Below are 72,089 nucleotides of genomic sequence, written 5' to 3'. Positions count from 1 at the left end.
TTATTTTGGGTTTATTAGACAAATTATAATATGTATGAAGAATGAGAATAAATTTGTGTGATGAATTGCAGGATTTGAGAAATAAAGTACTGAATAATGCTGTCAAGGGTACGTATGCTCTCATATTTACCTTCCTAAGTTCTTTCTTTTATCACGTGCTATTAAATCTAGTTAAACTGGTTTTATTATGAATTTTAAAAATATTGACTTTTTAATTTTTTTTATGGAGTATATACTCGTATTAAATTTAGCTAGATTGATTTTATTATGGATTTTAAAAGTATTAACTTTTTATGGAGTATATATTAAATTTAACTAGATTAATTTTATAAATATTGACCATATATTATTAAGCTAATGAATTAAGTATAGAGTATGAATAAATAATTGATAGATTTTGGTCTTAATACATTCGTCTTGATTTTATTTTATTTAATTAATAAATAATATATCACCTTGATATAATGTTACTCCTTATTATTCACAAAATTGCTTTACTATTATTGTCTCTTTGTAATATGTTACGTGAGACTTTAAATTTCAAAACGCGAAGCATACGAAGAATTTTAGTAAATGATGTTCTTTTGTTTGAAACGTGCTCAAAATTATTAATTGTGTGCAGCATTGAGTCCACTAAGATTAAGAGTTGGAGGATCACTACAAGACCAAGTGTTTTACAACGTTAGAAAGCCTACAAGCAAATGCCAGGAGTTTTCCTTGAAGAGTGACGGCATGTTTGGGTTTACCAAGGGTTGCTTGAAAATGCAAAGATGGGATGAGCTTGCTCAGTTTTTCAGTAACAACGGGTAATTATTAATACTTGCATCGTTACATTTATTATCGAATTAACAAGTTCATGGTCTCATATAGTGACCACAAGAAAATAGTCTTGCGTGCACTTATACTACATGTATAACTCTATTTACGTGTTACATTATGAGAATTGATCGAACTTAGTTTAAATTGCTAATTTGCAGGGCCCTAGTAACATTTGGGTTGAATGCCCTCACCGGGAGGGAAAAGGTCAAGGATGATGATCTTTACATAGGAGATTGGAATTATCAAAATGCACAAGATTTTATAAATTACAACATCTTTAAGGGACACAAAATTGACTCTTATGAACTTGGTACGTCGTTGTTTACTTGATATATTTAAGAGTTTTATTTGTTACAAATCTTACTATGAGATTAATATAAGCTACATGATTAATTTTGATGATTTATATTATTATTAGGAAATGAGCTATGTGGAAATGGGGTATCAGGAAGAATAGAGGCTGAGCAATATGCTAAGGATATGGTGGTACTTAAAGAAATAGTCAAAAAATCGTACCCAAATCCGATGACCCGGCCCAAGGTACTGGGTCCAGGAGGTTTCTTTGATGAAAAATGGTTCAGCACCTTCTTACAACAATCAGGACCCAATGTTGTTGATGGTTTAACCCACCACATTTACAATCTTGGTGCTGGTATGTATACTAGCTAGTAATCTAATACAAGTATAAAATTTACTTTACTTGGTTTTTAAACATATTTGTAAAAATTTGTGTTTCTTTGTTTGTGTTTAGGTGTTGATAAGGATCTCATAAACAAGGTTCAAGATCCAAATTTTTTGACCTTAGTAGCTCAAACATACAAAGATGTCTCCAGGGTTGTGGATCGGTTCGGGCTGTGGTCTGAGGCCTGGGTTGGCGAATCCGGTGGAGCGTTTAATAGTGGTGGCAAAAATGTTTCCAACACTTTTGCTGATGGCTATTGGTCTCTTTCCTCATACATTTTTTTCTCATTTTTCTTCATGTTACATGTTATACTTACGTATACATAAATAACATAATAATACATTACAAATGTTTGCACAATATAGTATGTGTCCTGATTTTTGTTTGTTTTTGTGGGAATAGGTACTTGGATCAATTGGGTATGACAGCGTCCTTAAACCATAAGGTCTTCTGTAGACAAACTTTGATCGGAGGGAACTACGGGCTTCTCGACACCACTACCTTCATCCCTAATCCCGACTTTTATGGGTGAGTACTAATTTTTTCCGGTATTTATAGTGGTGATACATACAATATTTTACTTTTGAAATGTTAAGATAATATGACAATTTTATTCAAAAAAATGTTGGTACCACACAAAATCTCGTTTCAGGGCTTTATTGTGGCACCGTTTGATGGGGAGCACTGTACTTGCAACAACTCACACCGGCTCTCCTTATCTAAGGACATATTCCCATTGTTCAAAAACCAAAGTAAGCAATACCAACCTATTAGTGCTTTGATGTGTTGCACTACCTATGTTCGGACTTAAATAAATTACACTATCAACGTGACAACTAATTCCGGACAAAGGGAACCCCATTATTTGTCTACTATTAAGATGTAACTTGTTGGTATTAACTATTTTCTATTTATGCTATTTGCAGCCTGGGGTTACTCTACTGCTCATCAACATGTCAAATTCCACCACTTTCAACGTAGATTTAGTGAATGATCACAACTTATTCCCTGAGCCAAGAATGACAAACACAAGGCCGTGGTTACAAGAACGAGAAGAGTATCATATAACCCCGAAAGATGGGAATATTCGGAGCAACCAGGTTCTTCTTAACGGGAAGTTATTAACGCTAACTCAGACATCGAACATTCCTGAGATGAAGCCTGTGTTTGTGACGACTTTTTCACCTATCAAGATTGCACCTCATTCATTTGTTTTTGTTACCATTAGGAACTTACAAGCGCCTGCATGTAATAGTTTCTATGATTTTTTTAATGTGAACAATTAAATTAAATAAAGCAATAACAACATTCTCCTTCAATTCTTCTGAAATTTTCGATCTCTAGAAACAAATTTTCTGATTTCTACAGAGGACAGAATGACGAAGAACACAAAAGAAAGAAAGGAGCTTACGTACAGCTTCATAAAAAATAGCCTTTTTATTTACTGCTTGTGTAGTTGTGTCATGTATACATACAGATGGAAGTAAAGAATGAATTTAAATCCAACTACTACAAGTAAAAGAATGGAAAGAATGAACGGAATTTCAACCTCTAACAACAGTGGAAAAATTACAGAATGAATATTATAAAGATCAATTACAGAAGGAAGGAAACTGAGGTTACTGATCTAAAATCACTTATTAAGTAGATGGCGAGTACGCTGGTTAGCCCCTTTCACCCTGGAGTTCAACTCGTCCATGTCAGAGTCAAGATGATCAAGTGCTTTGTTTTGCCTGCAATCCAAACACCCATCAGAACATTCAAAGGCGAGTAGCACAAAACAAGCTAGGTAGAAGTTAAAGTAATGCAAGTAATAAGGCAAGAAGAAAAGACAGCCTCCAGACTTCTTATCAAAATCAAAGGTGGCAAAGAAAAACTTACTTGTCGTGTTCAGAACCCATGTCCGCTGCCATACCCTTTAGATCACCCAGAATATTACTTAAATCTGAAAGAGCATCATCTTGCTTTTCCTTCTCCAACTAATCACATAAATACACAAGAACAAAAATATTTAAATCAAGAATCAAGCTAAAAGCCTAAAAGTAGATACTTCTGATAATTTGATCAAAAGACTAGTGCTATGTCATAAGAAATATTACAGACCTCAACTTTCTGCATGGTTGCTGATTGTCCAGAAGGTGGTGTCTTATTACTTGGCTTTCCTTTTGGTACAGGAGCAATCTTTAACTTTTCTTTCTGCTCTTTTGTTGCACTTTTGGATGGTACATCTGACAAAATAATGAACAAAATATCCATTACACAGCTACATAATTTGTATTTGGGGTCAAAAGAGATGAGCAAAACATAAAAAGAGATGAATTAAACTAAATACGTAAGAGGTGAAAGAGAACCTGGTGACATTAACGGCCCTGTTATGCTACGAGTTTTCTTTGGCTTCCATGTCTTGGAGAACATTCCCCCAAGACTGTTAAGCAGCTTTTCTCCCTGAGTAAATCATGTCAAAAGAACAAACATGTCCCTTCATTCCATCAGAGTAATTCATTGGATGAAGTGATATTATTCAAATGCTTGTGTATCAATCTACTGAGCCTTATACACATGATCATCTACAAAAACTATGGCTAAATGGTGTTGAAATAACTGTAGCATATTGCACGATAGAACTCAAGAGGAATCTACAATGGAACAACATACAAAAAAATGCACAACTATATCCATTATCCTGCATTGCCATACAAACATCTAATTTGGCTGAAGTAGTGGCATGCCAACATAATATGCTTACTATTTTAATATATGACCATGCTGTACGATTCCAAGTTTATTAGTCCCCAAAATTTACATTTCTACTTATACATTCAACCAAGGGGCACAATGTTGCATAAATTTCTTCTATTTAAGTTGCATTCACACCATTGATAAACCCGAAATCAATATTCCTAATAGTTTCTTAACATCACACGGAAAGTACAAAGTCAAAACACGAATACTCTACCCTCTTAACATCACACACCCAACAACTTATTCATCCATATAAATTATCCCCTAGGCCATAGCTCACAAAATCAACAACTAACAAACATACATCGCGAAAATCAAATTATTGAAGCCCCTTATAAACTTGCAACCTGTGTCCATTTCCATACATTGTTCTAACACAAAGAACCACATTAACATCATAAGAAGCAAATTAAAGATATACCTTACTCAAATCCTGGTCAATACCGACAGCCATCTCGTGAGTCCTATGAATTTGCTCGCCTTGTTGATGCAAGGTTTCTAAGTGTTTTAGTAGCATCCTCCCTAATATCCTCAGCAATCTTAAGACAATTGTTGACAGACTTAGTTGTCTCTTCAGCCTTATTAACTGCATATCCCTCAAGCTCCTGCATGGACTTGTTCTCCAGGCTGTCATTAAGGTCTTGAGAGACCAATATAGGCTCAGACGATGTTCGCCTCGATCGGAGGCCTGATTCAGCATCAAGATGTGCAGGACTAGCTGCAGTTGATGCTGAACCTTTTTTCCTAAACCCAAACATTGTTGAAATTTTCTGTCTAAAGGTATTTTTCTAGGAATTCAAACTGTACACCCTGAAAATTTCAAACCCTAACATCAATAATCTAGATTGGAAATTTGTATAGTAATTAAAATTAGGTAAATGATTAATTACAATGCATTTCTATATGCTTTAATTCAATTCATAGTAATATCAACAATAATAACACGAATATAAATTCATCAAACTCGGATAATAAACAATTCCATTGGTCAATTAATCCATAATTCTAGATGCATAATTGATATTCAAACATAGACAAATAATACTCGTACATCAATTCAAGGGAAAAACGATAAATTTACCTGAAAATTAACAAGAAAATACAAGAAAACCAGAAAATCGAAATAATGTACCTGAAAATTCCACGATATTCGAAGTGGGTTTAAAATGTAGGTGATTAAATGGTACAAGAATTACGAAGAAAAAAATTTAGGGTAAAATCAAATTTTAGGAGAGGGGAAAATTGAGGAAAAGGGAAATTTCAACGCAATGAAGAGAGAGAAAGAGAGGGGTGGGTAAAATTAGAGAGATAGAGCGAGAAAATTGAGAAATGGTGGGAATGAAAAGATGATTGGCGCTCCAGAAACAGAGCCAGAACAATATTTTCCCCTCCTTTGACATTTCGACCGTTATATCGTGCTTAACATATTTTGGGTCAACCATCAACTCTATTTCTTTTCTTTCTCCTCCTTATCTCGCTATCCAGATTTATTTGTCACATTATTTTGTTTACTCGCTTTTTCATAGAATTATTTATATCTACCAATACATTATTATAAATAGTTCATAGCTTATAAAAATTACTGAATTTTTTTTAACAACAAGCATATTTGGTTTTAAATTTTTTAAAAATTGGCTTAGCAAAACTAATTTGCTTGGGCATGCTAATTGCCTTTTCAAGCTCCAATGGTCAAGCTAGCAGGTAAAGATTATTTAATATTTTCAATCAAATTTCTAGCTACAACCATTAGAGTTGCTCTAATGACCTTAAATCAAATGTGGTTTACATTAATTGTGCTTTATGAAAATGATGGAATTTCTAGGCCTATTGATAGAATAAGAGACTAAGGGTTAGAAATGCTTTTTTATTTTTATTTTTGCAAGTATTTCATTTTATTATAGGTGAGATTGAGACTCGTGAGAGTGACATGATGTCACTATTCCTCATAATCATTTATGGAAATTTTTAAGAAAAAGAGAAGTGAAATTCTTTCTCCAAGATAAAAACAAAATTAGAATATTATTTTGAATTTTTGATGGTAGTCATAATATTATTGGAAGATCTCGCATTGGGATTTTGGAGGACCGGTTTATTTATTGATTCAATATGATTCTAGTTAGCATAATTGATAATTTATCCGGATCTTGTATCTTCGAATTTCCGGTCTTTATGAAGGTCTACGTCTGATCTAGTGTAAATCGATGATCAACTTAGCCTTACTTGTGTTACATGACATAATTGACATTAGTTATCAAAATATCAAATTAGCAAAATATGTAGAAAGTTATCTTTTTTTGCAGAAATTTTTACTGTATGATGAAAATAATTTACAAGTTGTATTACAAGTGGCTATCTATATGGAATGATCTTGAATTAATGACAATTGGTATCTAATGAACAGCACAACAAGAAGAATTGTTAGGACAATAGGACCACAATTGAATTGTGCTCCATAAGAAACTCTAACCACTCTTATTCAACAATTTCTTATGAATGTTGATATTTTTCCTTTCCTCCTTTCCCATGGAGCAAAATTTCCTTCTAGAAGAAAATTTCTTCATGATCTAATATATCTTGTTGCTTGCTTCATGTTCCATACTTCGTACTACATTTATACAAATAATGACAACATGAATAGACCCTCTGATCCCCTCCTTCCCCATCTTGAATTAGGTATATAATTTTATACTTCACAATATTACAGTAAAATTAAAAGCCATTAAAAGAAAGATTGGTAAAAGACAACTAGGGTGGCTAACGTGCGCGATGCGCGTGCCATACCTAGTCATGTCCGAAGAGTTCTTTTGATTTGGTCTTATGTCACAAATTTAATTTTTGGTACCGTTAATGAAGAAAAATATGTAAACAAATATTTTTAGGGTATAAATATCCACACACTATTCTTCTGAGTTAAAAAATAAAAAAATAAATAAATAAACATTATTGAGTGCATATAAGTAAATAAATATTTAGGAGTATAAATGTCTGCACAAGATTCATAGGAGTTTTCTTAAACTTTTTAAAATGGTAGGGAAGTAATTTTCAATCTACCGCCCACATTATCAGTTGTAAGTATTGATTTAATTTATTTTTACTCTATCGTCCATTATCAATTGTAAATATAGATTTTATTTATTTTTGTGGTTAAATTAGAGATTTTACCTTAGACACATTTGCTAATTCAATCACTGGAAATTAGTAATTTTGTCCTATGTAAATTAAAACTACGGAATATTAATTTAAATGGAAATGAGCACTTTTGTTTACATTAAATGGTGATTGAATCAACAGTTCATTTAATAATAAACCATAAATTTAATTTGGAGATCAATTTTGTTAACTGGTAATTGAATTCGCAGTTTCGTTCTGATTACTGGAAAAATAGGTCTATTTATTCGAACTTGTAAATGAGAGTGATTACTATTTAGATTTTGTATCCCATACCAATCTAAAGTTGGACATGGTTAGGATAATTAGACATCTTCAAGCTTTTTGCATGGAAGTAATTCAATACAAGTATTAAATATGGATATGCTATGGATGTACGATTGAATAAAGTTTTCTCGGCTTGGGTGGCAACTAGAGGTAGGCATGGATCAGATCAGCACTAAGGTCGATTAAACACGACATAAATATGACTTTACCCCGCAAGAGTTGCCATAAGCACAACACAACACGAGTGGAACGCAAACTGGTCATCGACTATGCTTAAACACCATTTTCAAAATTTAGCATGAAATCAATAGGTTAACCTACTTAATAATGACCAATTTACAAATAAAATAATATAAAAATTAGTATAGGAACTAATTACACGACACGAAAATAAGGCTATGTCGTGCATAGGTTTTGTTTATAGCACATGCTAAATACAACACAATTTTTTCTTAGCTCATTCTAAGCATGACTCGCTTGAGCACAAGACTTACCAATACAACACCTGCATAGCTCAACCCATGACCACTTAAGTAACAACTTAAATTCTTAAAGAGCAATTGAAGTGAAATCTTAGACGTACCATATATCCACGTGTATATACCCGTATATAATACTTCAACCGTTTGGGAAATCCGATTTGAAGAGCATACAAAGAAAATTCAGCACTTCCCTGAAAAAACGTCAAAGAAAAAATAACACAGCTTAACAACCGTCCAGCATGATAAAAATGAAAAGGACGAAAAAAAAGAAACATGTGCTAATTATATTTTGGTGGTGTTGCTCACACACTACTTCAACTACCACTTGTAGCACTGGCTACTCACTATCCACCCTACGCTAATCTTCCATACGTCTCACTCTCTCTCTCTTCTTCTTCATTGTCTATCAATTTCCCCAAATTTCTGAGAAAGAGAGAGAGAGATGCAAGGTTCATCAATGGCGGCGAATTCCTCAATTCCGACACCGATTTACTCCGATTTACGTCTCAATTTAAGGAGTTTTAATCCTTTGTTCATGAATTTCCGAATTTTGCCGCCATTGAAGCTTTCTTCTAGAAGGAATTTCTCGATTAAGAATGCTGTCAGTGATCAGAAATTGCAGGACACTGTCACTGATGATCAAAGTATTTCTCTCTTCTCTTTCTTAATTTTTTTTTTATTTTACTGTTTTTTTAATTACTATTTGCCTGATTTATTGTAATAATAGGCTGGTCTTGTGTTAGAATTATTAGATTGATGAGTAGTGGTTTAGAACGAATTAATTACGGTCATTCCAAATTAATTGTCACATTGTAATATTGTACTCATACGCGTATTAAATTATTAATAAGGATACTACACATTTTTTTTTCTTCTAAAAGATACTTTATGAATATTATAAATTAATAATAGTTAGATCATTCTCATGCTCATCTCATTATTTAATCATAGCTATCATATTATAACCAAGGGCGTGTGTTGGAAAGTCAATCATAGTAAAAAAGAGTATATTAGAAAATGTTACATCAGTGACTACATTATCTAGACATGTAAAATCGGACATGTTAAAATTGTATATATATGTGACTATTATTTCCCGATAGAGGGTGGTTCTAGAAATGTAAAATCGGATATGTAATGTGTTTTGGGGTGCTTATAAAAAATAACTATAAACAAAATGAAGTTCTATAGGAAAATTAGGAACCATAGCTTGAACTCTTGAAGGGTAATTTTGATATGCATTCTTAATTTAGAAAATTTGATGCATCATTTAGAGGATGCAAATTCAGACCAGAGTATAAATAAAGTAGGCAGCCAAAATTTTAATACTTGTAATAATTTGAGATGGATTAGAAACAGTAGGAACTTGCTGTTCAATTGAGTTATTGGACATTCTGTTTGGCTATCAATTCTCACCTGTAAATGTAACTATTTGGAATGCCTGCTGCTGATCACATGTTCGGCATATAGTACTTGCTACTCGCTCTTGCTAGTTTCAGATTAAATTAAAATGAACGTGATTCCGAAAGTTTCTTTTTAACATAATTGAATACTTGGTGATCTAATGTACTGTATTTTGCAACAAGAAAGTGCTTTTGTATCTGTAATAGGCTTACTACATTGATGTTTACTTCGTCGCTTGTACCTATTAATTAATGGTTGCTTTTAGCTTTATGCTCATAATATACAGTGGTAGTGTTCATCTTTTCACATCTGATGTACTTGTCCAACTCTTCCATGTGCACTGTATTAACTGTAGATTTCGATGTTGTTGGACATAACTGTTAATTTTGATACTGGATTCTACGCTGCTGTGTTAGTTACAGGTCCTGAAAATTCTTTTGCTCCGGACCCTGAATCAGTTGCTGCAAGCATTAAATACCATGCAGAGTTCACTCCTTCCTTCTCTCCTGCACAATTTGAGCTTCCCAAGGCATTCTTTGCCACTGCAGAAAGTGTTCGTGACATGCTTATCATCAATTGGAATGTTACATATGAATTGTATCAAAAGACAAATGTCAAGCAAGCATATTATCTGTCAATGGAATTTCTCCAGGTACATTATGTTTTCTTGGACTGTTTACTCTGGAAATAACTCATAAACTCCTTTTGTCTTGCAATTGAAAATATCTATGTTTATCATAATATGTACTCCTACATAAGAACTTGGGCAATGTGCAAGCAGATTTTCCACTATAAATTTTGCTTTGAATAATTAAGAATATCCACCTCTGTATTATTTCTGATATTTCGTATTTTCTCGATGTGTATTTGGTAGTGTAGGGCAGAGCTTTGCTAAATGCAATTGGCAACCTTGAGCTAACAGGGGCTTATGCAGAGGCTTTGAGAAAGCTTGGATATAACCTCGAAGCTGTAGCTGAGCAGGTTCCTTCACTATGTTCTATTTTTATAGCATGGTGTTTGCTGTAAATTTCTTCATCCTTTTAAGCTAATTACTTCATAGCAGGGATATTAACCTCTATTACATGTATACAGATAACTGTAGGATCTGCTTAGTGCTTAGAGTGATATCTGCATGCATTTTGGATCTTTGGAAGAGACACTCCTAGAATTAGAAGTTCAAAAAGACTTGATAAAAAACTAAAGTAGAATCCTTGGTGTTTACTATGTGATACTAAAAAGTATTTTTCCTTAGCCATGCAATTACGGTGAGAGGAGAATATATTATGTCCCTGAAGTTTCATACTTATTTCATGACAGTCTTGTTGCCTGAAGATAGATATTTGATATGAATCTTGAAAGTTGCTGATTGGCCTGATTGAGTTTCACAGAAACCAACATTATATATGGCATATCACTATAATAATTTTACACCCCTACAATATGATACGGTGAAATAAGCACAATGGTAACATCTTGTTTACACAGAGTTTTTCAGTTTTTATTTTAATTTTTTTATATAAAAAAGCGTACATATGTACCTTTCCAGCATTGTGGTGGGATTCAAATAGGACAATGGAATATGGCCTTGAAAAGCAGTCACAATTGCTGATGATTTGCTTCCACGTATGTAGATAGGACTGACAGAAGATCATCATCTTCAATCTGAAATTTCAAGTTTTCAACACAACTGCAGAACGCTGTATAAGAGACACTAGTTGAACTGGCCAATGTGTGAGATACATGTATCTTCTTGAAAATGCTCTCTTCGTTTTTCTTACTGGGGTCTGTATCAATATCTCACAGGAGCCAGACCCAGCATTAGGCAATGGGGGATTAGGACGTCTTGCCTCCTGTTTTTTGGATTCTTTGGCTACACTAAATTACCCTGCATGGGGCTATGGACTCAGATACAAGTATGGGTTGTTTAAGCAAACCATTACAAAAGATGGTCAGGAAGAAGTTGCTGAAAACTGGCTTGAGGTATGGAGTACTTATTTAATTTCATCCTTCTATACTTGTTCCTAGTTTGACATAGCTTCAGCTGGAGTGCTTGGATGGCAAGTTATTCATGAGTTCCTTATGGTAGACCAACTATAGGCTCTTTCTCTTTTCTATATATGGATTTCTTTATCTACTGACTATTTAAGCATCTCATTCAGATGGGTAACCCCTGGGAAATTGTAAGAAATGATGTCTCCTACCCGGTGAAATTCTATGGCAAAGTCATTACCAGGCCAGATGGAACAAAAGAATGGGCAGGGGGAGAAGACATAAAAGCTGTTGCCTATGATGTTCCCATTCCTGGTTATAAAACCAAAACTACAATCAATCTTCGGTTATGGTCTACCAAGGTCCCATCAGAACTTTTTGATCTACGTGCTTTTAATGCTGGTGAACACGCAAAAGCTTTCGAGGCAATGACAAATGCAGAGAAGGTTTGTAAGAGATTGCTACTTGTTATATATTACCAACCACAAATTTGTTAACTATGTAGCTCTTTGCATCAATTAGCATCCTATATGTTTTAAATTTTTGTAGTTATTCGATCTGCTGATTCCATTATCGGCATAGATTTATTTTTATGAAGGAAAAACGCAGAAATGTATTTGTACCCGCTGTTTCAACTACTTGATGCTTTCTTGACGTAATTTTATGTTTAATCACTAACAGCTCTGTAGTAATGTACAGTAGTACACATTCACATATAGTAAACAACTCTGTAGTATTTAGTGCATATTCACATGGAGTAATGAGCTTTCAGACAGCCGTGTGGAAATCTGAATCCTGTACAAATATCTATATCTGTGTTTTAACCCAACAGTCAGCATAATATTTTCCAATCTATTTCTTACAAACTATTCTGTCTTATGTTTTATACTCAAGCAGATATGTTATATACTATATCCCGGTGATGAAACACTTGAAGGAAAAACTCTCCGTTTGAAGCAGCAATACACATTGTGCTCTGCTTCCCTTCAAGATATTATTGCGCACTTTGAGAAGAGATCAGGACATCCTGTGAATTGGGAAGAATTTCCTGAGAAGGTTGCTGTGCAGATGAATGACACACATCCAACACTGTGCATCCCGGAGCTCATCAGAATATTGATGGATGTTAAAGGTTTGAGCTGGGATAAAGCATGGAGTATAACACAAAAGCAAGTCTTCTATGTGCCCTCTTCATTTTTAATTTTGCCTTTTCAGAATAATTTGATTGTGCATTGTGTTAGGATGTGTAAAATTACCTTTTGCTTGCCTACAATGATAAATCAATATCTGGATGAAATGGGGAATCTAAAGGAGGTGGGTGGGTGGTTTGGAAAGTGATAGTTAATAATCTACTAGGTTTTTCTTAAACTTTACTCGTTCTGTTAGCAATGATTCACCCTCATTACAAAACAGGCATAGTAGCACAATCCTTATCATTCTCTGACCTATCCTCCAGAACTGTTGCATACACAAACCACACGGTTCTGCCAGAGGCATTGGAGAAGTGGAGCTTGGAACTCATTGAGACTCTGCTCCCTAGACATGTTGAAATTATAAAATTAATTGATGAGGAGGTAATTGTAAAAGCATCATTTGAACACGACATAATATTCACTGCCCTTGTACAGATTATCTTTTTATGTACTCTAAGTCTTGCTTTCTCATTCAATTTTCTTAACAGCTAATAAATACCATAATAGCTGAATATGGAATCAAAGATCTTGGCTTGCTTCAAGAGAAGCTAAAACAGATGAGAATCATAGACAACATAGAATTACCTGCATCCGTGTTAGAATTGCTTGTTAAACCACAAAATGGCTCCATTATGACTCCAACTGTGGAAGATGAAGCTCCTAGCAAAAATGAACCTTTGGAAGAGAAAGAATCATCCGAAGCACTTGAGGAGCCTGTAGAACTGAAGGATGAAACTGAAGTATTATCTGTTGATCAGAAACAGCAGCCTGATTTCAAACCAGACCCAAACCTGCCAAAGGCCATTCGCATGGCCAACCTCTGTGTGGTTGGTGGACATGCAGTCAATGGAGTTGCTGAGATACACAGTGAGATTGTAAAAAATGATGTTTTTAATGATTTTTATCAGGTGAATAGCACAAGTAAAGCACTAGTGTGCATTTTGTCATACAATGTGAATGGAGCAATACTTTTCTGACCATGATGACTTTTTTTTTTTTTTTTTTTGTGTGTTGCAGTTGTGGCCTGAGAAATTTCAGAATAAAACTAATGGTGTTACCCCTAGAAGGTGGATACGCTTTTGTAACCCTGCTCTGAGTAAAATTATAACCAAGTGGACTGGATCAGATGACTGGATTTTGAAAACTGAGAAGCTCGCAGTTCTAAAGAAGGTAAATGCAAATAGCTTTTTCTTGAATCTTGATGGTTAGATTGATCACATCATCTCAAGAAAAAAGGACTTTATTAATTCATTTGCAAGCAGAAAATCACACTAAATATATTTCGGAAAGGCTCTTCATCAATAAAATAAATTAATTGATTCCCTGCCTATGGGTAGCTCTATTAGCTTCATTTCTTGCAAGAACAAAGTAAAGAAAGGACTAACTAGCCAGATGACTATTTTGGACTATGAACTCAAACTCAATTGTAATATAACCATTCTGTTTCATTGCATCCACCAACAGAGTCATTGAACTATCAGACTTGAAAACATATTGAGATAATACAACATCAATTTCCCACTTAATAGTCAAGCGAATTCTCATGCGAGCACTTCCACAACCCTTACTTAATAGCACCCACTTACTCTGTTGGAGCTGCAACATGTGAGTTCACCCTTATCGCCCCTTGCGATCATACCCAAACCTGTGCTTCCTTCATTTTATTTATTGCATCATTTAACCCACTTTGCTTCAGGCAATATTGCTGGATTCCTTTTCAGTGCACCCTCTGTAATCTGCATACTTTAATACATACCACCTGCCTTAGCAAAATAATATCATGGGGTCCTTATAAACGATACCCTAAAATAGTGGTTAAAAAATTGTGACAAACAATAATTATATCACAACAGTTGATAGTTTATGAGTTATGACCCAAAAAGTCTGTAAGTTATAAGACGAGGAAGGAAATACAATTGGGATCTAGATGTTGTTGAGATTATTACCTAGGAACATGGAATTCAAATGTTATCCTACCTGTCATATATCTTCCCAATATACTTCTCAACTCTTTATAATGCTCATTATGCTAGTCTGTAGGAGAACAATGCATTGCTATGTGTGGTTTTCATTGCAACAGAGATTATCAATCACAAGATGGAAAAATAAGAAAATGACAGGATTTTCTAGCAACCTGTATAAGTGTGTTACATCCATCATACCTCTAATTATCCCAAATCACTAACATTTTATTCAAATGCGGAAATGCCCTTGTTCTACAACACCCGCCTCAACAGCCTTCAAATAGATCCATGTTTCACTTCTATAATGAATCGGAGGATGCCTCTTATCCTGGATTTTTATGAAAGTTGCGAAAAAATTATGTATATCACTATATTGCTCCAATGTAGATAGCTCAAGCTAATTGTTGATTTCTTTTGTCATGTTCAAGAAAATGCTGCTAGCTGCATGATTCAATTTTTGTTGTTGTCTCCAGTTTGCTGATAACCTGGAACTTCAGTCTGAATGGAGGGAAGCAAAAAGGATTAACAAATTGAAGGTTGCAGACTTTTTGAAGGAAAAAACCGGATATCTTGTGAACCCAGATGCGATGTTTGATGTGCAGGTCATTTTTAGATGATGGAAGTATTTAGTCATTAAATTATTCTGTAGTTCTAATGTTCTTTTTGATTTTACTGAGAAACAGTGATGTAGGTGATAAAGCATGCATTAGAGTTACTGATTGTCTCGAATCTTGTGAAACCTCTCTACATTAACCTAAGCAATCTGAAAATTTGTTTATCCTATTGGATGTCAATCCCCGATATATGTAAGACTTGTAAAGTCTTTTATCTGGAAAATTTCAACTTGATTCCAACCCACCAATATGTATTGTTGTATTGGTTATAAAATTCTCAGTGGTTACATGCATGTGTTAATTATTGTTTTCAAGATTGTAACTAGGTTGTTTTCTCAGGTGAAACGTATTCACGAGTACAAGCGTCAATTGTTAAACATTTTGGGTATTGTTTACCGTTATAAGAAAATGAAAGAAATGACTTCTGAGGAAAGGGCTGTGAGATATGTGCCTCGAGTGTGCATCTTTGGAGGCAAAGCATTCTCCACATACGTCCAAGCCAAGAGGATTGTGAAATTTATCACAGATGTAGCTGCCACTGTAAACAATGATTCTGAAATTGGTGACCTTTTGAAGGTACTGTTACAAGTTTATTTATTGTTCGAAGAATTCATTGTTTTTGTACATTCTACATATGCAGTCACATTATCATATATACAATTAGACATATAATACTTCTTAAAGCTCCCTGAACTTGATAATTGTGGATTTTACAAGCTAGATCATGCCACTTTAGCTAGTGAAAAAGCTATATGCTACGGCATCCAAGGTCATAAATGATTAGTACATATTCATATTATTGTATGAGTTTATTGGCCTGTGCTTTTGGATTTTTATGTAAATACTTAAAAATGGATCATTATAGTGTCTGTGCTTCTCTTTTTGGAATAGTAGATGCACCATGTTTATAAGATTGAGGGTGATCGGGTAAACTAGAAATAGCCTTACTATTATTACAGAGATGAATTATGCTCATCTGACCTTCCCTTCACCCGGCCCAAGGCAGAAGCCTTTTTTGAGCCATTGGCTTGATGTAGTACAATCTTGCATATTTGGCAAACTGGCAGCTCAAAGTCATACAGGCTCTTCTTCACCTTCTAATCCTTCTACTTGCTAACGTAATAGTGCTCGTCAGTGTTGACTATGGATACACTGTATTGATCATTTTCTTATATCTGATGTTCTCTTCTCTCTCCTATAACTCAGCTAATTACCACCAACTTTTCTCTTAGGTCGTGTTTGTTCCCGATTACAATGTTAGTGTTGCCGAAGTGCTTATTCCTGGCAGTGAGCTCTCTCAACATATAAGGTAATTTGATTTCACACTTCGTAATTAATCTCTGAAGCTCTCAGTTCTATCTTATTTATACTCAGTAAGCTTATATAAAGTTTTTGTTGGGAGACCGGGGATGGGAAGCTTCTATTGGTCTCCCTAGCTCTACCTGCTACATGAATAGAAGATCTTCATAAAGGTCTATTATTTAATCACTAGCTAGCCAAGCATGATTTATAAGTTGGTTTATCTCGTCGTTGTTCAGCCATTAATGTGACACCCCAAACGATGATTTGTAAACTTATACTCTTGTACATTTGTTTGTGCTACTCAATTACCATTGAATATTGTTTCTAGGAGAGTTTGAAAAAGATGAGTGGGGTGTAAGAAAAGGTATATAAAATAAGAGTAGGCTAGAGGGTGAAAAAAAAAAACTATAAACGGAAAGTGGGTACTGTATCTAGGAGAGTTTGTTTCTAGAGCTACTCGTTGGAAGAGTCCCCATAAAAGCAACCAATTAATCAAATAACCAAACTGATTTTCTGTGGCACTGTATCTTGCAGCAATTGTTTCTGAAAAATGAAAATTACTACATTTTGTTGGTTCTGTTGACAGTTATGTTCCTCGGATTCTTCATTTTACCTCAATTACCCATGTTAGATCTTCAACATTTCAAAATGGGTATGGACACTTGACAACATTTTGGACCACAATTACAGAATTTTTTTCTTTAACTATTCAAATCCGACCTTTGGACAAGTACCAAATTAATAGCCGCATAAACATTGGTTGACATAAATACCTTAGATGTTTCCTAATGATAAGTTCTGTGGGGAATGTGGTGGCTTCAACCTCCTATTTTCTCAAAGGGCGAAATGTACTGCTGGAAGCATCAGCAGTGGAAACAGCAATATGAACTCTGATGTGCCCCTTCAATCTTGCCTATCTCAATTACCCAATACCCATCATAATGTACTGACTGAATTCTGTTGATGTATGATTCTTCAGTACTGCTGGAATGGAGGCCAGTGGAACCAGCAATATGAAGTTTGCGATGAATGGCTGTATGTTGATTGGCACTCTTGATGGAGCCAATGTCGAAATAAGGGAAGAAGTGGGAGAGGACAATTTTTTTCTTTTTGGCGTTGAAGCTCATGAAGTTGCTGGCCTTAGGAAAGAAAGAGCTGAGGGAAAGGTAAAGTAGTGCATACTAGCATATACTAGTACCTTTTTGTTCTTCTGGTCATATATGTTGATTCCCTTTTCCATTCAATATCACTAATATATATTGATTTTTAATACTACCATTGGTGACCTATCAAGTTTCTCATGGAAAGGAATATGGCAATAGTTTTAAAATTCTTAAGACTTAAAAAGGAGATCAATTTTCAAGCAAGTGATTTGTTACTTAATTTTGCAGTTCGTGCCTGATCCACGATTTGAAGAAGTAAAGGAATTTGTAAGAAGTGGAGTATTTGGTACATACAACTACGATGTGTTAATGGGTTCACTTGAAGGAAACGAAGGATATGGCCGTGCAGATTATTTCCTTGTTGGCAAGGACTTCCCCAGCTACATAGAGTGCCAAGAGAAGGTTGATGAGGCATACCGTGATCAAAAAGTAAGTTTCTACAATTATGTAATTGAAAGCAGATCATTTCTAACAAGCATCTTATCAGATAGATATTTTAATAGAGGCCATAAAATGGTGTTACCCTCCCTGATCAAGTCAAGGAATTTCTCCATAAAATGCACCCATAATAGGAGTACAAGAATAACATTTAACACTTATCTGGCTTTGAAACATCTTTTGGCAACAATGATACAGAAGTCCTCATTGAACTACTTTCTGAGGTTGTCATGAGTGGATAAGATCAAACATATAACTAAACTTTCCCATTCTCTTAGAAAGGTCATGAAATAACAACCTAGTCTATGCCTTTCCTATAAAGCTTTACCATGATCAACGTTTTATAGGGATATAAGATTGTGTCTTCATATCCTGCCTCAGAAACAAGTCCTGTGAGACATTATACGACTTGTGATTATGGTGAGACTTTCCTAGAAATGTTCTGTTCCTCCCAATAGCTTTAAAAGAGTCCAATCCCTACTTATAAAATTTAGAATCGTTGTGGTGTACTTAAAGAGGTGTGGTGGTATATTAAATGTTTGTGATGTATACCCTCCGCTTGGATTATGTAATCACATTAACTATTTTAGAATGTTTAGAATAAGTTGCCACAATTCCTAAAATAATAATGTAAAATCCTATAACGAAATCACAAGGAGATGACAAAATGGCTTATCTATTGTCTATAAAATCATGTCATATCATTGTGATAATTTTCAGACAGAGGGAGTATATGTTTGTATATGGTTGTGGTGATATAATCGTGTGAGCTTTGTGATGATACCTTAAATATGAAATATCTGTGGTGGTATGGTGTTTGGATAGAAAATTCAGAGTTGTCATTGTTGAGGCTGCTGATATATATCAATAGAAATAATTAAATTTCCATGATTATTTCACACCTTCTGTATCTGAATTTATGAAATATGCTGGAAGCAGAAATGGACTAGAATGTCAATCTTGAACACGGCTAGTTCGTACAAGTTCAGCAGTGACAGAACGATTCACCAGTATGCCAGAGACATATGGGGGATTGAACCTGCTATCCTGCCATAGACAATATCGTCAACTGCAGTGAAGCACTTCATCTGTAATGGAACATTTGTAGTTAGTGTACATCTTTAGAAGTCATGTTCGATCTTGTTCTTATACTTTGGTGGAATGTTACGTAGTAGTAATGTAGTATAGCTGTAAAACTAGGAGGCGATAATAAATACTAAGTATAATTTAGGGGTGACTTCTTACTTTTAAGATAGCTCTATAGCAATATACTATATGGATTTGGGTACTGGTGTTAGACATGGGTATGTATTCAAGTGTCCGATTCGGCTAAATTGTGATTTATTTTATTTATTTGTTATTTTTATGATTTTAGCCCAAAATAAAGTGTCAGAGTGATCATACCTATGTCTTGAATGTTGAGGATCCGACATAAATACTTGAGGTTAAATGAAGAATTTGAGTGACATTGATAATTTACACACAATATAATAAACTTTTCCTAAGTAAAAAAGATGCCTTTTATTTTTCTTTTTTACTTAACATGATGAACAAGTTTATTTGTCACACGTATCCAATCTGTAAATTGCCTTTTTGCCAAGATTAAGCATGCATTGGCCTTTTATATACGGAGTAAAAGGCATGGAAATGGAACCTTTGTTCTTTTCTCTTTTTTCAATTTTTTTAAACAAAGTGGAAACTCTGACAATATGAAATTGCGAGCTTATCCACCTTTGGCAATGGCAACGTTTTTTTTTTTTTTTTTTTTCATGTGGTGAGTATCTTTGTTGCCCTAATAAAAATTATTAATATTATAATTATTATTATTAAATTTTAATTGATCATGTGCGACATGTGGTATCTTTGTTGCCCTAATAAAAATTATTAATATTATTATTAAATTTTAATTGATAGGTATTTGGAAATTGATTTTTTTATAATATGATAAATTGGTTGAGATTTTATAAAGTTATACATAATTTGATTGTCATAATTATTCAAAAAAAATTTAAGCTAAAAAGTAATTTTCGCAACAAATATCATAATTGAAACAAATGATGATTAACCCGACATAATTTAAATACATACCAAATTTCAAACAGGATAAACAAGAAACAACCGGCGAAAAAAGGGGAACAACAAGAGGAAACGGACTAGAAAGAAAAGCAGGAAATAAAACAAAGGATGATTAACTATTATTTTGATAGAGAGAGACTACCAAAAAGTGCACCTTTCCATATGGTTGTTTAATAAGGGAGGGAATATGGGTCATAAGATACTGCAAACAATGTTAGTGCAAAATGCATAGATAAGTTGATAAGTGATTGATTATGGTAGGTTCATGCATGGTATCTTCTTCCTTTAAATTTGCACTGTTTAGCCTGAGTGTGAGCAGTTAAGATACTATAAATGATAATCCATGTACATGTGGTCCTCTACTCCAAAACTGTCATATATGGTAGTGTATATGTCACTTTCTATTGGAGCTTGTCAATGAAAAACACAACCTGGTTGTTGCTTCAAGAATTATGACATTGTCCACTAATTACTGTATTAATATTAATCATTACCATTCCAAGGATAAGAACTTAATTATTTTCGGATTAATCATGATTTAAGCAATTACTTAACTTTTTGTCTATGTCGAAATCGTCTTTTTGGTTTAGAGTTCAAGCTGTCGGTAAATTAACTTTCATCGATTCTTATACCATACACAGATGTAATAAATGGTTTATATGAAAAAGATTTATAACCTAATTTTTTAATTTGATATGAATTAATATTGAAATGACTGAAATCAAACCAGAATGAATTGATCATTTTGATTTTAATTTGATCTAAAAGAACAAGATTTTACCTCAAATTTCCTAATTTTCATCTTGAATATGGAGATAATTAATCCATTAATTTTTAAAATTAACTTTAATGTAATTTGCTGTAATATTTATGAGAATTTAAGTGGCTTTCATGTGATTTGAAATAGCTAATATATTTGTGAACAACTTTTTGACCTCAAATTAAATGATGACATATGACAATCAAAGAATGTTTTTATGATCATAATATTTGCTATTATTATAATCTCTATCCAAAATAAGAGTCTTCAATTCGTGAAATTCGTTGACATGGAAATGAAAAGGTAATGTCCATCAAACATTTGCTTTTGTTGAAACAAACTAATTACCTACTACCAAGATTTAAAAGTTGATTGGATTAATTAAAAAGTTGATTAATAAATTAAAATGTTGATAAGATTGGAAATGTAAAGACGAAGAAAGGTGCATATTGATAAAGTCCATCTAGACACTAGACAGACATATATGATGGCTATTTCTTTTATAATAACTTATCCTATCCCTTATGAGTTGATCCTTTCACAAAAATAGTAAAAAGTAATATCCATAATTATTGATCAATAATAATCTAAACCCTAAGTCAATTTAATTGTAGTTGTTTGATTTATCTTTAGGTTAACAATATAATTATGTTATTGATTGTGATGCAAGTAGTCAAAAATCCATCTATCGGTCTTAGAAGTGAAATATCAAATATGTATATAGTTCTAATTAAGATCGCTAAATCAAGGTAAACTTTTGAGTTGTATTACCATTAAGTATGTTTTTTTTTTTTTTTTTGAAAAAAAAAGTTAAGGTGCACATCTTCGTATGTAATTAATTTAGTACATATGAAATAGTAATGATTTGTGATTGACTTTTTAAAATTTTCAATATACTCTTATTAAGATAGAGGAAATCTATATAATATTAAGTATTCAATTTGTATTATACCGTAATTAAAGAGGAGTAGAACACATACGCAATGGATTTTGATTTTGCATTTACCATTGCACTCCCCACCTTGCGCATGCAACATGAAAGTCGAACTTGCATCCCACGAATGGACGAAGGTGGGGGTGAAAGTGTAAAAATGAGGGTATATGAAAATCAAATTAATTAAAATGCATGATTAAAAGAGAGATAAAAAAGCAACAATATTAAGTATAAGGACAATTGGGGCATTAAGAGCATGAACACTAGAAATATATTATGTATACGTGGTGGACCTTACACCACCTACATTAATATGGCATATATAGTTAGAATTAAAAACAATAATAAACTTGGAAATAGTATTGGTGTGTCCTATATTTGTCCACTGATTCTAAATGTTGGTTATTAGGCAGCAAACTTTACTTTAAGAGCAACAAAGTATATGAATATTGTTGCACTAATTATGAAATGAAATGTGGGTTGCTGGTAGCAAACCGAACACAAGGGGCAAGTGATGGAAATTAGTTTTAGCACAATTTGCACTTTTGTGTGTTGGTTGAGAGAATATTTCACGTGTTTGTGGAGTGCACAAGCTAGCTCATGTTAGGAGATGGGTTGCAAGCTAGCTCCTGATGGATGAAAAGAATCTGTAGTTTGTTGCATCCGAATGCAAATAGAGTTAGGTGTACCAAAAAGTGGTTTGCTGCTCATTTTGATTTTTTTTTTTTTTTTTTTTAAATGAGGGCAAAATTCGTTAAATATTATCATTTTGTGCACTTAGCTTTAAGTGCACCCGAGTATGGGAGAGAGAGGTGCTAGATGAATCTTGGTAAGGAAAGGATATGAACTGAAAAGATTCCCTCGAGCATTAACTATGTGGAAATATGTTGTTCACAAAAAATATATGTATCCTTTGCAAGTTGAAACCTAGATGGAGGTTAAAATTGTAATGGAAGATCTTTGGATAACACTAACATATACTTCCTCCGTTCTTTTTTACTTGACTTGTTTTGACTTATACACTATTCACCACCCTTTCTTTGACCATCTTTTGTGAATAATATATAAGAAAAAACATATTCATGTGAGATCTTACCTATCAATACCATTCTTTATAGTTACACTAATAGGGATAGTAATGGAAAGCATAAAATTTATATACGAATAATAACTTTCTTATAAATTTTTACCTTTGCTCCTTAATATTTGTTTCATATAACTTTTATTTTATAATTTCCAATACATATGTCTGATCAACAATTTCTTTGATGATACATAGTTAAAAATCATGAAAATTTAATATTGTATTGCTACACATCAAGATCAATGTAACAAGATTGTACGAGTAAATGGTCATAGCAAATGAAAATTTTCAGATGAGAGAAACATAAAAAGACCGAAGGAGTACATAAAGATGCCTTATCAATACTGTCAATTATTAGCGGTACCAAGGACAATTGAGATAAATATAAAAGGACCGACTATGATAGAATGAACCATAGATTATGAGTCCTACAAAGAAGAAGGTACATATACAACAAGGTTGATAATATTTTGCAGTCAGAAAAATGGTGAAATGAAAGCTGAAAATCAAAGTAACCAATAATAGCCCAGTCGCCGCAAGCGGGCCGCTCCTTTTAAAGAAGAGAGTACAAGTAAATGGGCCCGGGCCCATTTAGGTAAGTCGCGTGAATGAATTTCTACCTCGCTGTTTTGGTCAAGGCTACCGTTGGAGATGCTTACCATTATGTTGGACGGCTTTTTGGACCCCCTCTTTTTTAACTAATCCAATTCATTTTGTGGGTCATTCTTTTTATTTTATTTAATTATTATATACACTCCTAGTACTATTCTCATAAAACTATTAGGCTTTAAGATTAATTTAATGTAGTCCGATTAGATTTTTGATCTCATATTAGATTAGATTGTTTAAAAAGTAGTGTGTTTTATATGATATGGTGAGATATGGTGTTAACTTGAACTTGTTTAGAAGGTAAAGTTTATACAAGATCAAAGTGTCTTAATTACGGTTTAAGCGACTTCTTATTCTCACAGTTTCTTAATTAGGGTTTATAATTCATAACCTTGAGGTTGGGAGACAAGGCAATTGAACTAAATTAATTTGATAAGCTACTTGTAACTTGATAATAAGATAAATACCAGCTATAACGTTGGGTGTAGTAAATCTTCATCGTGTTAAAGTAATCCCACAATCAATTCTACTAGGCTACTAGCAATAAACAGGTATTCAAATCCGTGCACTTACAATCCAAACAAGATTTTAAGTTAATCGAAACTATTTGCTAATAGGTGGAGAATCCCACCAAAGTTATATGTTTATCAATTCTTCCTTTTTTTTCTATTTTAATTTAATTTAATTTATTTATTTATTTATTTATTATGAGAGACAATTAGTTCTAATTCACATGTGGATATTTCTTTTTACATAAACCAATGACACAACAAGGTAAATACTACCAAATCCCACACTTGTCCATCCACCTTTAAACCTCTCTCCTTCCCATCTCTGGTAAGCAACATATGAAGTATTGAAGTGTATTGAAATGTGGCATAGTATATTAGTATAACAACAATGGGTCATTATCCCAATATTATATATAGATTTATAGTTGGTGTTGCCTTACACATTCTTGTCTTCCTACAATGACTCAATGAGTACAATCAATTATAATTCGTGTCTTTTTTTAATATATGTTATTAGGGCAATGTGACAATTTTTTCAAAAGGAGGTATGTTACATTTTAAAATAAATACAAGTAAAATAAATCAACCTAGGTTTTACAACAAGTTTTGAGCTATGTTAATTGATAATGCAAGTACTTAAATTGGTTAAAATTTGAATCAAAATCCATTAGACCATCACTTGATTGATTAACTCACTTTACCCTACTCACAAGCTAATAAAGGTTTTCACTTTTCGCCCAGTTCTTATTACTTATTACTTGTTCTTATTAGAATCATCATTTCATATCATACCGTAACTTTTATTTTCTTTTTTTTGTTTGTCATATATCTTTAATTTTATATGCATAAAAAAAATGAAAGTTAGATATTTGAAACATACACATGAGACAAATCTAATGAGATTCCAACTGATAATGTTTAGTGTTATATATCAGTGTACAAACACAGTCAAATTTAATCAAATCAAATCAAACTGGACAATCAAGAAAGATAATCAAACCATAATAGATCAAACCTACAAAAAAATCAAATGTATCCATTTTATTTCACATAAAGAGAACATAGCCTAGATGTACATAAATATTTTGAACTACTACCTCTATTTCATATTTTTTGCAACTTTATGGTATTATTTATAAGATATAAAATATTTTTAAGCTGTAAAAAATATAAAATGGAGGTAGTATATATATACACACATGAATCATACACATGAAAGTTGTTAAAGAAGAAAGTCTTGAGCTGTAGAAAGTGAATTAAAAAAGGAAAAGTTAGGGGGAGTATAGGACTTAGGGTGCAGCGGCGTGCTTTGTACCAATTTGGCAGTTAGCAATGGGCGTGAGTTGGCTTAATTTATATAATATAGTGTATACAAATAATGTGTTCCCTATCTATCAGTAGTGTTATAGTGTAGGTCCGGCAATTCTAATCCAAATCACGATGACTCGATCCGAATGATCCGATCTATGACCCGAAATTGACCCAAAAATAACGACTCGAAAATGACTTGAAACCCGAAATTGACCTGACCCGAAAATGGAGTTGACTCGATTTTGACCCGACCCGAAGTTAACTCGAACCCGAAATGACCCGACCCGAAATTGACCCGAAGTGTTTGACCGAACAGACCCGATACCCGAAATGACCCGAACTAAAATTACCTTATAATTGAACTAAAAATTTCTGGTGCCAAAATAAGTCAAATTGTTCATCTTCAATCGTAGCCAGAATTCGTTCTTATTATAACAATGACAAAATATAAAATTATTGATTTGAGCTTGATCCACAAATGGAACAACCCAAACACGTCCTGATTTTGACCCGACCCGAAAATGACCCGACCCCAACATATCCGACCCGAAATTAACTCGACCCGAACTACACCCGAAACCCGAATGACCCGACCCGAATGTTAATTGACCCGAAATAACCCGACCCAAAATTAACCCAACCCATTCCCGAACCGAACGATCCATTTGACAGTCTATTATAGTGTAAGATAAGAGGATTATTTTGTATAGTAAGTTGTGCATGTGAACACGTTTGGCTCCTTTTCTAAGAGCGTGCCCTCCCAACCTTCTTACGCCACTCCTCGAGTGCTCATCTATTTTGTATTTTATGCTCCGTATTACCTTAAAATATTGCTAACGAACGTTTTTAGGGCATTATATAAGCATTTAAAATATTACCTAAAGTGGTATTAATTCGAAAATATATGACAAATCACGCGTCGATCAATGTAATTAATGTTCATTTTAATTTAATAATTCTACCAACGCCCTCAGAACGTTCGTTAGCTTTTCATTTGAAATAAGCTAGATATATTTAATATTAACCTCACAAACACTTTTGCTTTTTTTAAAGTGAGAATAGAAATATGAATTGAATGGTGATTAAAACCTATCTCGTTATATATTGAATGGTGATTAAAACCTATCTCGTTATATGTCACGTAAGTACTACTGTTTTAGGAATATGGATGTCAGTGGGGCGGGTCAAATAGAAGACTCGCCCCATCCCGCCCCAATGGGGCGGAGATGGGTCTCGGTTTGGTGGGTGGTGGGGCGGGGATGGGGATGAAAACCATACCCATCATGGGTGATGGGGCGGGGGTAGATTTTAAGTTGTACCCGCCCCATCCCCACCCCGCCCCACTTTATACCCGTCCCATCCCCACCTCATACCCACATATATATAATTTTTAAAACAAAATTATATATTTTTATACTATTTTATAAAAAAATTTATATAAAACAGTAAATATAATACTTTGTAATACACTTATATTAAAACAAAAAGGTGTGTAATATTGACATTGATTTTTTTAAAAATAAAATAAAATAAAATTGTATGCTATATTAATTATGTAGGATTGTGTATATGTGAAGCGGGGATTAGGCAGGTCTTGGGTGGAGATTAGGTGGAAGTGGATATCCAAGTGGGGGTGGGGAGGGGATGGTTTTGGAATTGTACCCGTCGGGGCGGGGATGGGGATGAATTTTGGAGCCATCACGGAGATGGGGATGAAAATTTTAGGTGCGGATGGGGATGGGAAATCCAACATCCACCCCGACCTGCCCCATTGACATCCCTATTTAGAAAGCAATTGCATCGGTCTAATGCAACAACTAATTAGAATGCAATAGTAGTCATTCTTTGTGGATATTGTGCATCTTTTTCTTTATTTCATTTTTTTTAAAGGTCTTAATGAATCTCTTCTTTTTTTTTTCAACTAACATGAATGATGAATGTATAGCTATTCTCTCATTTTTAAGTTGGTCTCTTGTAAGACATGCACTTAGGCCAAACAAATGTTATGAGGAGAATTGGTTTTGAAATTATTTAATGATCCAAGATTTTTGTATAACCTTTTCATACATCACTATAAGGATAAATTTATACATTTTTAATGACTTTTGTTGCCTTTTCTTTAATTAATACATGATCCTATATAAAGTCAAATTGTCTTTTTATCATATTCAGCCCCATTTTTGTGTGTGAGACACTGAGACTGAGGTACTGTACCACAGTTTTTTGTTATAGACAATATCTATTAAATTAACTCAAAAGTCCTCAACAGTAGGAATCTAACAATACATCTAGATTTGATACTCCTCACCTTGTTTTTTTTTTTTTTTTTTTTTTTTGAAAGAAAATGAGTTCAAATAAGAAAATTCAAGGAAATTAAAAGCTATCCAAATTCAAACCACAATTAAATTAAACTCATATTTCGTAAGTTAAGAAAAAATAAGTACAAATATATATATAAGTAATACTTGAAATGAAAGGAATGTGTTTTAATAAAAAATGAAAAATGTACATTCTTTTGTCCCTAAATAATATAAAAACCTTATTTCTCTCAAAGTTTGTGTATCTAATTAAATAAAAATTTCGGTCTTGTTCGGGAAAGCTGAAGGTTAAAGTTGTGATTGTGTTGCTCCGTATTAGATTTTGACTAGTTGATTATATTAACTGATTTGATTAGCTAATTGATTTGACTAATTGATTGTGTTAGCTGATTGTATAAAAGTGTTTGATAAATACTTCGTAACTGATTGCATAAAGGCGGTTTGAGTATACGAAATGACCAATAGACATATTTTATTGTGGTAGAGTTTTGTGTTCAATGAGGATATAATTGGCGTTTCACCTCAAATAAAGGTATAATTTTTCATTTTTTTCTCTACTTTTAACTTTTTTTTGATGAAATAATCACTATTTAAATAAGAACTCATAAAGACAGAAAGAGTACCTTATTAAATACGAGTATGATCCCTTAATTATAAGAAGAGGGAAGGTGCGAGTGGGGGAGGGAGGCGCCTAAACGAAAAAGGGAAAAATAAATTAGTGTATTTGAAGGTGACACTTTTCTTTTCATTTTATTTTCCTTCCTTTTTTCTTTCCACCATTCGGCCATTCCCCACCCAATTCCATATTTTTAATTTCATTTCTCTCTAATTTGACTTGACTCACTCACAATTCACATCACCCACCCTTCTCTCTCCTAAAAGTTCCCTCTCTACGCGTTCCTCCCTTTCTCTCATCTTTCCCCCCTTTCCCAAACCCTAAATTCCCCTCTCTCCTCTTTAAAAAAAAAAAATCCCAAAATTATTAGTGTTCGAGCTATCTCCATAAAATCCCAATCCGAGTCCATCACTTATGGACTCGGACTCCAACAAACCCGATGACTCAAACTGGTCATCATTACCCTCCTCAGACTCGAACTTTTTCTTCAACAGAGACGACAACGACTTGCATAACACCCACATAATACCCGACTTCACCTGGTCGTATAACTCATCCGACTTATCAGCTGACGTCGAAGGTTACCAACCGTCCGATCCTCCGACAACAACAGCAGCAGCAGCAGCAACAGCAAGTGGTAGTAGTAGTCATGAGTCTCATCTATTACTAGGTGATCAAAACTCCGACATCATGCCACCGAATCCGTCGGCATCCTCGAGCTCATCCGAAGATCTCGCCGATAAAAACATCGGTAAAGCGCCGGCATCAGCAGCAGCAGTAGCTGACACTTCGTGAGTGGCGATCACCGTACACCACTCACTATTTTTTTTTTCTCTTCTTATTACAATAATTTGATTAATTTTATCATTTCTTTTTTTGGTAAAAATAAATAAATAAAAATTCTTTTCATTGGAGGTGAAGTCATGGGGTCGGGTAAAGTGAATACACTAAAATTTAGGGGCTTTTTTGGGATCGATCATATTAAGGTAAAAAATAATTAAAAATAAATAAATAAAAATTAATTGGTGAAGAGAGAAAGTTACCCCGCCGTCATTGCGGCGGGAATGGCGTGGGTAACAGGCTTCCTCCATTTTTTTTTTTTTTTTTTTTTTATTGAAAATAGAGTATAGTAAAGTACTAAACACAGAATAAATCCTTCCTTTTTTTATTTAATCAATTTGATATATAATTATATAATGCGGTGCATAAAATTCTGCAAGTTGGTTCGCAACTCGTGGGGAATTAAATGGATGGTATAGATATATAATGAAAGAATCATTTCGATTTTATGAAGGTGATCACATGGGTGGTATAATATGAGTGTAATCGTACTTTGATAATGATATGATATGATATGATATGAATACGAATGTATTTGTATTATGAGGAGTAGTGTAAGAAAGGCGGGCGTTGGAATTTAATCAATGTTTAATGTTTAATCATGCTAATATATATGCTAGTGTTTGGTGGGTGTATGTGTAATGTGTATGTGGTCTCTCTTAATTAATTTTTAGGCAGTGGGTTGTTAATTTTGCTTAGCTTGTGTCACTTGTATGTATATTTATATATGTATGGGGTCCATAATATTAGCCAAAACAAGATTTTTGAGATTAGATTCTTGCTTTGGATTTATTAGACCAAATAGATTACTAGCTTGGTCGTTGTTAATTAATTACCTAATCATTCAAATAGCTTGCTTTAGAATGTATTCAGCATTTATTAACTCTTCTTCTCTGAATTTGTTTTTCTTTTTTTGAAAGATGATTGAAATTTGATAGCTAAGCCTTATAGCTGTTCTCTTTCCAGAAAATTAAATCAAACATTAGAGGGATTCTTATGACTACATGCAGTAATTTATTTTTTGTTACGATAACATTGCTGATGTGGTGTTACCTGAAGTGTCTATTTTTGATTGGGTATGGGTGAGTAACATGGTCAGGTGGTGTTACCGTAACTAGCATGTTGTCCAAGATAATGTAACTAGGTGGCTTCGTCGATTTTTTTTCTTCTTTGATTTCTAAGAGTTTTGTTGTTATAGCCACTAATAACTTCAAGACTTCTACAATTCTATACATAAAAGATGTATTGTGATCATATATTTTTGGTAAATAAAGTATTAGGATCAATCAAAGTAGCTTTCTGATCAGTCATAATTTAACTTCCACCTTGTTTCTTTATTCATCGAAAGATCAGCCACCCTAGGCACCGCCCTCTCTAACTTTTTTTTACCACTTGATGATGCATATCTTCACTTTTAACACTACACTATAGTTTCCTCCTACTTAAGTCTTTGCCACAAACATCACGACGATTTCATTTATATATTGAATTATATCTAATGTTTTGCATTGCTATCACGATGTTAGTTGCTAGTGCAATGCTGATTAGTATCTGCCTCTATTACTTTGTCTAATAAGGAAGGGGGGGGGGGGAGGAACATGAAACTTCTGAACTTTGCGTGTGTGTGCGCGTGTGCTTGTGCTTGTGTAGGAGAGGTGGAGGTGGAGCCTTGGAGGGGTATATGAATTCACAATGAGCCACATACTAAAAGCAATGCAATGCTAAAAGTTTTTGGACCTAACTAAGTCAGCCTTTAAATAAAAATTTGGACCTAAGACAGATACAAAGTAAGAATTCCTTTTTAAGAAGTTGATTAAACAACTAAAACTTCTTCAATACACATATTATAAATACAAAGGTATGCTTTTAAAAAGATGAGTATGGTCTTCTTGCATATATTTTTTTTCATTGGGTGTGTAGGCTGGTATGCTTTATTGTACGTAAGCTAGAGTTCAAGTTTGTAGATGTTTATATTTGAATGATTTTAATTTTATATAACCATGTAGTTCATGCTTTTAATATATAGCTAGTCTAGTTACTGATGATCATGTATGTAAATTATTGTACCAGGACGAAGGTGAAGAAAAAGGGGCAAAAGAGGATAAGACAACCGCGATTTGCATTCATGACCAAGAGTGAAGTTGATCATCTTGAAGACGGCTATAGATGGAGAAAATATGGCCAGAAGGCTGTTAAAAACAGTCCATTTCCCAGGTTCATCTACTAATACATTATTTCAATTATAATATCTATCTCAATAATGTGACTCAAAAAAAGTCATTCAAGCATGAGTTATTACAAGAACAAACTCAAATTCCTTAGTCTTAATTTGATTCAGCATCATATACATGCTATGTATATACTATCTCCTTCATTTACCTTCTCTTTTATTTTCAAAGACTAATTCTAGACAAAGGGAGTATTTGTCTAATTTAATTGGAAGATTATAATAAGAACTCAAGGCAATAATTTTGCCCGGCCACTAAATTATTTGTCCAAACTAGTAATCTATTATGATTTAATGTTGCTAATATTATTCGCAAATTAGATCATTATGATATACTTGCATCTTTTTGGTGCACGCACAATGAGCATCTTGCACATGTCTATATAGTTCAGGCGTTGGTACGTATGATCTAAATAGAATTTAAGACTATTTTAAGACTGTATTTTTTGTTATCTACATGTATGTGGTGTTGGTAATGGTATTTTTATACATTTTCCTAGATTCTAGTTAGGGAGAGAACAACCTTATCCTTAGAAAATAAATTAGGAAAAAAAAGTTTGTTGATTGGTTTTACAAAGCTTAATTGGAATCGAATTTAGTTTAGGTGCAAGTCAGGTGTAATGTCTTAGTTGTATGTAAAATACATCTTTAAATATCCCAATTTGAGAAATTTCTTCTTTCTTTTGTTCTCATTTTTTTATTGTTAATCATTACTACTCGAGCATTAATATATATACTATATAGAGTATATATATACGGAGTAATCCATGATGTTGAATGTGCTCAATTATTAGATTCACACATTTTGTTGGTATATTCCCATTTGCTAGCAAGTAGCAATTTTAACAAAAATTTGAATATTTTTTACAGTGTTTATTTTAAAATGAAAAAAATATATACTCAATTTTTAGGCCAAATGGAGTCACAATAATGTACCTAAGAAGAAAAAAACAAAATACTCCTATTTGTAATTTTATAGAATTTGTTTCTCTCATTAAAAAAAAAAATGATCAGTATCACTCTTATGAGTATATTTGTATATCTAGTTAAGAATATATGCTCTAAACTACTTCCTCTCTTCAATTCAACATTCTCAGAGAAGAACTTTCTAAGATGCTTTATGTATATTTGCCAATCTGGAAAGAATTATCTTCCTTGTCCAGCAGCAAATTTGATTGCTATATGGCTGGCTCGAACTTAGTTGTTCGATTCGTTATATCCCAGAATCATATTCATCTTAATTATATATGCAATCAATAGGCATATAATCAACATATAGATTCGTTACAATAGTGTTTATACGCATTGATTTTGAGCAAGCTTTGGTTGAGACAGTGTCACACTAATTTGATTGATGAGTAACATTTGGAGTTAATAAATAAATAAATAAAAATTATTCGTTATATATATATAAATTTCTCAACCGCGTAACTAGTCTTGTGTATGTTATTGTGAATTGTGATGTATTTGTAGTCTCGGAATCATACTAGACATTGCCAATGATCTACAAGTTTTCTATGTCTTGTGACGATAGCCTAAAAAGTTAGGTGAAATGTTGTTAAAAGTGTGTTAAATTTGACCATAGCAAAAGGAGCTAATTAATTACAGACTATGTCTTCTTGTTTGGATTGTTGCAGGAGCTATTATCGGTGCACAAACAGCAAATGCACCGTTAAGAAAAGGGTGGAACGCTCCTCGGAAGATCCTAGCATAGTGATCACAACTTATGAAGGACAACATTGTCATCATACAATTGGATTTCCAAGAAGTAGTGGATTTCTTAGCCATGAAGGTGCCTTTCTTGGGCACTTTGCACCTCCTATGTCGCCTCATCATCAATCGCGGTTCCTCTATCAAGGAATGCAATTTTCACATGACAATTCAGTTACTAGAAGCATTGCACAAGCTTCAATTAGTAGTGCTACAGTGCAGCAGGCTCACCATCAACAACCAGCTCCCAGCGACACCACGGATTCACCTTCATCGGTTTCTCAACAAATGCCGCCTCTTAGTAGTGGTGAGGGATTGCTAGGGGATATTGTGCCTCCTGGAATGCGAAATCCTTGAGTTGGAGACTAACAATGCAACATATATATGGTATGTATATTATTGCACTATTTTGTTTGCAAATTATGATTTGGAATGCAATCAAACTTTAGTTATTTACAAAATTGATATTATGTGATCACAATATATAGCTTATGCCAACATAATTGAAGTCAAATTGGGCTAATTTATCATTTAGCTATAGCACCATCATGCTTATCTAGGGAAGCAATATTAGTTTATTTTTTGGACTTTGAAATATATAGGTTTTTTTAATTCATGTAAGTGCATTGGCTTTCTAACTTGTAGACTGAGCCGAAAAGGCTCGTCCTATATCAACAGTATCCTAACTTGTTTAGGAGACCGCTCCACATTAGTGGTGCTTTTCCCTCTTTCTATTAGGGGGCATATTTTGCTGCTAAGACTTTTTCCAGTATAGGAGTCGTTGATTAATAAAATAATTTTTTCAAGAAAAAACGTAGCTGTAATAAAGAGTTGGCAAACCATGCTAAGAGAATCTATTATTTACTTGAAATTGGACCTTTGGTAAAGATTTGCTTCAAGCTAGCTAATAGAAAATGCAACTGTTTATCTTTTTTGCTGTAATTTTATTTGCTTAGCTTAATTCTGAATTTCATACATTACCATATTCCTTACACCAACAAAAAAGCTAAGCTACTAGAAAAACTTTAGCTCTATTGTTCATGGTTATGGTATGGTAACTAGCATAGAGTATATAATGTAATGAATTATTTGTGGCACGCCTAGGAGTAGATAATGGTTTGATGATAAAAAGGCTAATTTAAAACAAATTATATTCTTTCCATCTTGCAGTCAAATGTTAGGAAGAAGTGCTCCTGCTACTTTTTTTTTTTCAAACTTTGACTTATACATCAATAATATATACTAGTACATTGAAAATGAAGTATATATATATATATATATATATATATATATATATATATATATATATATATATATATATATATATATATATATATATATATATATATATATATATATATATATATATATATATATATATATATTTCAATTTAACTTTTGTATGTTTTAGTGTACTGCTAAGGAAGATATGCTTAAATTGTGGGGTGATATGAGGATGTAAATTTGTTTAGTTGGTTGAAATTACAAGCTAAGGTTGATATTCAAGGGTTAACACCTAGTATATATATCGAACTTTTGTGTTATATGTCTATATCATATATATGCCTTTTAGCACTCTCTACATCAACAATTTAATATAATTTGGTATATTCTTGACAACCAATAATTCCATGGAAAATCTTCAACCTTGAAAAAATGAAAATATAATACTACCTCCGTTTCTAAAAGTTCGACTCACTTACTATTCATGTGATCAAAATAAAATAACTTTGATCACATTTTATGAGTTATACAATATAAATAAATTAGCATGTGAGATTATATTAGATTCCCCTTATTATAAATAATCCAAATATCAACTTTTTACAAATTTCACTTATACACAACCGGAGTTATTCATGGTCAAAGATGTTCATTGGAGACCGCACAATTACAAAGTGAGTCGAACTTTCAGGAACGGAGAGAGTATATTACTATGAGGTACAAGTATTAGATTACATCGTTTATTCATTCCCACTACAATATTATTTTTGAATGTTTTATCAATATATCTTGTTAAAGATTGACCATGATCAAATTCAACTATAAAATCAAGTGGGGAAAATCAATTATTTGTAATTGTAAGTAAGTAATTATGATTAAGTTAGTATTGTATAAAAAAAGAGATTATTTTAGAGAAATTATGTAATATCCTAGGATTCTTTTTATTAAGTTTGTAGCTTATTATCCATATCATATGTCCCTAGCAAATGAATACATCAAATCAAGAAACAACGTACTCCTATAATACTCCTATAATTTATGAAATGATACTATTGAAATAGTGAGATGATCAATTATCAATTGGTTAACAATAGACCAATAATATTATGGTAGGGCAAACTTAACCTATAGTTTGTGATGTCAACTGTTAGTTTGTTTCCTCGGGGCCATGCACCATGATATATATAAAATATACTATATATGGACTAGTAATGTATTTTATTATACTATATAATTTATTTTTTTCTTGGCTATGAAGATCGGTATATCAAGTCAATCAAGATTTTCTTTGTCTTTTCTATTTGCCTACCTCCCTGTTTTTGTGGCTTTTATGCTTACAAACTTTGTTTGAAAAAAATTATTTAGGTTGACCGTATTAAGAACCCATTTCGCACATATTCCCACCAAACAACATTCACCCACAATTTAGGTGTAGTTTTTTTAATTATGTAATTTGGCATTAGAAATAGATTCACCGAGAGAGTGAGAGTTATGTTTTGATTTGGTACAACAAGTAGTCGGCAAGTCACCAATTAGCCCCTAAAGAATATAGGTATTTTTTTATCTATGTTCGTAGTTCTGCTAAAAACCAAAAAAAAACATATGCAACTATTTGGAAAAAGATATCTCTACAATCTATCTATCAAGATGTTGGACACACACTAACTACGGAGTGCATGCACCTCATAGCTGATGTAGTGATGTATGACCGATGCATGTACCTAGAATAGTATCACTCGTATTATAATAATGGATACACTATACAAAATATATTCCGGGAGGGATGGAGGGAGGTATGATATAGATTCTTATTAGTGGAATACGTTAGTAGATGTATTATAACATTTGTTGTCAAAGATGCAATCAATTTATGTGCATACAGCTCTTATGTTGATGTCTGACCGATGCATATAAATATTGTACCACGTTATATATATTAGTGGATACACTGTACATATATCAAAGGTACGATATAGATTCTTAATAGAATGCGCTTGTAGATCATATTTTATGTCTCACAGTTTAAGATGGGATATTTATTTAGATTTGAAATGATGTACAATTCTACATACTTGGTCCAAGTTCAAGGTTTCAAATTCAATTGTTATACTAGTTGGCCCTTCATTGCGCTGAAAAAGCAGTCTACTTAAATAAAAGGGGGCTTAAAAAAGGACTACTTTGGATAATGGTTGGAAGATTAGTTCCAAGATTTATTGCACCAAAGCTCCATTGACTAGTCACCTTTCCATGAGATTTAATTTGCTTTTTTCCACCACAACTTTTGGGTGACTATATCTGCAGTACTCCATTATATTATCCCACCTACTTTTCCTTCCCATTGCTAATTTTTTTATTACATAGAATTGTAATCTAGAAACTCCTTTTCGTTCACGTTCTTATATCATAAATCTTGCACTTTTTGTTTTCCATCACAAGTGAATTTTTATTTACATGATGATTACATGGATTGAATGAATTAGTTACCATTAGCATATGCATGCATGGACAGCTATATATTCTCTAACTTTTTTACGTATTCTTTCTTTCTTTTTATGTTATTACGAATTAATTTAGAAATGCGTGATAAACTAATGTATTGATCGGTATAAGTAATATGCGATTGAACATAATAGTTTTATATTTTATCTCCCTCACAAGGTGGAGTCACATGGGGGGCGGGTGGAGGCCCGACTCCCATGACTCAATTTCGCGGCTTAGTAATTTATTGTTGACCCCTAGGTATTTTTAGTATAAATACTATTCTTATAGCACATTTATATGTATCTAATGTCTGCCACAATGGTTTGAAACCCATTGTTAGGGATTTTTGATCCTAGAATCAAGCCTCATTAGCGACAAAGACTAATACTTTTTCCTTTTTTAAAAAAAATAAAATCCCTGGTGTTGATGGACTTCGTCATTATTGAATACTTTTTCACTACTCAATCAGTAATATTAAAATTATTTTTAATATTCTTCTTTATAATGTTAAATGCTAGCGTTAGGTTACCCATTGCTAATCTTTTAGATGATCCTTTTTTTTTTTCCTTATTTCCCTAAGCTAATTAATTTGTCATTTGCTATTTATAAATAAGATATAATATGATTAAATATGATCTTTGTATATAAATGTTTTTAATGTTTACAAAGGCTTAAAATGATATATTGATGGTTAATGAAATATATTATGTCTTAATAAAACTAGGTGGTGAAAATTGTACTATTACCTCTATTTATAACTCATGCATAGTCCACTTAATTATATTTCTATTAACCTATTAACCCCATTTTAAGTGTATTATGTCATGTGAGATCCACTTTCCATAAATACCGTGATAAAAGTGTGCATTACAACTATAAAGAAATGAAGGAAGTACATATTTTAGTAGAATATATATATATATATATACTAACCCCTGCTCCCTTATATTGTTGTTGTTTATTCCTTGTCTTAAAAAGTCACAATTGGTCATCAAGTGCATCTTTATATTTAAATTAGAGATATTCTCTTCCATTGTTGCTGAATTTTGTGAAATTCTTCATTGGTCTACCTTTCGTGTAATATAGATATAGTAACCGTGTAATAATTTCTGTGGAGTTACCAGTTCAATAATTGGATTCATAATCCATATATTAGGGTTTTTTTTCCTTATGGGAAGAATAACACACCCTGGTGAATTTATAATTCCTTATATCATACTTTTTGCAAAAATGGGTGTATCTGTACTCTATATTTCACACTCCCTTCATCTCTTAAAGATTACTCCATCTTCATTTTTCACCTTATAAATATTTGTACTAAATGGGTTAGTAGATTTGTCCTTTAACATATGAGATGTTGATTAAAGTAGAAAGAATATTTGGGAACTATACCAATGTACCATGTTAACAAAAAGAAAATAAGTAATCTTTAGCGGACGACCCAAAAAGAAAAATGGAGCAATGTTTAGGAGACAGGTGAGTGAAATACATGTACGTACGAGCTAGCTCAGGTAATTCAAAATATAAACACTAATCAAGGTATGCATGTTTTTTGGTTGTGATTAGCAGGTTGTTTGTAATTGCATGGATCACACGATGATGAGGATGCAGTACAAGTACACTTAATTAGCTTGGAGGTTCAATATTAATTAACAGTACGTGGTAATTATTTATTAGCCCTGTTGATGATCGTAACACAGCAACAGCACAATGAAGTGGATCTTCCATTTTCATGAAGCAATCAACATTATTATCATATTTTATAATTAGAGTGAGATTATTATTATTATAATTGTTATAATCATATGGTCTCACCTCACGACATAGCATAGCATGTCGGCTGTTAATTTAAATATCCCTAGCACTTCTAGCAGGTATATATTTTATAAAGTGCAGATCTCTTAACATTATTTTTTATTTATCCTCTTTATTCTGTTATATATTGCCTTCTATATTTTCATAAGAAGGTCATATTTGCATGTAAATTATACGAGTACATGAGTATATTATACGATCTTCTTTTCATCATTTTTGGACCGTCATTTAGCAGGTATAATATCTGATTCTGGGCATCTCTTCTCTCTCTGTTAAAAAGTCAAAAAAAATATAAGATACAGAATATCTTGTAGCTAGTAGTACAGAATACTATAGATAATGTAGTACTCCCTTCAGCTTTATAAAAATATTTAGATAGTGCGGCCTAGACCTGTTTATCATGGTATTAGAGTTCGGGTTGGGTTTAGTTGTCATCTGTGTCAATATTATGGACAACACACATATGAGAGGAAGTGTTGAGCTTTTGAACAAATCCACATGCGAGTGAAAAGTGTTGTTTAACATTAAAAGAGTGTAAAGTGTTGAAAAGTGTATCTCACATTGAAGAATTAAAAAAGATATGTCCATTTTATAAGGTTAATGGGTTACTCCTCTCATTATCATATGGTTTTAAGGTGGAACCTTTTTAGACTTGTAAAATGAACACTCATAATAAATATGACTTATAGCCCTTTATAAGGTAAAACAACTAAAGGGGACATAAGGAATATAATATTTCCAATAATTTTTACTATGATCTTTTGCATTCTTCGAAATTGATTTTATGAGGTACTTATAGAGTATTAATATTCCAGATTGTATGGCTTTTACCGTTTAACGTGGGATGGTAAAAGAAATAATGCATACAAAGGTTGTTAGGGTGGGTTCCGAGGTTGCTACGTTCACAGCCGACATTGCTATATTTTACTACCTCACTTTTTATTTTGTTTTTACCTCTTTTTAACAATTTTTTTTTTTTTTTTTGAAACACTCTTTTTAACATTTTACCCTACTCTTTCTAGGTTTAGCTCTGCCGTTTTAAGCATTGCATTTATGTTAGCATAGTACATTTGATGATTACATTTGAACTAATTTTAAATTATTACTCTTTTTAAATTATACTACCCTCTTAATTAATACTATTCATACTACACTACTCTACTCTACTCAACTTTGTAGTGTATTATTCCCCTTTTTTTTTTTTTTACTTTACTCTACTTTGTAGTGTATTATTCCCTTTTTTTTTTTTTTTACTACTACTCTACTCTGTATTGTATTATTCCCTTTTTGTTTTTACGGGAACAAATAATAAAATAATTAATAAATAGTCATACGGCATGTCCTTTTTTTTTTTTAATTGCAACACTTTAATCGACATAAAAATTTATGTGATTGAGTTGAATTTGTTAAAAATTGTGTAAATAGGATTTGTTAGAAAATTGAAAAAAAAAAAAAAAGTGATAGTGGGCGAATTAGTTTACATAAGTGATCGAGCAATGACAAAAGTAAAGAATGTGAGAAGATAAATATTTTAAAAATGCAAGTGGGTAAAAGTGGGACCATGTAAGGTAAGAGATATAATAAAATAGTGTGGGATATTTCCATTTTAAAGAGTTTGCAACTGTTTATTATGAACTGATGAATAAATAAAACATAGAGAGTACCTTTACAAGAAATGCACATTTTAATTTTATTCACCGATTTTTTTCATTTATCCTTACTTTTGCTTGATTTTTGTATGGCTACCTAATATTCAATGGAAATAGTAATTATTGTTGTTTTTAATCTAATTGCTTGCGTACATTTGAATATGGTCAACTTTTAACAATTCTTTATTTCTAATATATAATCATATATTTTGATGATCACAATTTTTACATTGGCAAGCTTGAAAACAATAATGCTACAACTTTTAAGAGACAAAGGTAGATTGAGTATGTTTCAAAAAAAAAAAAAAAAAAAAGGTAGATTGAGTATCCTAGTTATTATTATGAATATTTGAAGTTCATCAAAATAAAACACTAAATTAATTTGTTAACTTAAAGATATATCCGAACTTTTTAATTTAATTTTTTAACTCTTAATTTTTTCGTATTTGTTATTATGATGATATGTTTGATGGCCAATATAATCCGATCGAGTCTTAAAATGTGAAATAAGTCAAAGCGGATTGCATTAGGGTCAATCAATTAGGTCAAAGCCAACCGTAGAAATGAAAAATATCGTAAGTAATTGACAAAACTTTCTATGTATTTATTTTGGATGCAACATTTTAGCATTTAACGATATTTACACACCCTACTTTGGCTGTATTTGATGATATGTAATTAAGGAAAAAAAAGACATGCAAGTGGTCAGAAGAAATTGGGGGCAAAAAGAGAGATTTGACTAACTCAAATCTCTAATGTTAGTGTTTGGTTAAGAATCTTGAAGACGATTGAGAGAGAATTTTGAATCCAAAAGGCTTGTTTTGAAAAAACTAGTGATGATAACTTTTTGGTGAGAAATATTTATGATAATTAAGAAGACGACTCTTCTATCATAAAGTTGATCAAATGTACTACCTTTAGTCCTCTACCAATTTTGTTCAAGGTAATAATACATTATACTTATAATCTTATTGGTCATAGACTCATATTACACAATAAAATAATAAGTATCTGTTGATATCTACTTACTAAGAACATTTACACAAACAAATTAATAATATGTACAAGCAGATTAGTCAATTAAATCGGCTCATGCAATCAGCTAGTCAAACCATAAACTACTAACCTTAATTTGTCAAACAAAGCCATAATCATGTGAAAATGTGTTACATTCAGCTGTCTATATGCTTTCAATATATTAACTTTTCATAATTTTTTATTATTGGTGCTTGAAGATATTGATTGTCGACTCCATTAGCTGCATTTTAAAGAACAATAACGTAACTTAAAAAAGTACCGTATTATAAATCAGTTGACTCAATTTGTCGTTCATGTCTTCCTTTGACGGCTTTGACTCATTTATGGTGCGTTTGGATAAAGAAATGGTAAAGAAAAGAAGGGGAGGGAAAAGAAAGGGAGGGGATGGAAGAAAGATGAGTTTTCCTTCCAAATCTATTCATTGTTAGAGAGATCAATTTCTTACAATTTAATCCCTCCATTTCTCTCCCCTCCAATTCCGTTCTTTCCTCATTTGTTATCCAAATAAAAGATAATTCATCCCTCCATTTCTCTTCCCTTCTTTTCCCTTCATTTCCTTCAATCCAAACATAGTGTCAATCAATAAATTTGCTCTACATTTTTGTCCTCATTTGTTGGACATTATATTTATTGTTGTGGGTTTAGGGCCTATATCATGCATCTTAAGTTTGGCCCAAAATTTTTGATCGATAGGCCCATTTATGGCCTAGTCCAAATTAACCTTTTCTTTTAACGAATTTTATCTATGATCTAATTTTGTTTTTTGAAAACTGGTTTTAGTTTAACGGTGTGTTTGGATAAAAAAAAATGGGAAAGAAAATAAGGGGAGGAAAGAAAGATGACTTTTCCTTCCAAATCTCTCCATTGATGGAGAGATTAATTTCTTACAATTTAATCCTTCCATTTGTATCCCCTCTAATTCCTTTCCTTCCCCATTTATTATCCAAATGAAAGATAATCAATCCCTCCATTTCATCCCTTCCCTTCATTTTCCTCCATTTCCTTCAATCCATACAAAGTGTAACCGATTACTACAACTATATACTATGGCTTAGCTCAATACTACTACAACAATAATATAGTCTTAGTCTCAAAATGATTTGGGGTCGTCTAACATGAATCGCCATAGAAAACCGTACGATATAAACAAAAAGGCATAACACAAGATAATCATTTTAAAGAGTTTGAAAAAAAGGTGAGTAAAGAAAGAAAAAGCATCTAAGAAAAATTAAGGGTATTTTTAATTTTATCAGTGAACCAAAAATAAATTAAAGAAAAGTTTAAAAGAGTGAGTTAAAATATTAGAGTAAAAAACATAAATAAATTGAGCTTAAACGTTGGCTTAGCTCTATATGTCGGCAAAATAAATTGAGCTTTCTAAACCACGAGTTGTAGCCTACTTTTGCTATATTTTACTACCTCACTTTTTATTTTGCTTATACCTCTTTTCAACAATTTTTTTTTTTTTTTTTTTTTTTTAAACACTCTTTTTTACATTTTACCCTACTCTTTCTAGGTTTAGCTCTGCCGTTTTGAGCATTGCATTTATGTTAGCATAGTACATTTGATGATTACATTTGAACTAATTTTAAATTATTACTCTTTTTAAATTATACTACCCTCTTAATTAATACTATTCGTACTACATTACTCTACTCTACTCTGTAGTGTATTATTCCCTTTTTTTTTATACTATTACTTTACTATGTAGTGTATTATTCCCTTTTTTTTACGGGGAGAAATAATAAAAAAATTTAAAATAGTCATACGGCATGTCTTTTCTTTTTTTTAATTGCAACACTTTAATCGACATAAAAATTTATGTGATTGAGTTGAATTTGTTAAAAATTGTGTAAATAGGATTTGTTAGAGAATTGAAAAAAAAAAAAGTGATAGTGGGCGAATTAGTTTACATAAGGGATCGAGCGATGACAAAAGTAAAGAATGTGAGAAGATAAATATTTTAAAAATGCAAGTGGGTAAAAGTGGGACCATGTAAGGTAAGAGATATAATAAAATAGTGTGGGATATTTCCATTTTAAAGAGTTTGCAACGGTTGATTATGAACTGATGAATAAAAAAAGGCATAGAGAGTACCTTTACAAGAAATGCTCATTTTAATTTTATTCATCAATTTATCTCATTAATCCTTACTTTTGCTTGATTTTTGTATGGCTACCTAATATTCAATGGAAATAGTAACTATTGTTGTTTTTAATCTAATTGCTTGCGTACATTTGAATATGGTCAACTTTTAACAATTCTTTATTTCTAATATATAATCATATATTTTGATGATCACAATTTTCACATTGGCAAGCTTGAAAACAATTAATAATGCTACAACTTTTAAGAGACAAAGATAGATTGAGTATGTTTAAAAAAAAGGGGGGTAGATTGAGTATCCTAGTTATTATTATGAATATTTGAAGTTCATCAAAATAAAACTCTAAATTAATTTTTTAACTTAAAGATATATTCGAATTTTTTCATTTTTTAACTCTTAATTTTTTCGTATTTGTTATTATGATGATATGTTTGATGGCCAATATAATCCGATCGAGTCTTAAAATGTGAAATAAGTCAAAGTGGATTGCATTAGGGTCAATCCATTAGGTCAAAGCCAACGGAAGAAATGAAAAATGTCGGAAGTAATTGACATTACTATCTATGTATTTATTTTAGATGCAACATTTTAGCATTTAACAATATTTACACACCCTACTTTGGCTGTATTTGGTGATATGTAATTAAGGAAAAAAAACATGCAAGGGTTGGTCAGAAGAAATTTAGGGCAAAAAGAGAGGTTTGACTAACTCAAATCTCTAATGTTAGTGTTTGGTTGAGAATCTTGAAGACGATTGAAAGAGAATTTTGAATCCAAAACACTTGTTTTGAAAAAACTAGTGATGATAACTTTTTGGTGTGAGATATTTATGGTAATTAAGAAGATTGTTAGATAATGTAAACTCCCTTTCGTTGGAGTGTATTCCATTGATTCATATATATGGGGTTACAACCATGAGTCCTATTATCATAGGAAATCTCAAAAGATATCTACAGAATATTCACAAAACTATATCTTTTTATACAAGATAATATCTAGAATATTTATCATATTCTATCATACCCCCCGCAGTCATAGCGGGAGGAGGACGGACGCTGAGACTGGATCTAAACTCCAAAAATAGTTGTCGAGGGAGGCCTTTCGTGAAAATGTCTGCAAACTGATAACGAGATGGAACGTGCAAGACCCGTACATGTCCCAACGCCACCTTCTCACGAACGAAATGAATGTCCATTTCAATGTGCTTGGTGCGTTGGTGCTGTACTGGATTATGAGATAAATAAATTGCACTGACATTATCACAATAAACAACAGTGGCCTGCCGGAGAGGGCAGTGTAACTCCAAAAGTAGATTACGAAGCCAACAATGCCTCGGCAACAACGTTAGCGACGCCTCGATATTTAACCTCTGCACTAGATTTAGAAAGAGTAGGTTGACGCTTAGACGACCAGGAAATGAGATTATCCCCTAGAAAGCAACATTAACCCGAGGTCGAGCGACGAGTGTCTGGACACCCGCCCTAATCTGCATCAGTATAAATAATCAAATGCATGGATGAAGAAGGATATAAGTGTAACCCTTGATCAATGGAGCCCTGAATGTAACGCAGAATGCGTTTCAATGCATCATAATGAGCCTGTCTGGGATCATGCATGAATAAACACACCTGTTGGACTGCATAAGCTATGTCAAGGCGAGTGAAAGTGAGGCACTGTAGTGCACCTGCAAGACTACGATAGAGTGTTGGATCATGAAACTGAAGGCCTGTCTCTGCACTAAGCTTGGATTGAGTATCCACTGGAGTCGCCGCAGGTTTACAACTAGCTATGCCTGCGCGCTCTAGAATTTCCGGTGCATATTTCTGCTAAGACAAAAACATATATGAAGGAGTACGAGTAACAGCAATGCCCAGAAAATAATTGAGAGGACCTAAGTTAGTCATTGGAAATCCAGTGCGTAAGTGAGAAATGATGCGGTCACGCAACAGATTTGAAGAAGTAACCAACACAATATCATCAACATATAATAGCAAATATGCCATGTCTTTCCCATGTCGGAAAATAAATAATGAATTGTCACTTTTAGTAATGACAAACCCCATCTGCAAGTGAAAGTAAGCAAACCGCTGATACCAAGACCTTGGAGCTTGATTTAAACCATATAGAGCCTTGCAAAGCCTGCAAACGTGGCCCGGAAACCGCTTGTCAACAAACCCGGGAGGTTGATGCATGTACACACACTCATTCAGATCGCCATGCAAAAAGGAATTTTTCACATCAAGTTGGTGAATAGACCACTGGCGATCCATAGCCAAACTTAAAACAGTGAGTATAGTGGCCGGTTTAACAACCGGACTGAAGGTTTCATCACAATCAACACCTTCTACCTGAGACCTGCTATCACAAACTAATCGATCTTTGTGTCTTTCAAGATCACCATTAGCATTCATTTTGTGACGAAATAACCACATACAGTTAACAATGTTCACCCCCGCAGGCCTAGGAACCAAATCCCATGTCCCCGTTTCAATTAAAGAATTATATTCATCACGCATCGCAACATTCCAATTTGGGTCGGAAAAGGCTTGTTTGTGATTTTTTGGAAGCGGGGAACGAATGATGGCGGATAGACCGAACTTCGGGTTTGGTTTAAATTCCGTGCTTAGACCGAGTTTGCATTTGAGGTGATAATGGCGGTGGTCTAGTCAAAGTAATTGGCGTTAGGCCGCGAAGGGGGTGGTGTGTATGTGGATGAGGTGCTTGGAGAAGGGCTATTGGGCTGATTTGAGTGGTGTGAGGTAATTGGCGAAGTGGGCTGTTGGGGTTGTTGCTTGGTCGTAGATGTGTGGTTTGTGGAAGTAGCCTACCGGATCGTTTGAGGGGATGGTAGTGAAGGCCGCAGCCCAGCTGTAGCTGATGGAGCAGCGCCACAACCCGCTTGTGGAGTGGGCTGCTCTGTGTGGCGTGCTGGCTGGGTCGTTGACCGCAACCCACCTGTGGCCTGCTGAGCAGTGCCACAACCCGCCTGTGGAGTGGGCTGGTTGGGTGTGCGTGGTATGGGTTGCATACGGATGTGGTGTTGCAAGATTGGTGAAGGGTCATCCGACGCTAGAAAATCATAGTCATTCTATTGAAACTTAGTGAGATGTGTAAATGGAAGAGTATTTTCATCAAAAGTGACATGACGAGATATTATGATTTTATTGGTGGTGATCTCCAAACACCTATAGCCTCTATGATCGAGAGGATAGCCCTAGAAAACACATGGGGTGGAGCGAGGTGCAAGCTTATGAGGCATTGTTGCTGATAAGTTCGGGAAACAAAGACACCCAAAGACCCTAAGATGAGTATAGGACGGGACAACCCCAAATAAAGCTTGAGCCGGAGTGATTTTATTGAGAGTTTTGGTAGGCATAATATTTAGGAGATAAGTGGTCGTTTCTAAGGCATAATGCCAAAAGGCCGGTGGAAGTGATGCATGAAACAATAGAGTACGCTTAACATTGTTAAGAGTACGAATCATGCGTTTGGCTTTGCCATTTTGAGAAGATGTGTGAGGACAAGAGAAGCGAAAAACCAATCCATTTTTGACACAAAATAATTTGAACGGGTCATTGTCAAATTCTCGACCATGATCACTTTGAAAAGATTTAATAGAACGTTCAAATTGGGTTAGAACATATTGTCGAAAATTGAGAAAGGTTTGAAAAGCTTGAGACTTATATACAAGAGGAATAGTCCACACATAATGAGTATAATCATCCAATAGAACTAGATAATATTTGTGACCTTTATTGCTACGAATAGGAGAAGTCCACAAATCAACATGAATAATGTCAAAAGCAGAATAAGTAGTGCTATTTGTATTATGAAAAGGAAAGCGAGTATGTTTTCCTAATTGACAATCAATGCAAATAGTGGAGTCGTGCTCCTTATTACAATCAATCAAATTTTTACTTCTAAGAAAATTAAAGGTGGGTGCCCCTGGATGTCCTAAGCGGTTGTGCCACGTGAATGGAGACAAGGCTATGAGAGAAGTGGCTAGACATGTTGTCGGTGTTGTGGTCACAGGATAAAGGTCCCCGGTACTATTGCATCTGGTTATTAGATTCCCCGTTCGTAGATCCTTCACAGAAAAACCATTAGGATCAAACTCTATTGACACAGAATTATCGGAAGTAAACTTTCTAACAGAAATTAAATTTTTGATAATTTGGGGAGCTAAGTAAACATCACGCAAGGAAAGAGATTTATTAGCAATAGTGGAATGACCATAACTCGTAATTGATGCGTTTACCGTTACCCACTTGAATATAATTAGATGTGCTTAATTTAAAAAGGGGTAAGAGATTACCGGCATTATTTGTCATGTGGGAAGTGGCTCCAGAATCCATGTACCATGACGGATCGTAATTGGGAAGACTCATTTTTGTGAACGCATTTTCGAGTTCAGTTGGAGTCATTGTCGAACCATACTCCGATCCATGAGAAGAGGAAGCTGCGTAGGACTGTTGAGGAGGCCCAAAGAAATAGGCCTGTTGCGGCCTTGTTTGCTGAGGCGGGTATGGAGATCATGGGCTAGCCCACTGTTGAGGAAAAGGGAATGGCGCCTGACCCCATTGTAGGGAGGCTTGTTGGGCCTGATTGGGTGGGCCATTCCACTGTGAAGGCTGTTGAGGTGCGCCCCATTGTGGGCCTGATTGTTGTTGCTGTTATTGTGGAGAACCTCAGCCACGACCCCTGCCTCGCCCTCGGCTGCGACCACAACCACGACCACTGGAGCCGCCACCCTGACTAGCCGGTGCCGCCTGCTGCTGTTGTGTGGTCGTCGAGTTCGTAGTGGTGCCAGACTGAGCCACAAAAGAGGAGGCATGTGACGATGAGTCATTGGCTCGCCGTGACTCCTCAAGTAGCAACCGAGACCTCGCTGTTTTGGAATGAAGGCAACGGGGTTGTTTGTTGTATCATCGAAGCAACAGTATCAAAATCCGTATTCACTAGTCCCGAAACTAGCCGAATTACGAGTTTTTGCTCCGACACAGGTTGATCAACATTAGCTATTTGATCCTTCAAATTTTTTAATTCTCGACAATAAGCTAGAAGAGACGTCAGAGAATTTTGATAGATACAATTGATTAAATTGATTTTCCAGATAAACAGCCCTAGTGGTTTTGTTATCTTGGAAAATTTCCTTAAGTTTATCCCAAACTTGTTGTGCCGTATCCCCTTTGCACAAGATTGTTTCTAGCAAATCAGTAGAGATAGTACCATAAATCCAATTCTTGACAACGGAATCAAGCCTTTTCCACATAGTGTCGAAAAGGTCTATAGGACGTGGTGTTTTTGGGTCAATATGATCAAGAACATCAAAAGCATGAGCATGACACTCAAATAACTCAACCCAATTGGAATATTGGACTTTTTCACGATCAAGAATTAGAGGAATGACATTCTTAATGTTACTAACACCAAGAGTCGGATGAAAGGCTGTGGATTCACCGTCCTTGACCATGGTGGAAGACGGCAGTGGTGTTAGGGGTGGCTAGGGGGGACGGCTAGGGCACAAAAGAAAAATAAAAAATTCGGGAAAAGCAAAAAAAAAATTGCGGAAGCTAGGTTTGGATCTAAAACCTAGGCTGTGATACCATGTTAGATAATGTAAACTCCCTTTCGTTGGAGTGTATTCAATTGATTCATATATATGGAGTTACAACCATGAGTCCTATTATCATAGGAAATCTCAAAAGATATCTACAGAATATTCACAAAACTATATCCTTCTATACAAGATAATATCTAGAATATTTATCATATTCTATCAAAGACGACTCTTCTATCATAAAGTTGATCAAATGTACTACCTTCAGTCCTTTACCAATTTTGTTCAAGGTAATAATACATTATACTTATAATCTTATTGGTCATAGACTCATAGTACACAATAAAATAATAAATATTAGTTGATATCTACTTACTAAGAACATTTATACAAACAAATTAATAATATGTACAAGCAGATAGTCAATTAAATCGGCTCATGCAATCAACTAGTCAAACAATAAACTGTTAACCTTATTTTGTCAAACAAAAGCCATAATCATGTGAAAATTTGTTACATTCAGTTGTCTATATGCTTTCAATATATCAACTTTTCATAATTTTTTATTATTAGTGCTTGAAGATATTGATTGTCAACTCCATTAGCTGCATTTTAAAGAACAATAACGTAACTAAAAAAAGTACCGTATTATAAATCAGCTGACTCAATTTGTCATTCATATCTTCCTTTGAGGGCTTTGACTCATTTATGGTGCGTTTGGATAAAGAAATGGGAAAGAAAAGAAGGGGAGGGAAAAGAAAGGGAGGGGATGGAAGAAAGATGAGTTTTCCTTCCAAATCTCTTCATTGTTAGAGAGATCAATTTCTTACAATTTAATCCCTCCATTTCTCTCCCCTCCAATTCCTTTCTTTCCTCATTTGTTATCCAAATAAAAGATAATTCATCCCTCAATTTCTCTTCCCTTCTTTTCCCTCCATTTCCTTCAATCCAAACATAGTGTCAATCAATAAATTTGCTCTACATTTTTGTCCTCATTTGTTGGACATTATATTTATTGTTGTGAGTTTAGGGCCTATATGCATCCTAAGTTTGGCCCAAAAAATTTTGATCCATAGGCCCATTTAAGGCCTAGTCCAAATGAACCTTTTCTTTTAACGAATTTTATCTATGATCTAATTTTGTTTTTTGAAAACTGGTTTTAGTTTAACGGTGTGGTTGGATAAAGAAATAGGAAAGAAAATAAGGGGAGGGAAGAAAGATGACTTTTCCTTCCAAATTTCTCCATTGATGGAAAGATTAATTTCTTACAATTTAATCCTTCCATTTTTCTCCCCTCCAATTCCTTTCCTTCCCCATTTATTATCCAAATAAAAGATAATCAATCCTTCTATTTCATCCCATCCCTTCCCTTCTTTTTCCTCCATTTCCTTTAATCTAAACAAAGTGTAACCGATTACTACAACTATATACTATGGCTTAGCTCGATACTACTACAACAATAATATAGTCTTAGTCTCAAAATGATTTGGGGTCGTCTAACATGAATCGTCACAGAGAACCATATGATATAAACAAAGAGGCATAACACAAGATAATCATTTTAAAGAGTTTGAAAAAAAGGTGAGTAATGAAAGAAAAACATCTAAGAAAAATTAAGGGTATTTTTAATTTTATAAGTGAACCAAAAATAAATTAAAGAAAAGTTTAAAAGAGTGAGTAAAATATTGGAGTAAAAAACATAAATAAATTGAGCTTAAACGTTGGCTTAGCTCGATATGTCGGCAAAATAAATTGAGCTTTCTAAACCACGAGTTGTAGCCAACTATTGGTTTGGCTTGCGATTACGAGATAGCTTAAGTGGTTAGAGCTCCCCTCCCGGTTCCAGGTGATATTGGGATCGATTCTTATCACCTGCTTTTATGGCTCTCTAAACACACATACGCAAAAAAAAAAAAAAAAAAAAAAAAAATTGGTTAGCTTTTGTCGATTGATACTTTTGCTTATTTATTTTTAAGAAAGGACATAAAATATTACTGTAGAAACTTCACAAATCAATAATAGAGATTGTTGACGTTTAAACCCTTCAACTCAAATGCATAAAACAATTTTTAGGAAAGATTTGCTTCCGGCGTACAATAAAAAAACACAACACGGACTTTCTACAACTTGACTAAAAAAATCACCCGTAAATTAACGAGTACACAGTAATTATAACTACTTCCTCTATGGTTTTTTTGTTTTTTTTTTTCAGACTTTACACGGTCTTCAATACACATCTTGCAACGTAAATAACTTTATTTCTATATGCGTAAAAATTGTAAAAACTCAATATTACTTTGTAATAAAATTTACAATGAGAAGAATCTAAAATACCCTATATTATATTATCTCTTATTAATTAATGAGAATTTATAAGTCAAAATATTGAAAGTTTAACCCAATAATTATTTGTAATGGGGCAAAAAATTAGGGAAAGAAAAAGTAGTTATTTAAACTACTTCTTCCGTTTTTTTTATTTGACACCATTTGATTTTTACACTATTCACAAACTACATTTTGACTAGCTTTTGTGATGTATAGTTACAATAAAACATAGCCAAGTGAAATCTTGTTTGAATCATCTAAATGTATATTTTATTAATATCTACTTTTTATAATTTTATAATGTCGAGAAATAGAAATATTAATGGTTAAAATAGTGCATCGGTAAGTGAAATAAGAGAAAAGTGTCAACTAAATAAAAACGGAGGTAATATGTAAAAAGCAATTAAAGTGATTAGGACTTTAGTGAGTCAATTTATTGATAGCACAAGGTGTCGCAATTAATTCAAAACCAACAAATGGGTCTGAACTCTGAAGCTGTGATTGGACATTACTCGTGGGCCATTATAGAACTGTCAGATCTGATCTGAAATGGGGTTAGTTAGCCAATCTCTGTCAGAGCCCACGGTTTACTAACCAAAGTTTGATGGTGATATGTCAATATATAATTGGCAGTTCACGGATCTGAGGCCCATTGGGCCTTCCACTCTAACTGTTGGATCAGCAGACTAGAAAATTCTATGGCGTAAAGCCCAGCCACTCGAGTGACATGCTTACTTGGGCCTTTTCGAAGGATGGTTTGTACTCAACGAAAACCGCATACATGCTTGGTAAGGGATGCAACTTTGAGGAATTTCATCAAGTATGGAAGGCTATATGGGGTATTGAGGTTTCTCCAAAGGTTCGGCATTTTCTATGGAGACTGTGTATGGGTACTCTACCTTCGAGAGCTCTCCTTAAAGCAAGACACTTGCTGGATTTTGAATGTATTAGGCTGAAGGAGCTCTAGGACTCAGGATCGTACGTGTGGTTCGATGCTTGAAGCAAGGACTCAGGACCTGTGTGAACTTGTGCTTAGCTGGAAGAAAGAGAGTGTGAAGATGCAACAAAAGGCTGCCTATATGGCGTGGTGCATTTAGGGGGAGAGGAATAGGAAGGTCTTTGATGATAAGTGCACATCGAATGCTGTTCTGCTTGCTCGTGTGCTCAGGCAGGTGGAGGAATTGGCTCTATACAGCAAGCGCATTCATTCAATTGTTTATTCAACCTTTACATGTTTCCAAATATAATGAGGTGAAATCCATTTGTTACATACCAAGTATATGAATTGTTTCATATTAGAGGTCTCCCAGAGAAAATAACCATCTTATAAACTTGAGAAGTTATTATTAGTTTACTCTTAAGGTAGAACCTCATTTGAACTTGTTTGTAGGCCTGCCTTTTATAACAGCAAATTTACACAGTATATCATCATTCCACTAATTAAAGGGTCTCTACAAAACATTCAATATAGAGAATTATTTTGATAGTGTGCACTCTACTTCTATGCAAGAGACAATAATATTGAGCAAACAGAAGTTGAGGAGAACAAAGTCTTAAGTCTCGAGAGTAATACATATTCAACTTGTGAAAAGATACAGTCCTCTCATCTTACTCCTTTCCAAAATTCTTGAATTTGTTGACCTCTCTTGATGGTTTTTAATGTATTGACTTCTTCAGTTAATCGATTTTATCATTTGATTCATTGCTATGAGTAGTTGGCCATAAGGCTCACTAGTCTAGTGGACCACTAATACTTGTGCATTTAAATTTGTTAATAGCATCATATTTAGTCATGAAATTCTTCATAGTATCATTGGCCGGGTTTCTTAAACAATGGTTACAAATTATACAAGTCATACAACAATGGATCTTGATCTTACTATTATCCCTTAGGTTATTTCGAATAGAATGGTTTCTTATCAACAATTTCCTAATGCGATATTTAACAAGATGACCCTCTCCGTCTATACCTTTTCTCCCTTTACAATTTGTCTTGTCTTGAATATTACTTCTAAACCAAAATCCAAAAAAAAACAAAAAATCAATGTACAAAAATCTTCAAGTAATGTCTATTAAATTTACCTTATAGAGTCTAGAAAGCTATTAATCACATTATTATATTCCTTTTAATCAATCACAATCAATATGTAAATTTTATTAATAGAGATTGTGGACCGTTGATATACCCGTACGTGATTCAAACTAATAACTTATTTAGCTAGTATCGTGCCAAATTATATTCATTGTATACAATCATAAACCTAGCTTTCAACAAAACATGCTAATTTAGTGCCAAAAGATTTGCAACTGAAAGAAGAATAGTATAAAACCCAATGATGGCGATAATCTGAAGGGAAGAAATTCATGTGACATGATGGTTGGTACCATAATGAAGTATGGACCTATCTTAGTGTATAAATAGTGAGATTACATCAACAGTCAAAGGTGGTTTTCATTGCTGTCTCAAATTTTATGTCTTTTTGGCTCAAAAAGCAAACCCACATATACATAACTTACTTCCTTTACTTTTCATTCTTTTAGCAACCTGAACAAAAGCTCCCCACTTCAGTTGCATTTTTGGCCCTGCTACCCTACTATTGCCTTTCCTCTGTTCTAAACACACCAGGATTTTTTTTATTATTATTGTCATTACTTGTATTTCATCCTATCCTTACTCTATCCGTTCTTAAATAGATGCATTACTTTTGACATGAATTTTTCATTACGTATATAAAACAAATAGTCATAACTTATAACTTCATAAAATCGGCTACCAACAAATAATTAAAGATATTAAAGGTCAAAATTGTGTATTGACAAGTGTGTCAGTTAGACTGATGTATTTAGACATAGAGAAATTAAAGAAGGTGATTAAATAATTCAATTAAGTAGGACCAGCTAAAAGTAATGAATTAATAATAATAAAAGGGGAAATGAATGGTGAAATTTAGGTGTGAATCAAGATATGTTAAATTTAGACAACATTTGGTGAAAGCACATTAGGCAAACTTACTGTGTTTTACCAGAAGCCTCCACTTAGTGCCAAACATTCATTTACACATTTTCTGACCATTTTTGGTCTGATGCTGTTCCCACTTCCCAGTGCCTGTTAAGTGTTAACTACTGAGAGAGATAGAGTTACATATTCATATGAAACTACCAAATCAACACGTAAGAGTATTAAACTAGGGGAGGTTGTTAACTAGATTTGACAACTTGATCAAGGGTTTCAAGTGAAAATAATGGAACTTCTTTTGTCAGATGATTAGCTAAAAGTTAACATATATATGCTTGATTAGAAATGTGATTACAAGTTTGATGGTATAGTTTTTACCCAAAATGGATTAGAATTGAGAGGAGAATATATATATTTTAGCAAAGTAGTTGGCGAAGATAAGTTATACGAGTAAGTCATTTACAAAAAGAGATCCTGCATCACTTGTCGTTTAAGTTACTAGCCCGTAACATAAAACTATTATCAACAAAAAAAAAAAAAAAAAAAAAAAAAACCCTTTCATTACATGCGCTCTAACCTTTCTAACTCAAATGAAATGAAGTGAACTAAGAAGTTGAGTACATTTTTCTTCATTGACTAAAATTTGTGTTAAGTGGATATGAAACAAATTTATCAAAATCAGGTAATTAGTTGATACACCACAATGAAGAAGTAACCAAAAAAACAGAAGATACTCATTTCACATTGACCATACTTTTGGTGGGAGCAATGAATCAAACAAGTCAAAAACCTAAGTTATGTCAAATAAATTTCTTATCCCATCTACAAATAAAGTTAGTTTGTCCTTTGCTTCCTTCTTGATCTTCAAACTTATAAGCCAACTGGCTTGAACCATATTCCAAGTGGTCCCAATCCCAACTATAAAACTAGGGAAAAAAATGATGCAGGTAAATATCAGATTGCCAAAGAATAAAGACACTTCAATTGCCCCACTCCCCCCTCTTTATGTCTTTCTTTTGTATCTCCTCCCATCCCCACCCCTATTTCCCATTCATTCTTAGGCGCAATCTTTAACATACGGAGGGAGTATGTATCTGGTGGTAAACACATTGATTAGAGCATTTTTGCCTTAATCCTGTCTAGATTTGAGTCTAAAACCTGAAGGCAATTCCTATTATATATTCGGTGAAAAAATAACCCTACTAGACGAGAATGAGACCAATATATAATAAGGTGTCCCACTTAGGGAAGATAGAAAAAAAAATAAAAAAAATTGCAAATGTTTGATAATAAGGCAGTCAGTCAGGTGAAATGGTGGTGGGTGGCCATACCTTTAAGATAGAGCTTCACAAATTTGACACAACAGTAATGCTTATAGATTTGTCAACTTTGATTGCTAATGATTCCATTTCCCAATCATTCCTAATTTGATTCATCTTTCAAATCAAGAATATAATTAAACTTAAAATTAGCTTAACCACAATGTAATCTTCCATCAACGAGGGACCCATTCGCCCGATTAGGAAGGTTCTTTCTTGTAATCGAGCTATCATGGAGTATTAACTTAATCACCTTCCTTACTAAACTAAAAAAAACCATAAAAATCCAAAGGCAAAAGAGTATATATGCTCTATGTTATTGTTTGCTTATATATATGCAGTAGTATATTCACAAGGCATTTTCTAAAGAATGTCTAGTAAGACCCTTTTGAAGCTAAGTTTTGATATAAGATATTGAGCTTCCCTAATTACAGAAAAATAGCATATAAAAAGGACAAAAAAAAATCCCAAATTTCCAGAAAAAAGCAACAATTTTAAAAAAAAAATTATCTGTTTGTTCATTCAACCAAGCATGTGTTAAGTGATTAGTAGTACATAACTTGCTGAAATAATATAAAAATGTAAGGATCTAATCATATTTTGGCACCAAAGACACCAAATCTAAGTAATAAGTCTCAGAAGACAGGACATGAATGTCAGAGTTTATGGATGAAATGAGAGATATCTCATTAGAAAAAAGAATTCATGCTACCAATTCAATGATTCAAACCAATATTATAATCAAGCTCAATCAATAAAAGAATAGCACCAAAGAATAACCCATATAGTCTAGTCTTGATTTCAAGTTGGGTCAAGTGCACCTTCTATATTTACGACAACTAATTAAGATTAGACATCTATATATATCTTTGGAATAAAGTAAATAAAGAAATGGAAAAACATGTGAAGAAGAAAAACTAACAAGGTGCAAAAAAATAAAAAATAAAAAACTGCTGCTTTCTTTTGCTTCCTAGAAGCAGCCAGCCAATGAAACAGTTACCTTAAAAACAGAAAATAAGACTTAGTCTTTAACAAAATACTAAATAATTCCAGCACATTGTACTAAAAAAAAAATGAAATTTTTTTCAAGTTTTTAATCTTCCACCAATCCAACCAAACTGTCTGTAGTCTGTACTCTGTACACTCATCTGCATTTTCATGGAACCCATATGACCCACCTTAAGAATAATCCCTTTTCTTTTCATTTTTTTCTAACTTTTTTGGGGACCCCTCAAAGTTTCCACATTTCCCACAAAGCAATAAACTTTCATGCCATTGGAATTTCCAACCTACCATGCCACAAATTGTGAATTTCCTTCTTCTTCCATTGGTGCAGGAAGGTTAAGATCAATCAAAGGAGGCTGCTGCTGCTGCTGGTGTTCGGGTTCCGGCATTGGCGGTACCACCACCTGCCTCGTTATCCTCGGCTTCTCCTCCAACTTCACTACCCCTCGGCCGGCTCCCATCATATGAGACCTCTTGTGACCCCCTAATGCTTGGCCTGACTTGAACACTCTAGGACAATATGGACATTTGTGACCCTTAACTTTCTTTGATTTGCTGCTTGTTGTAGCACTAGTACCCATAATCTTACCACTTGAAACACCCACCAAATTCTGCTTACCAAAATTATTATTGTCATTAATCCTAGTAATACTAGCATCAAAACTATTGTCACCATTTTTCCTATGACTTATAATATGACCACCTAAAGCTTGATGTGTTTTGAAAGTTTTGTTACACACCCAACACTCATATTTGCTCCCTTTCTTAATACAACCATAATAATCCTGCTTAATCAACATTTTCTTCTTCTTAATCTTCATCTTCTTACTCGAATTTTCGTCTGATTCAGGATTATGATCAAATCTGCTGTAATCACCCACTAATCCTCCTCTAATCCTCCTCCTTTTTCCAGAATCATCATTATTATCATCATCATAAAAGCAAGATCCAAACTCAACTTTAGGCTTCTTAAATCCATAGTTTCTCACAAACCCATCAACAGAATCATCTGATTCAAGCTCCTTAGCACCATTCTCAAAATACCCTGAATCTGAATTATCCATACTTTCATGATGATTATTATTATCATTATTAATCACATTAATCTCCTCTTCTACTTCTTCTTCTTCTTCCTTAGCAACAACAACAACTTTCTTAATCATCTTACTAGTGTCCTTAATCCTCAAAATCCCAACATGATTAGTAGAAGACCCTCCTTCCAAAATCACAGAATTATTATCAGATGACTCAGCAGTAAAATTGAAGCAACTCTTATGACCAGATGAGTCCCTAGAAAGCATCATCAAACACATTGCAACTTCCTCTTGTTCATGCTGATCAATTTCAGAATGATTCGACGACGAGCCACCACCACCAGAACAACCATCAGTAGCAGGAGGAGGAGGAGGAGTAAGAGAGCTATACCTTGTCAAAGAAGATCGAGTTCGACGCTTATTGCACAATTTGTTGCTGTTATCAGAATTATCAGACTCCATTGTTGAAATCAAGTGATTTTTGCTGTGACTTGACCATGAATTATCATCTTCTTCTTCATCTTCTTCTTCATCATCTTCCTTAAAGTTCCTGTCTTTTTCAGAATGACTGCTCATATGACCACATAATGCTTTCAGAGAATGAAACCCTTTCCCACATTGCCTGCAAATCCTTTCCATTTCCCTTTCCCTTTCCTGAGGTTGCTGAAACTGATGATGAAGGTGTTTGTTAAGAAGAGTAGAATCAACCAATCTCCAACTTTTCTTGGGATTTTCTCTTAACCCATAACCAGAATTCTTTCCACCATTTTCATCATCATCATTTTCATCAGAAACATAATCAAAGTTTGCAGATTTCTTGGGAATGGTAAAAGGAATTGAAATGGGTTTATGATTATGATTATTAATGTTATTGTTTCTGTTAGCAATTACATGAGACCTCATATGACCACCTAAAGACTTACCACTTGGGTATCTTTTGTTGCAAAGCTTACAAACATGCTTCAATTCTTCTTCTTGATCTCTCTTTTCCTCCATTTTTGGTTTTTGTTTCTGGGGTTTAACAGAAAAATGAAAGATGAGTGAAGTTTAAAAGGAAGGAATTAATATTATTATTATTATTATTATTAGAATAATAAAGATGAGATTTTTAGGGCGCATTTTATTTTATTTGGTTGGTGAAAACAGAGGAGAGAGAGTAAAAAAAAGATGAAAGAAAGAGTTGTAGGGAGCTCAAATCTGGTAAAACTGGATGGAACGGATCACGAAGTTTCATGCTTATTGACAGGTGATCCAGGAGAGAGAATTAGGAGAGAGAAAGAGTGAGAAAAAGGAGGAAGAGAGAATCAAACTTCAGAGATGTTGACAGTTTTATACAACTATAAAGTACAAGATCCCACCCATCAAAATGTCACCACTAGTATTTCCTCTTCCTTCGGGGGTTTAATTTTATTATTATTTGAGAATTACAATTACAATTACAATTACAATTACAATTTTGAAATATAACATTATAGACAACAATATAGTATCCCTATAGGTATTTAAAATATTCGAATTAAGTTGAAAATATTCAAAGTGATTTGTATCCTGATCCATATATTATCTGTTATGATTTGTATCCTGTTTAATTATTCAATACGATTTGAAATGGTATCTGTATTAGTATTAGTATTATCTGATCTAAATCCAATCTGACTTACTAATTTGACAAATTATACATTGGATTAACATTTATGAATGCGTGATTTTATTTGTTACGCAATATGAAATTATATGGTTTTAAATACGTGATCTTTAGTCTTATTATAGTGTAATTCCAAAAGTAAAGAGGAATGTTATACTCATATGAATGAAATAATGGGTAGGAGAAAATTGGGATGTATTTAATGATAAGGGTGATTATTTGGGTAAATAGCTAAAATTATGGTATGATGAACTGGTCCATTGGAACTAGAAACAACACTGCAGCACTATTAATCTCAAGAGTAGAATTTCACGCAGGAAAGCAAAGATTGGAGAGAGAAACCAAACAGAAAATTTGAAAACAGGTATCCACGTGGAAAACTGTGAGTGACTTTCGATATGTAGTTGAAGGGCTTTATCACAAGGATTGTGAGAAATTGTACTACGAAAACAGTCACATTTAATTATTTTTTTGAATCTTTTTATTTAAAATAAAAAAATAAAAAAAAAATAAAAAAAAAAGAGAGAGAGAGAGAGAGAGAGAGAAAAAGTATGAGAATTTTAAGTGAAAAATATATGCTATACTAGGTGAAGCCACAAATTTGAAATGTCACTTGCAATTTCAGCACTATCTTCTACCAACCTTAGCTTTTTCTACCAAAAGCAAACAACAAGAAGATTTTTATAAATTATGTTTGCATCTTTTGCTTGTTTACTTTCAGCTCAAGCAAAAACAATTACAACAACAATTATAATGATAATTCATGTTTTTGTGTTAGTGAAGCAATAATTTTAAGCTGATAACTACTTACAAATGTTAAACGCAGTCAGTAATACTGAAGGCTGTGACACGTGAATAATACTATACAACTGTAAAAGCAGCTACATGCCTAAAAGGAAATAACTGCTTACAGATGCTAAATGCAGTCAGTAGTCTTGATGAAAGTTGTGACACATGAATAAAATGGTACAACCGTAAAAGTAGCTACATGCCTATGAGGAAATACCTGCTTACATATGTTAAATGCAGTCATTAGTCATGAAGGTTGTAATACATGAATAAAATGGGACAACCGTAAAAGTAACTACATGCCTACGAGGAAATAACTTATAATAATAGATATTAAACGCAATCAATAGTCCAGTAGTCCTGAAGGTTGTGACATGTGAATAAAATGGTACGACCATAAAAGTAACTAAATGCCTAAGAGGGAAAAATTGCTTACAGGTGTTAAGTGCAATCATTAGTCCCGAAGGTTTTAACATGTGAATAAAAATGGTAGTCCGTATAACCTTAAGAGTAGCTACATGCCTGCAAAGAAATAATTGCTTACAGATGTTAAACACATTCAGTAGTCCTGAAGATTGTAACACATGAATAAAAATAGTATAATCATAAAAGTAACTTAATGCCTATGAGGAAATCTATTAACTATTACTAAAGCAAAACATGCTAATGTCATCAATTTCCTAAAGTGTCTTATGTGTCCAATTTCTCATTAAAAATTTTCCCTCCAAACTTAAATATGATGTCATCAATTTTTTTTTTTTTTTTTTTTTTTTGCCCTTTTATTTTACTTGCTAGAAATTAGGACCAAGTAAGTATGAATCTAAAAATCCAAAACTTGAACTTTACATCAATATTGTTGTATACTCTATACTACTTTTGGATATTCCCAATACAACAATATTGAATAGATATAGATATTATTTCTTTAGCTTCCACTCTAAACATATAAGTTTATTAGATAATGCAACATTAAATATATATATGTTTTCTAAATATCATTTTAATATATCTTCAATAACATATTGAATATTATGATGTAGCAATAAAAACTAACCATTTAAAAAAAGGATTATGTACATGTATATATATATATAGCAAACAATTTTTGTAAAAAAAAAAAAAAAAAAAAAAAAAAAAAAAAAAAAAAAAAACTTAAAAATTTATCGGCAACATCTTTTTTTCCCCCAAAGTTTTCAAGCTTTGGCGGATCTTGATTTAATATAATAGTATTCCCGCGGTTGTCTTAAAAAAAAAAGGATTAATTACTTATCACCACCATGCAACACATGGGTACTAATCTAGTATACAACATTACAAAGTGTTAAACCAATTTATTAGGATTTTGAAAAATTGAAGTATAAAATTGGGGCCAAATCTCCATCCGTTAATTTGTTACCAAAATTTGACCCACTTGATGGAGAGGAAATTTTCTTGGTTGTGCCTCATTTTGTGAAATGATGTTATTGCAATTACTAAAAAACTGTAACTGTTTCTAATAGTTAGTAATTACTTATTTTTACCTATGTTAAATGCAAGAATTTCGGGTATATATTGAATGTGACCATATCTTAGGGCCTGTTCTGTTCCGTTGAAATTCAATTCAGTTCAGTTCAGTTCGATTCAGTTCAGCTCAGTTCAGCTCAGCTCAGCTCTTAATTTATGTCTAATGATATTGCTAATGATATAAAGCCAAATTTCATTCTTTTAATATCTTATTACAACGACAACAACAACAAAAATAATAATAATAAATAGTATATAAAAATAATAATAATAATAATAATAATAATATTAACAATAATATTAACAATAATAATAATAATAACAATAATAATTGAAATAATAATAATAATAATACTAACAATAATAATCAATAAATAATAATAATCATCAATAAATAATAATAATAATAATAACAATAATAATAATAATAATACTATAATAATACTAATAATAATAATCAATAAATAATAATAATAATTATCAATAATTAATAATAATAATAATAACAATAATAATATTGATACAATTCATTGTTCAAATGGTTCTATTTTTTTGAAACATATTTCTAATGTTAATCTCATTGAGAAAATTAGAGGTTTCAAGTTTTTAATATATTTTCCATACATTTTATAATTATAATTATATAGTATATTTTTCGTAAATATTTTAATATGTACATTTGTATATACACATATGTATAGTAATAAATATCAATAACTAATCAATAAATAATCAAAGATCACTAATCCGTAGTTAAAAATCACTAATTAATAAGTTCAGTTCAGTTCAGTTCAGCTCAGTTCAGTTCAGTTCAGTTCAATTCAGCTGAGTTCAGTCAATCGGAACAGGTCCTAGTAACAATATAATCGTATAAGTATCCTAAAGATTAAGAATTAAAGATACTCCACATTTAAGCTAATACCAATATACCATAGCATATGTACTGCAATTTATGTTTACTTTTTTTGGTGCATGGAGTTAAATTCCTTAGTAGTACGGTACATTAGTCTCTTAAAGCTCATAACTTCTGTTTTGTAAAGGGACTCTATTAAAGGTAATTATGTACGACCATTCGAATACAATTTCCAAGTTGTTAATATATTTCAATTTTCTGAAAAAATGAAATATATGCACTGTGTTTTGTTATTGGAAATTTATTAGACATTTTAGATACTCGTATGTTTTTTTAAATTTACATATAATTCATTGGACATATCAGTTTTTGAAATTTTATGTATTGCGTTGGTGGACTCACAATAAAACGAACTCGCTCAATACTTTGTGAAGCTAATATATCCAAAATTTTATATTTAAATTTTAGAAGTCAGGATGTTAAAAAACTTATACTCCGTATAAAATGTCTAATAACTCGTACTTGTCTCACCTAGCTTTTTCGGACTCATATAATACTTTCTCATTTTTAAAAAGATGGACTAAATGCGTTCTTTTTCATCATAAGGTGAAATATAATTTACCAAAAATATGGCGAAAGTTTAGCTTAGCTTTGCTAATAGCTTTCTTTTTCATGATTAAATTAGTACTCCTGCACTAACACTCAACATGCATAAACTTTACAATCCATCTAACTTAACTTAATTTTGTCAAAAGTTCAATTTCCCAAAGGATTGTGTCAAAGATGTATGAAGACAATGTCAAATTGTTATGAAGATTACTTGCAAATTCCAATAAAATATAAACCAATTAATGTAACTTTATTTTCTCTTTATAACTGAATAATTATGTAAACGTATGTTCCATCCAAATTTGACCTCTTTTAATTTAGTCTTTTACTATTTCACTTTTAACTGACTGTTACTAGCTATCCTATGAATAATCTTCACATGTTTCCTGAAAAATGTAACCTTGGAACTTTTCTCAACCATCTCTTTATTTCACCCTTGCGAGTCTAAAGGCGTGAATTAGTTAAAGGTTGTTTCATACTTAGAAAGTTCAAATGTTTCCCACTCGTACGTTTTATTCATGCAATCATACTTGAAAAAGTCCGCGTGTGTTGCATTAAAAAAAAATATAAAAAAAAAGAAAAAATTAGAGTAAATATTAAATTAATACAATATCTTTAAAACAAGAATGTTCACAAGTGGAGTCTTCTATAGTAGAACAAAACTTGTACTTATTACATTAAGGAGTCTAAGACCTTTGAATATCAAAATATCAAACATATGTTTATCTTAGTCCATGAAATGAATTACTCCATAATTAATTGTGGTACCGTTTTGAAGGTACTATAGGTACAATAAATAGTAATTATTGTAATTTGAAGTTTTGAACCCTTAAATTAGATGTTTAATCTTGACCATCGAATGTATTGATTATGATATTTATTGTAGTATTGCATAAATATTGAAACATAACTAAAATTATACTACATAACTTCTTTTTTTTTTTTGTGAAGAAGAAGAAGAAATAGTACACTTATTTTATAAATACTAAAATTGTAAATATTGAAACATAACTTTATAAGTGTACTATTTCTTCAAAAAAAAAAGTGTACTATGAAAGACTAGCGTGGCCTAGGGTGCATGGATTTTTTTCGAGAAATCAACACTGAATCAACTCCAATAATGATATACAAATCGTTATAGCTTGCCTTACCCAATCATATTTTTAAGTTGCAACACTATAAAGCAACAAATATTTTCAATGGTTAACTATCAGCGCACAACATTTATACCTTACACGTGTTATTTTATTTCATTCCTCTATACGAAATATATTTTTGCCAAGCTTATAGTTTTGTTGAGCTATGTATGCTTGCAAGGAGGTGGTTTTATTTCCGTCCTCTCCAATGATAAGCCGGTAGCTACACTTTTCACATAGATTGCAAGCAGGTTAGGAGTTCAATGGAGCCCATGAAAGAACACTAGCATCTTTTTTCTTGGTCATTCAATTTCCAACCACCATATTAAGGAATAACCAACTCCTTCTGCCAATTTTTGCGGTCGGCCCTCAACCATGATTTTAGTTCTTCCTTAGTGGTTATTTCTCCCCTGTTTACTCAAAATGCTACCATAATTGAAGTCCTAACTATGGCCAACGCATCACCATAGATGAAGAACAAAAAATTGACCACTCTAGTTATTTAGTTTTGTTGGTGAATATTAAATATTTTGGTTGAAAGAGCTATAAAACCAATAAGACTTAATGACGATATACCTTCTAGTTGATAATATAAGTTCATACGAAGCATAAGATATGTACAAAAAAAAAGAAAAAGAAAAAAAGTCTAGATGAATAAAGGCAATGCAAGTTCGGTCAATAAGGGCTACCAAGATCAAATTACGACTAAAAAGGTTCATAATTAAATATGTTTATTAAGTTTAGATAAGTGAAATCATGTAACTTTCTGTCAAAAAAAAAAAAAAAAAAAAAAGAAAAGAAAAAGAAAAAATAAAAGTGAAATCAAGTAACTTACCCTAAGATGCAAACAAGTAAAGTAGCCATAATGTTATATTAGTCAATGAAAAGCCACAATCTTAATGTTGGGGTTGGGAGGTGGGAGACTGGGAGGGAGCCAGGGAGGTGACAATTCTTACTTGTTTCCGAGTAGAATACTCGTTTTTGTTGTATATATTCATACTTCTTAAAAATCAACATTTTTTTCGACTGCCCATTTAGACTAGAATAGTATAATTACACGTTCATGAAAGTTTCAACTTTTGACGTACCTCAAAAATTCAAAGACTGAACTTCCCTTTCTCAGATACTCCCTATATAACACTAGGCTTTAAACCGTTGATCGGTAAACAGTAGCATTAATCTCTGAGCATGAACATCATATACGGTATACCCGTTGACAGTTCCTACAAGTTCACGACATCTAATTTTACCAAATATGTCTTAAGCCTGAACTTTGGAAACAAAAGAAAACAAAAACTTGTGACTGGATTTTTGACATTAGCTTACTTTTCAACCTAAATGGAAAAATTGAATAGAGAAGCTTCTAACTAGTCAAATGAAGTGAAGCAACAATTACAAGTAAATTACCAAATCTTTGACCAATTCAACTTTCATCTTAAGACTAGACTTTGAAAACAAAAGAAAACCAAAGCATCAGCATTCAGCAGCGCAAGCAAGCAATTGGGAAATTTTATAAACACAGAATCAATCCTGGACATTCCTGTATCGGTCAGATAGCGCCTGATACGCATAATTTAAACACCAAATGATTATCAAGTTGTATTTTAAAACTAGTTTATAGAATCAAGCAGTACAATTAAAAATAAAACCAGGTCAAACCCTGATTATAATAAATTCAAGTAAAGCTTAAATTTATTAAAACTTCATTAGCATAACTAAATAACAAATTTAAGATTCTGACCTACATACAATCCTGTGATCCTGAGTACAATTTAAAATTTAACAATAAGCCACGAAGATGACAGAGAAGCTAATTATAACAGGCAAAAATCCAAACATATAGAACGTCAAAATCTTTCTGCTCTACGACCCGATAGCAAGACTCTACCAGAGAAAGCCAATAAAGAATTGTTCTTTGCTCGAATTGTTTTAAGCTACGGCAGGCATGTCCTTAAGCCAAGCATCAAGTGGCTTACCAATGGAGTAAACAATAAAACCAATGTTCCGCAGCTTCTCTGCATCCACAACATTCCTCCCATCGAAGACAAAAGCAGGCTTCTGCATGTTGTCGAACATCTTCTGGTAGTCTAGGTTTCTGAATTCATCCCACTCTGTGAGAATGCAAACAGCATGAGCATCTTTGGTGGCTTCATATGCATCCCAGACAACACTAAGCTGCTTGATAGCAGTAGGGCTTGAAGGCTGAAGATGAGCGGGGTGGTCCCAATCAAACTTGTTCATTGAAAGATCCTTCCTGATCTGATCTTCAGAGACCTGAGGATCATATATGCTCAACTGGGCTTTGTCTCCCAAAAGTCCCTTGCAAACATCAATTGCTGGGGTTTCTCTAGTGTCTCCAGTGTCTTTCTTGAATGCAAAGCCGAGGATAGCCACCTTCTTATTGGCCACAGTGTTAAACATTGAAGCAACAACCCGGTTAACAAAACGAGTCTTCTGGTAGTCATTCATCAAGATAACTTGCTTCCAGTAGTGAGCCACTTCAGGGAGTCCATTGCACTCACAGATGTAAACCAAGTTCAAAATATCTTTCTGGAAGCAAGACCCGCCAAAACCTACACTAGCATTGAGAAACTTGGATCCAATTCTTGTGTCCTTACCAACAGCATGAGAAACTTCAGTCACATCAGCTCCAGTTGCCTCACAAAGTGCTGACATGGCATTCACAGAGGAAATCCTCTGAGCCAAGAAAGCATTAGCAGCAAGCTTGGAGAGCTCAGCTGACCAGAGGTTGGTGCAGATGATTCGGTCTTCAGGAACCCAATGAGCATAGACATCTTTCAGTGTTTTGACTGCCTTAGCACCCTCAGGGGTTTCCCGTCCTCCAATAAGAACCCTGTCGGGCTTGAAAAGATCCTCAATGGCGGTTCCCTCAGCAAGAAATTCTGGGTTGGAGAGGATCTGGAAATTGATGCCTTTGCTGTTGTGTGAGAGGATCTTCTCGATGGCCTCAGCTGTTTTAACGGGCACAGTTGATTTTTCAACAACAATTTTGCTTGACTTTGACACATCAGCAATCATTCGTGCAGCACTCTCCCAATAGGTCAAGTCTGCTGCTTTGCCAGCTCCAAGACCCCGAGTTTTGGTAGGGGTGTTCACAGACACAAAGACGATATCAGCCTCACAAACATGCCTCTCCACATCAGTAGAAAAGAAGAGGTTTCTCCCTCTGCATTGCTTGACTACATCATCCAAACCAGGTTCGTAGATGGGAAGCTGTTCACTGTTCCAAGCATTGATACGTGGGACAGAGATGTCCACAACAGCAACTTCAATTTCAGGGCACTTAAGTGCAATGACAGCCATTGTTGGGCCACCAACATAGCCGGCACCAATGCAGCAAATCTTCACCATCTTATATATCGCTTAATAAGCCTGCTTATCATATAATACTAATAATAGTTAGTTGAAAGTCTTCTTATCATATAATACTGATAATAGCCAGAGGAAGTGGAATACAACATATAAACTACCAAAGGAAAACAAATATCTTCATCAGCAGGGAAAGAAAGTAGGGCTGGGGAGAATGAATGGAGCAACATCCATAGACAGATCACATATTTTCTTAATCATAGGCATATCAGATTTTCTTAGACATAAGCAGATTGTATGTCATTTCATACCCATTACAGGTTTACAGGACAAGTCCTTCGCAAAATCAATTTCGAAAGACAACCAAAACAACAACAAACCGATGCAAAAAAACTAAAGAAACAAGGATCACATACTATAGACAGCACAAGTTAAGATGCACAACAACCAAAATAATATAATTGTAAACAAAACAACATTCTCCTGTAGGAGTGAACACCACTTGTTCATGTCAAAAGTTTAATCTTCAATTAATTTACACAATACTGTTCATATGAAAGCACCTTTTTGTAGTTACAAATCACACTATAAATCTAACGTTATAACATTCATTTTTATCATAAAATAATGCAAAATGCAAAGTTTAATATGAAAAACAAAGTGGTACACTAATTAAGAGAGAATATGCCTAAAGATCATCAAAAGAACTAATAGAATTTGCCTAGAATTTACAACATCAAAGGGCACGTGTAAACACCCAACATGGCCAACATTAATCTTTATTTCATTTGCTTTTAACTACAAAAGTTCATAATCCCTAAACTTTTTTTACACCCAATGTGAGATCAACAAGGGTAGACCGTAAATTCTTACTATTGAAGTAAAGTGAATTGGGGTAACCAAAATCAATCAGATCTAACAATAGAATTGTCATGAGATTCATCATAACTCCAGATCCAACGATCTAAATGTGAAACGGCAAGAAAAAAAAATTATCAAAATTTTCACAAAATGGTGCAATTTTTACCATGATCTAGCAAAAATCAAGAAAGACATAATCACAAAAATCAAGAAATCATAAACACAATTAACCAACAGCAATCAACAAAACATTACACAAATACCAGATCTGGGTATCCCAAACAAATTATAACACCGCAAAACCAGCCATTTTCACTGTAAGAACACAGATCAATCAAAATTCCAACAATGCCAGAAAAAACAACCGACACCCAGAAAAATTAACACAACAATCAACAAAAATAAGCAACACCCACAAAAATTGATCACATAAATCGACGAAATTGAAACCAAAAATCAAACAAAATGAGCCAAAGAAAAAAAGTGAAACAGATCAAACAAATTGTACAAAAATGTAGAACTAAAAGATTACCTTAATTTCCGAGTAACAATCTGACGAAAGAAGGAGGAAAACAAAGGTAAAAGAAGAGAGAGAATTAGATCTGAGGTAGGAGAAGAAGAAGAAGCAGAGAAGAAACGGAGAGAGAAGAGTTAGAAGTTGTGCCGACGAATGAGGAGAAGTAAGCCAAGTGCGAGGTGGTATTTATTTATATATAATTGTCCGTAAAATTTAAGTTTTGTTTTAGTTTTTTGCTATTATAAGCAAAGTCCCTTATTTATTTAACACGTTTTGGTGCTTAGTTTTATGACTATAGAGTACTCTTTTTGCATAAAATATTGGGTTTTTATTTTATTTGTTAACCACCGTCACCTTATATTAATATAATGATTTCATGTCTAAACAATAATTAATTGTTGTTTCTTCATTTGTAATATAAAATTAAATCATATCTCACCAAGAAAAAATTGGTTTGGAAAATGTTATATGTTGTTGATTTAGTTTATATGAAATTGTGTTGGTAGTGAAATTTCTGCTTAACGTGTCCCTCAAATAAAAATTACTCCCTAGTATTATCATAGATAATAAATATTTTGTTACAAACCATGAATAATGAAATGGGTGGGGTATAGCCTATGGGATATAAATAATTACTTCTATCAACAAAATAATTGGGATTGTTCACTAGTATTTATTTATCCTTCATACAAAAGAAATAGCCTTTATAGAAATATCTTATGCTACCTCCGTTTTATTTAGTTGACACGTTTTGATTTTAGCACTATTCACACATTCCCCTTTAACCGTGTTTTGTGCTTTATACGTGATGAAAAACATAGTCATGTGGGATCTTGTTAGATTCGTCACGGTATATACTTTTAAAATATCAAATTTTCAGAATTTTTGCTTATCGGTAATTAAAGATATAAAATAATTGAAATTGTGTATTAGCAAACGTGACTAAAGAAACGTGTCAACTAAAAAGAAACGAAAGAAGTATGATTTATGTCCAAAAATAAATTGTTCTACTAAAATGAGATTCTTCTACTAAAGCAATTCATGGTGCATGGCATGTTATATACTTGTATTTAACTGGTAAGATTAAGGTTTTGTTCTCCTTTTAGGACAATGATGTATAAAGTCCTAAATTCCTAATAGTTGTATATAAGGAGTTGGAAGTAAAAATAATAAGTGACATAAAAAGTTAATTAGCAATTGACGTGTGTTATTGTCATAAATTTATAAATTAATTTTAATTTAGAAATTGTATATGATGGATTGCATATATTTTACACTTAATTTATCTTTTAAAAAAATAATAATAAGCTACAACAAATTTAAAAAAGTAAAGTTTGTGAATTTTTTTTATTTATTTTTTTTGACATGACGAAAAAGTTTGTGGATATTAATTTCAAATGAGCTCATATAAGTTAATAAGACGAGTATTCGTCAAAAAAAAAAGAAACAAAAAAGGTTTATAAGGGGAGTTTGTTTAGGGCTGGGGGTTCCAAAAATGGAGAAGCAATCATGCATATTCCTCGATTCCCTCTTCTTCTTTTTTCTTTTAATTGTATATTAGGTTGATAATTTTAATTATTTCCTTCTCCTTTTGTTTCCCCCACGTTCCTCTACATACCTTGGTTATCCACCCCAAGAGATCATTTATACCCTCGAACTCCTCCACATCCAACTAATCAACCTTAACCACCACTTTGATCATTCTATCACAGTTTAGGCCCTGTTCTTTTGAGTTGTTGTGGCCTGCTTTGCTCTGTTAAAATATGTTCTGCTTTGTTCTATTGACACCTGCTCTACTCTCAGACGCTCAAAAGAATAGGGCCTAACACCACATCAACATCCTAACCACTAACCACTAGCACCCTCCCCAAACACTAGCACCATCCTTCTCCGATTACCAGAGTTGCCACACCTAACCCACAAGCCACCACCTACCCACCACTAAAATTCCACTTAACCCCTCAAAACCACCCGAACACCACCCCCAAAACCACCATCCACCCCCACGCCCACCCATTCCAAAAAAAATCAATCCACCAATCATGAAAACCACCTAGTTACCTTAAAAACCATTCACCCTCTTAGTAAAATCTACCTAATAACTCACTCACATAATTAGGTTAAAAGTAAGACAAAAGTAGCTGAATTGAAGATGTTGGTCATCAGTTGGTGGTGGTGATTCCTCATTGTCACGCGAAAGAGGGTGAGTATTTAGTTGCTTGACATCCTTGTTGCTAGTGGTGGTGGTACAATGAGAAGATGGTGGTGGTGTGGTTTTGGTGGTTTACTTTTGATCTCTTTCTTGTTATATTCACTCAAATAAACATCACTAGAAATTCCAAGGTTTTCATCACCTTTGTTTTTCCCTTGTAACCCATTCTCTTACCCTCTTAAAAGAGAAACAACTCTTATACACGTTAATATTCATAATAACCAATAATTCCATGCATACTTCATGCAATCCTTGATATATTATCAATTTTTTAAAAATTTCAATTCACACTTGCCAACGTGATTATCTTAATATTTTTAATCCATGAATGAACAAATTATAACAAGTTGATATTTTTAAAACAGAACAAGATCGATTTGTCCAATAACATAGCATATTTTGATTTGTTGTATTTATTGGTAAATAAATATAGTCAGAGTTAGTTTACAAGTGGCCAAAGTTAGTTTTAATATAGTTAAAAATAAATAAAAAATAAGTTTCTAGAGCAAGATTAGCCCTAAGTATTAAGACTCCACATGACATCATCATCTTGGATCTTAAGACAAGACTCTTTGTTTGATCCCATTTTTCTTGAGAAATCTTAGCTAAGTCTTAAGTTGAGTCTTGAAAAATTTAAGACTTGAATGTGGGCCCTACTATATCTTTTTATTATTACTAAGAGTAAAAAATATCAATAAATAAAATTTAATAATATATGGTATGAGAAGTCTTAAGTGAGTTTAGGGTTAATTAAAGTGTTAAATATGAGTGAGTATTAAAAGAGTCTTAGCTAATACAATGACATCATTTTTAATGGGACCTATCAAAAACTGATATCATTTTAAGTCTTAAGATTTTAGGGCTAATCATTCAAGTTAAAGTTGAGATAAACAACTA

General features: G+C 33.1%; 6 protein-coding genes and 1 pseudogene across 8 annotated transcripts in view; 3 read left to right on the top strand and 4 right to left on the bottom strand.

The window, feature by feature from the left end:
- LOC110685651 (heparanase-like protein 1) overlaps positions 1-2,809 on the top strand; it is a 3,335-nt gene extending 526 nt beyond the window's left edge. Inside the window, exons 2-9 of the mRNA XM_021862185.1 lie at positions 72-108; positions 623-806; positions 978-1,129; positions 1,238-1,471; positions 1,571-1,760; positions 1,904-2,029; positions 2,154-2,253; positions 2,428-2,809. Of these exons, the coding sequence (XP_021717877.1) occupies positions 72-108; positions 623-806; positions 978-1,129; positions 1,238-1,471; positions 1,571-1,760; positions 1,904-2,029; positions 2,154-2,253; positions 2,428-2,787 (1,383 nt within the window). The 3' untranslated portion in view covers positions 2,788-2,809. The remainder of the gene's footprint in view (positions 1-71; positions 109-622; positions 807-977; positions 1,130-1,237; positions 1,472-1,570; positions 1,761-1,903; positions 2,030-2,153; positions 2,254-2,427) is intronic.
- Positions 2,810-2,923: 114 nt separating this feature from the next.
- On the bottom strand, positions 2,924-5,655 carry LOC110685650 (annotated as a pseudogene).
- Positions 5,656-8,262: 2,607 nt separating this feature from the next.
- Positions 8,263-19,609, top strand: LOC110686141 (alpha-1,4 glucan phosphorylase L-2 isozyme, chloroplastic/amyloplastic-like). 2 transcript variants are annotated; one of them, XM_021862725.1, is made up of 15 exons: positions 8,263-8,804; positions 9,987-10,216; positions 10,444-10,545; positions 11,368-11,544; positions 11,724-11,999; positions 12,451-12,722; positions 13,010-13,127; positions 13,235-13,654; positions 13,764-13,916; positions 15,184-15,312; positions 15,664-15,900; positions 16,557-16,633; positions 17,606-17,792; positions 18,018-18,218; positions 19,167-19,609. In XM_021862725.1, the coding sequence occupies exons 1-15, from the start codon at positions 8,603-8,605 to the stop codon at positions 19,281-19,283; spliced, it is 2,898 nt and encodes a 965-aa protein (XP_021718417.1). In that variant the 5' UTR covers positions 8,263-8,602; the 3' UTR covers positions 19,284-19,609. The 2 variants fall into 2 exon arrangements, with proteins under 2 accessions (XP_021718417.1, XP_021718416.1); XM_021862724.1 differs by having other exon boundaries at positions 8,264-8,804; positions 9,981-10,216.
- An 8,653-nt stretch (positions 19,610-28,262) lies between these two features.
- Positions 28,263-38,957, top strand: LOC110686140 (probable WRKY transcription factor 57). Of its 2 annotated transcripts, none has more exons than XM_021862723.1 (4): positions 28,263-29,238; positions 31,358-31,501; positions 33,152-33,611; positions 38,496-38,957. In XM_021862723.1, exons 1-3 carry the CDS (start codon positions 28,862-28,864, stop codon positions 33,579-33,581), a joined length of 951 nt encoding a protein of 316 aa, XP_021718415.1. In that variant the 5' UTR covers positions 28,263-28,861; the 3' UTR covers positions 33,582-33,611; positions 38,496-38,957. The 2 variants fall into 2 exon arrangements, with proteins under 2 accessions (XP_021718415.1, XP_021718414.1); XM_021862722.1 differs by having other exon boundaries at positions 28,264-29,238; positions 38,499-38,957.
- Positions 38,958-48,552: 9,595 nt separating this feature from the next.
- Positions 48,553-49,011, bottom strand: LOC110685720. Its single transcript, XM_021862244.1, has one exon. It carries the CDS (start codon positions 49,009-49,011, stop codon positions 48,553-48,555), a length of 459 nt encoding a protein of 152 aa, XP_021717936.1.
- Positions 49,012-54,499: 5,488 nt separating this feature from the next.
- On the bottom strand, positions 54,500-59,124 carry LOC110686139 (probable protein phosphatase DDB_G0279461). The gene has a single exon (XM_021862720.1). It carries the CDS (start codon positions 58,731-58,733, stop codon positions 56,988-56,990), a length of 1,746 nt encoding a protein of 581 aa, XP_021718412.1. The 5' UTR covers positions 58,734-59,124; the 3' UTR covers positions 54,500-56,987.
- Positions 59,125-65,858: 6,734 nt separating this feature from the next.
- On the bottom strand, positions 65,859-69,151 carry LOC110686138 (UDP-glucose 6-dehydrogenase 4-like). The gene is made up of 2 exons (XM_021862719.1): positions 68,996-69,151; positions 65,859-67,665 (listed from the first exon to the last, which is right to left on the bottom strand). The coding sequence occupies exon 2, from the start codon at positions 67,642-67,644 to the stop codon at positions 66,202-66,204; it is 1,443 nt and encodes a 480-aa protein (XP_021718411.1). The 5' UTR covers positions 67,645-67,665; positions 68,996-69,151; the 3' UTR covers positions 65,859-66,201.
- Positions 69,152-72,089: the final 2,938 nt, after the last annotated feature.

The sequence above is a fragment of the Chenopodium quinoa genome, unplaced genomic scaffold, assembly GCF_001683475.1.
Source record: "Chenopodium quinoa cultivar QQ74 unplaced genomic scaffold, ASM168347v1, whole genome shotgun sequence".
Classification (NCBI taxonomy): Eukaryota; Viridiplantae; Streptophyta; class Magnoliopsida; order Caryophyllales; family Amaranthaceae; genus Chenopodium; species Chenopodium quinoa.
This window is presented reverse-complemented; position numbering and strand designations above follow the sequence as displayed.

Excerpts from the sequence above, each read along its gene's own strand:
- LOC110686141 (XM_021862724.1), top strand. The coding sequence starts at position 8,603 with ATGCAAGGTTCATCAATGGCGGCGAATTCCTCAATTCCGACACCGATT. Across the intron at positions 12,723-13,009 it reads GCATGGAGTATAACACAAAA|AACTGTTGCATACACAAACC; the intron begins GCAAGTCTTCTA and ends CCTATCCTCCAG. Across the intron at positions 18,219-19,166 it reads AGGCATACCGTGATCAAAAA|AAATGGACTAGAATGTCAAT; the intron begins GTAAGTTTCTAC and ends TGCTGGAAGCAG.
- LOC110686139 (XM_021862720.1), bottom strand. The coding sequence starts at position 58,733 with ATGGAGGAAAAGAGAGATCAAGAAGAAGAATTGAAGCATGTTTGTAAG.
- LOC110686138 (XM_021862719.1), bottom strand. The coding sequence starts at position 67,644 with ATGGTGAAGATTTGCTGCATTGGTGCCGGCTATGTTGGTGGCCCAACA.
- LOC110686140 (XM_021862723.1), top strand. The coding sequence starts at position 28,862 with ATGGACTCGGACTCCAACAAACCCGATGACTCAAACTGGTCATCATTA. Across the intron at positions 29,239-31,357 it reads GCAGCAGTAGCTGACACTTC|GACGAAGGTGAAGAAAAAGG; the intron begins GTGAGTGGCGAT and ends TTATTGTACCAG. Across the intron at positions 31,502-33,151 it reads AAAAACAGTCCATTTCCCAG|GAGCTATTATCGGTGCACAA; the intron begins GTTCATCTACTA and ends GGATTGTTGCAG.
- LOC110685720 (XM_021862244.1), bottom strand. The coding sequence starts at position 49,011 with ATGGTCAAGGACGGTGAATCCACAGCCTTTCATCCGACTCTTGGTGTT.